The sequence below is a fragment of the Juglans regia genome, unplaced genomic scaffold, assembly GCF_001411555.2.
Source record: "Juglans regia cultivar Chandler unplaced genomic scaffold, Walnut 2.0 Scaffold_675, whole genome shotgun sequence".
NCBI lineage: Eukaryota > Viridiplantae > Streptophyta > Magnoliopsida > Fagales > Juglandaceae > Juglans > Juglans regia.
Window position 1 is genome coordinate 1 of NW_023361611.1, and position 62170 is coordinate 62170.

The window sequence follows — 62170 nt, forward strand, 5'->3', positions numbered from 1 at the left end:
TTTTTTTTTTTTTTTTTAATTTTTAATTTTTAAATTTCCATATAGTATCATGCATCTTCCATACAAGGAAGAATCATTTTAAAAAATAAAACATTGTAGGGCGTCTAGTAGTTAATAAATTTGAAATTTCTTAAGGAGACCATAAGGACTTTGCTTTAATTTTCAATTTTTTTTTCAATCCTTGTCATGAAGTGTGTGATGATCGAGACTATAAGGAATGTTTTGGGTACATCAAGGAAGAATATTTTATCCATTTGTAACATGTCATGCAATCTACATCAACTAGCATTCAAAATATTGTTTTGCCGTATTATAGAGTCATGGTCCAAAATTTCTGTGCAGGCCTAACCCAGAAAGTCAATACATATGAACCTACACACATTATTAAAAATAATGATATTTAAAAAAAGAGAATGATGAGACATATTTAAAGTTACAGAAAAAAGTAAAATTATATAAATACATTTTATATTTTAGAATTAATTAAATACAATCTAGATTTAAAATTTATAACAATGTCATCCAAACATAAGAAAATTAAAAAAACTTTCCGCAACGGAATAGGATCCGAAATGTCAATTCTGACAAGAATTTGATCGGATTGGCAGTAACGGACTAGAACTGGCCGGAATTTCGAGCGAAACGGAACGAGAAAGTATAGCGTATTGGATACTACACCGAAAAGGAAAATTCTGGTCAAAATGGCTGGAACGGAACAAAATTTAAAACTTTTATTAATAGCCTTTAGGCTTCCAAGTACACTTATAGCTCCATCACTATAAGAAAAATGCTTATTTATGATCAAGGATTTGCAATGAAAATAATCATGGATGTCTTACGAGAATGAGTACCATTTCCAATCATAGATTAACATCATGATCACTCTAACTATCACTTTCTTGGCGTAAAAACATCTCAGCTACTTGGCTCATGTTGGGTCTTGCGTCTCTCTCTTCTTCTAAGCACTCCCAAGCAACTGTTACTAGAGTGTCCATCTTACACATTTCATAATTGCCTTCCAGTATTGGGTCAACAATCTCTTCACGCTGGGAAGCCATTGCAGCCGCTCCATTCCATTTTTCCCTCACCCAAGTAACCATTCTTTTGGATTCTGTCTCCCCTCTACTGTCTATAGAATGGACACCCCTTGTTGGTCCCTTTCCCATTACCAACTCCAATACAACAATATTTTCGTAGCTATAAACATCCACTTTAGAGGTGATAGGAAAATTGAAAATCTACTATGGAGCAATAATGTACCCTCGGGTTCCTTTTATTCTAGAGAAGCTTGAATTCTCGAGGTTTCTATTTTGTAGCTTTGACATCCCAAAAATCTGCCACCTTTGCTTGATAGGTAGAGTCCAGGAGTTTGTTCTGGGACTTTTCGTCAGAGTGTAAAACCCACTCTAAACAATCTTCGTGCAGATAAGCTAGGCCTTTCACTGTGCTGTCAAACATTTTCTTCCAGCAAGTGCAAGGGGTGAGAGGTTTTTAGCTAAAGATCCATGTTCCATGTACTTGTACACCAAAAGCTTATGATATCTGTAACACCCCGCATTTTAGTATATTTTTAATTGAAAGATTATTTTTATTAATTTAAATATTGATTCTCTTGCTTTAAATTTATCAGATTTTTTGTTAGTTTATTTTTTATGATTTTTAATTTGTGAAAATTATTGTTATATACTTTCTTAATATTAATTATTATTATGCATTTAAATTACTCTTTATTTTAAATTAGTTTATTGTTTGGTTTAATTATTTTATTTTCATTTAATTACTATGTTTAAATTATTTTATTTAACTTGCTGTTTTGAAATCTTTTTCATTAGATTATTTGTGTGACCCAAGATGTGAGGATTAAACCTCATTTTTTTCCCTCACTTTTTCTTTTTTTATTTTCCTCTTTTTCTTTTCTTTTTCTCCTCATTTCTTTTTCTCCTTTCTCTCTCTTCTCCTACGCGCGATTTCCTTCTCTCTCCCCGTCTGTGCGTCGTCCACCATAGCGTTGCTGTGCGCCGCCGTGCGCCGTTTGTGAGCATCATCGCCCCTCCCATTTTCTTCCCCTCTAGCCGGTGACCATACCCTCCAGTTTCCAGCTCCTCTAGCGCCGCCGTGAGCCCCCACACACGGCTTCAAGCTGCGGCACCCCTTGTGCTTGCGTGTTGCCATCGCGCCACCATTGGGCACCACCGTTTCACCACATAACTGGCTACCCCCAGCTACCTAAACCATCCATCCTCAGCTCCGGTCTGCCATCGGTGAAGTCCATCCAACTCCATTTCTGTTTTAGACTTTCTGGACTTCAACTGCCCTCTACGCTGCCACCCACGGCCAACTACCACCACCATTAGTTTTATCAACATTCCTAAACTCTTTCCTAGTAATCTCAAGTCTTCGTTTGTCTCCGTTCAAAATCTAACATTTTGAGACCAACGGCCATAGTGCATTTTGCACTGGTACGTTGCTGTGCCGCCACTTCTAGTACCTTCGTGATCTTTCAAAAATTATATTATAGCATTGTAAGTATTTTTCCAAAGAACTTTTGTGATTTAAATGTATTTTTGCACTAACTCATATTTACTGCGAATTGATTTGTTATGTCGGACTGAGTCCGTGGAGTAAGGGGCCAGTTGGATTGGAGGATAGAGTTGTTTGTGTTATTGGACTATGTTGTGATTTGTTAGTTGTTAAATATATATATTGTGTCATATGCAATGCATTTACATGCATGTTCATGTTTGTAACTGAAAATTGAATTTTCACATAATTGCATACATGTTCATGTGTATATTTGAAATACTGAGTTTTTATGTAAGAAATGATTTTGAGTATGTTTGAAATGATTTGATTCATTGGTTTGAGAGAAAGAAAAAGAGATTGTAGGGATTGCGGTAAGTAAGGATGGTGGTATAGTCCTGCCTGCGATTCCCGCCTATGGTGCATGCGGTGAGGATGGTGGTGAGTTGGAATGGTGGTATAATCCCGTCTATGATTCTCGCCTACGGTGCATGCAGTAAGGATGGTGGTAAGCGGAGATGGTTGTATAGTCCCGCCTATGATTCCTGCCTACAGTGCTCTGATAAATACCTCTTGTGTGAAAAGGAATTGTAGAGATGGTGGTATAGTCTCGCCTGTGATTCCCGCCTAAGATGCATGCGGTAGGGATGTGGTATAGTTCCGCCTGTGATTCCTGCCAACGGTGTATGCAGTAGAAATGGTGGTAAGCAGGGATTTTGGTAGAGTTCGGCCTGCAATTCCAGCCTACAGTGCTCTGATAAGTACCTCTTGTGTGAAAATGAACTATAAGGATGGTGGTAAGCAGGGATGGTGGTAGAATCCCGCCTGTGATTCCTGCCTACAGTGTCCAATAAATGATTATGTTGTCGGTTTATGATTTAATGGTTACGAGCACATTTTTTGAAAAAATGATGGATATTATTCATGGCGTGTTTTTGGTCAAATGGGATTTTTGGTGTGTGTTGGAAAATAATTATTTTCGAGAAAAATGAGACTTTTGGATCACATTTATGTTTCATCATGTACTCATGTATGTTGGTTGCATTAATGCTTTTTTATTTCTTGGGTTGTTTGGTTGATTACATGCTGAGATTCATAATCTCGCGGTATTCGACACCCTGCGGTACTGTTTTATGGTATCCCAGATTTTGATACAGATGAGGACGAAGAGCCTGAGGACTTGGCTCTGCTGGAGAAGTGATTTGGGATCACTTGCTCGTGTATTGAGATTTGTCTCCCACTTTTTGGCTATGTATTTGGTTTGTATTATATTTATATTAGATAACTGTATAACTTTTTAAATTTAACTTATTTTGGATATTTATATTTAAATTTCTGGTAGTTAGTTGACTAACTTTTGATTAACTGCTGCGACTTTTGTTGTGCACTTCTTGCATGTTGCACACACTTGAGCACTTATCGTTGGGATGTGTGGGCTATGTTGTCATCATCCCAACGTCACGATTCTTGCATTTCTGTACGTGGGAGTCGGGGCGTCACAATATCCCTCTGCGTAGTACCCTCACATCTCAATTAAGTTCATATGCTTAATTGTCCTCATGATGCTTACTTAGGTACATTGAGATGCTTGATTGCCATGGCTCGATTTTTAGGCAATACAATAGGTCACTCCAATACATTATGTTATATTTTAGATTGTATGTTTCAATGAGGAAATGCAAAACGAGTTTTGCTATGTTTTATGGTTATTCTAAGTTTGGGATATTAGTTATTTTGCTACAAAGTTTTGATAAAATTACTTATTCCGTTGCGATAGTTTCATACTGCTATAAGCATGCTAGGTGTATTGCAATGTATCTGTCATCTATGGAGTATGTAATCTAGTGTTGCATATCCTGACGCTTCAATTTCCATTAAATCCTAAGTGGGGATTGGGGGTATCACATGTAATGATTAAGAGTGCTACAAGGATCAATGTTTCTGGTACATCAGTCCTACCACGTTTAGAGGTATCTGAATTGGGTCTTAGTTCATGTTGTGCTAGTTGACATTTGGTCTAAGTTTAGAGGTACCTCATGTACGCAGTTGAGAGGTACATGAGCTTAGACATGAGGTAGCTCTTAATTGGGTCTAAGCTCATGTCAATTTCTTGTATCTCTAAACAAGTAAGAGATACCTCTGAATCGGGTCTAAGTATAGAGGTATCTCAATTGGGTCTAAGCTCATTTCAATTTCATGCAAATAATATCCCAATTGGGTCTAAGCTCATGTCAATTTCAGGTCCAGCCCAAGTTTTATATGCAAGCAATAATGTTGAAATTGAAGGGCCATTAATTTAATCTAATACAATAAACTAGAAATGACTGATGTTAGAGATGACTATATATCTTATTCCTCAACGTCTTTGAAGCTCCTTTGTCCCGATAGTGAAAACCACAACGCAAAGACTGCGATCGATGTCCAATCAAGTAAACTAGTTGTGGGCATTCTGTGGGAATATTACACTTTGGTTTTTTTATTGTTTCTTCATCGTATGGGTTATGCTGTTTTTTTTTTTTTTGTTTTTAATTTCCATATAGTATTTTGTATCTTCCGTACGAGGAAGAAACATTTAAAAAATTAAACATTATAGGCCAGCGTCAAGTAGTTAATAAATTTGACCATTTCTTAAGGAGATTATAAGGACTTGCTAATTTTTTATTTATTTATTTGTTTTTTTTTTATCAATCCTTGTTTGGTTTTTGTTTTTGTCATAATCTGACAATAATTAAGCAATCAGAAAACAAAATGTTTATGGCCGGATGGTCAAAGACAGATTGTTATCATGACAACCTTCTCATACTTTCTCCTCCTGGCCGGCAATCTTAATTTTTATTTTAGATTAGGGCTGTTCTTTGTCCTTGTGCTTTTGTGCAGTGTGTGATGGTCAAGACAATATAAGGAATGATTTGGGTACATCAGGTCCTCGGGGAAGAATATTTTATTGATTTGTAACATGTCATTCAGTCCTACTACATCAACTAGCATTGCATATATTGTTTTGCCGCGTTATAGAAAGTAATACGATGCAACATTTCTGAGATGGTCTAACCGCGTTATCAATATTGCATATGATAGTAGTGTGTTGAGTAGTGGAGAGAGTTATGTGGGGTCCATCTACACTAAGTTTAAAGTATGTTTGGATGTTAAGATGAGTTTAGTACTTTTTATGGAATGTTGATAAAGGTTGTGGGTCCTACGTATAAAGATGCGTTAAGTTGATAAAGGTTGTGGGTTCCACGTGTAAGGAGGTTTTGAGTTGAGATGGGTTAGTAATTTAAGAGTTGGGTATATGGATGTTAGATTCAGTTTAAAATTAGACTGAACTTAGCTAAGCTCAGCTGAGTCTTGCAACCAAACGCAGCCTAAGTTAACATTTTTCATGTTTCTAAATTATTAGTGATTAGTTTCCACATTTAGAATCCATAATTACAGTTTTTCGTATTTCGTGCTTTTTTCCCGTAAATGCGACAATCATTGTAAGTTAGTTCTTAACTTACTATCAGATTACTGTGTAATTGTGATGGGTAAGTGAACCATTATTTATGTATTTATGTTAATTTCTATGCCATGTCATCTCATATATGTCTGTTACATATTACACTTTATCATAAAATACTTATATATTACACATTTTATTGTATCACGTAATGCTATCTATTACACGTATGTCATGCCACGTAATGCTATCTATAACGTGATGTCATGAAATATTATTTGTTACATGTTATGTTGAGTTACAAAATATTGTCTGTTAAAAGTTATGTCATGTTATGAAATGTTATCTGTTACATATTATGTCATGCTATGAAATGATGTTTGTCTCGTATTACGTCATGTATTTCGTCTCACATTCATGTCGTGTCACAATACGTTAGGGGTTCTGTCTTTCATCTCACACCACATTTTGTCTCGAGTACAATTTGTGTACCTTAGGAATAACCTTTCAGGTCAAGTCAAGTCTATTTTCGTTTATCATGACTCTAAATGTTAGGATGAGGTAATGTCCTAGTGAAACTCTTTTGTTCACGCTAGAGTGTCTAAACTAGTGTAAAGTTTCCTGGGTGGATAAGATAAAGATCAACAGGTTTTGAATGGGGCCTAATTAATTGGTCACCAGGGAAAACTCAAGCACTAACGCCAATGGTGCCACCCACATTTCGATTTCATGTTATACGTGCTCGTGGTGGTGCAAATACCTGACATGGGATATGTACATTACGCGTGTCCACAACAGGTGCAGATACCTGTAAATTGGCACGTATGTTAATGCACTAACAACTAGTACAGATACTTGTATTGTAATGCAGTAATTGATAGCTACAGACACACAGATCAAGGGGAAACAGTGTCGCACCCATATGTCGCGGATGATAGCATTATTTTTTGTAGAGCTGATGCTCAAACTACTAGACATATTCAGGGGATTTTGGAGAAGTATGAGGAAACATCTGGTCAGAAAGTTAATAAAGAGAAAACTGCTGTGGTTTTTTCAAAGAATGTTGATGCTGGTAAACAAAGGGAGTTATTGAGTTTGTGGGGTGTTAGGACCTTCCAACAGTATGATAAATATTTAGGGTTACCTAACTTAGTGGGGAGGTCGAAGTCTAGACCTTTTGCTGATATTAAGAGAAGGGCGTGGAATAAGTTGCAAAGCTAGAAAGAAAAACTGTTATCTCAAGATGGGAGAAAAGTTCTCATTAAAGGAGTGGCTTTATCAATTCCCACTTATGCATGTCTTGTTTCAGTCTGCCATTGAGTTTTTGTAGAGAATTAGAAGGGATGATGGCTAGATTCTGGTGAGGGTAGAGGGATAGTGAGCAAAAAATGCATTGGCTAAGTTGGCAAAAATTGTGTACTTCTAAGTTCAAAGGTGAGATGGGTTTTAGAAGCTTACATTCCTTTAATATGGCTTTATTGGCTAAGCAAGGTTGGAGGATATTACAAAATGAAGGGTCTTTGTTACAAAGGATCTATAAGGCCTAATACTTTCCTAATGACACTTTTCTCCAAGCTACTTTGGAATTACATCCATATGATGTATGGAGGGGGATCTTTGAGGTAAAAAAATGGCTACTTGAAGGGTGTCGATGGAGGGCTGGGACTAGTGATTCTATCAAGATATGGAGAGACTATTGGGTCCTAAGTCATAAAGTCTTAATGCTAGAGTGTGAACATCCAATCATGTAAACTAGTTGTGGGCATTGATTGAGAAAAAAAAAAAATTAGAAAAAACTAGTTGTGGGCATTATTTGGGAACGTACTTTGGTTTTCTAAATGTTTCCTCATCGTATGGGTTTTGCCTTTTTTTTTTTTTTCATAGATCAGTATCATCCATCTTCCATATAAGAAAGAAACATTTAAAAAATATAACATTATAGGATGTCTAGTAGTTAATAAATTTGACCTTTTCTTAAGGAGATATTATCAGGACTTTGCTTTAATTTTTAATTTTTATTTTTATCCTTGTTTGGTTTTTGTTTTTGTCTTAATCTGACACTAGGCAATCATAAATATTGTCTATGAATCATTATATCTTAATTATTTCCAAACAATAATCAACACCATGTCCAATGGGATGCCAGAGAATTGACAAATTATTTGCGACTATGATGATGACTTGTTATATTTAAAAATGACAGGAAGAATATTCAGAAAATTACATTTTATCCCTTAAAAGTATAATCATTAGGAGATTTGGTTAATCTTCAATTCGAAACATGTCCATGCACTCTTCATGGTCAATATTAGATATTAAGTTTGGTATAAAATTATCTATGTTTCTATGGTTTCAAAATATTCAATCACTTGTACTCGAGTTATTGTTTTTGAAGGCCTAAAAGTACAAGGGCAATTCGATGTTAATTTTTCATGTAATTAGGTTTCTTTTCCACTAAGTCTAAAGATGGGTGCACGTTATAATTAAAGTTTCAAACTAATTAAGAAGTAAATTATCCAAATTGATCTTTCAATTCTCAACTTACAAAAAGGAGTTACAATTTAGCGTTGTTAAGTTAAAGAATAAACATGTTGTTCCCAGCATAAAGAAATGGAAAGCAAAGGAAATGAAGGGGAAGCTGGTAGCAGTGAAGGAAGCAAGAGCTGAAATGAAAAGTGAAGAAGGGTCGTTGTAATATTAGTCTATGAGTTGAAATGTGAGTGAAATGCTATCGTTAATTGTTAGAGTGAGTTTGTCAGGAAATGAATAAAGCAATACAGTGTCGTGAGAGTTAGTGAGTGATTAACTGAAATGTCGTTGTTATAATCTAGGATTGTTTGTGTTGAAAGACAAATACGGTGCGTTATAATACATTGCTATAAAAAGGAAAACATTAGCTGGGCACAACCAACTTTGAAATTCAGTTACATTTCCCTCCAATTCTCTCACTTTCTCTTCTTGAACTCTCCTCTCTTTCCCTTCTCTAGGTCTTCATTCTTGGAGGTTGACTACCTCAAAACAATCAAATTACAAGGGCTTATTACAATTGGTATTAGTTGCTAGTGTGCCATGGCAGAAGGTACACGATCCTATGCTCAAGTTGTGGATGTTGTTAAGGATTTGAGGCAACAATAGTAACGACAACAGAAGCAGTTAGAAGACACAATTACAATCTTGATTTAGCAACAAGAAGCAGCTCGGAATGACTGGGAGACTCCGGACAAAATGTTTTTTGAATTACTACAACAGATCTCAAGACTTTCTGCTAGTAGTTATGATGGCCATGTTTAATTACCTCGAAACTTTCAGGAGGAGTGTCCTAAGGGTGAAGTTAATGAAGTCATGACTGAAGTGCAACATCAGGAGTTTAGTGATTGAGGCTATCATAAAGGCATTAAACTGGATTTTCCCAGGTTTAGGGTAAAAATTCTTCTGCATGGATTTATAGGGCGAATTAGTATTTTCTTTATCATCAAGTCCCTCATGGTCAGAGAATTTTCTTTGCCTCTTTTCACATGGACGATGAGGCTTTGATTTGGTTTCAGGATGCAAGTGATGTTGGCACTTTCCATTCGTGGGAGGAGTTTGCTGGAGCAGTGTAGGTGCGATTTGGATCATCTGCTTATGATGATCAAATGGAGGCTTTAACACGATTAAGGTAGGTTAGTTTGTAACAGCTTGTCAATCAAAGTTTGAATTGTTGTCTAATCGAATTAAAGGTGTGTCAGAAATAATCAAATTAAGTTGTTTTTTGAGTGGCTTGCGGGATGACATTAGATTGCTTGTGAGGATGCTGAATCCTCCTTCTCTCAATGATGCTTTTGGTTTGGCAAAAATCCAAGAGCAATATATGTGGAGTACAAAAAAGTCCTGGAAAGGTGGTTTTTCGATTACATCAGAGTTCTGTTGAGGGATCTTGTTCTAGAAATGGTCCTATGGGATCCATTTTGGGCTCACCTAAGTCCTTACCTATAGCAAAACTTCCTTATCAAAAAATTTCTGAGGTTCAGATGCAGGAAAGAAGGAAGAAAGGATTTTGTTATTTTCGTGATGATAAGTGGAAACCAGGCCACAAATGTGCCAAACCTAGGCTTTACTTAATGGAAGGTATGGAGCTTTTTAGTAGCCTAGAAAATGAAGAAGTGGAGGGTGGGGCTATTCTTGATGATGTTGTGGAGGAGGTGGTGGCTGAAATTGCCTCTATTTCCTTACAAGCCATGATTGGGGCACTAAATCTTAAGACCACGCAAGTAGTGGGGCATATTGATAAGAGAAGAGTGGTCATTTTGATTGACACTGGTAGTACGTACAATTTTGTGGATACTGCACTTGTATCTTGTTGCAATTTGTTAGTAATAATAGAAAAACCTATTCATGTGACGATGGCCAATGGCGAATTGTTGACTAGTAAAGGCACAATTTCAAGGGTTGGGATTACAATACAAGGCACTGTATTTTCAGTTGATTTATTTGCCTTAGAATTGGGAGGATGTGATGAAGTGTTGGGCATTCAATGGCTACTTTCCTTGGGCCCTGTGCATTGTGATTTTGTGTCATTGAATATGAGTTTTTCTTATGGTGGGAAACAGATGTGTCTTCATGGTCTTATATGTGCTACTGATTTGGTGGATAACAAGGAGCTTTCAGCCAATACTAAAGTGGGTAGTAAATGAGTGTGGTTGCAATTATCTTCTTCTGAAAGTAGTTTACCTCAGCCTGTTGTGGCAAAGGAAGTTTTTGAACTTTTAAAAGAAGTATAACAAGGTTTTTGAGGAACCTAAAGGGCTGCCTCCACAAAGATCTAAGGATCATCAGATTGAAGAATCAATGCCAATCGGTGTTCAACCTTACATGTATACAAACTTTCAAAAGACAGAAATTGAAAGGATAGTTGCTGAGTTGTTGCAGTTTGGAGTGATTAGACCAAGCCAATCCCCATTTTCATCTCCACTTTTGTTGGTTAGGAAGTCAGATGGGTCATGAGAATGTGCATCGATTACATGGTTCTGAATTAGGCCACCATAAAAGATAAGTACCCTGTTCCAGTTGTGGATGAACTTTTAGATGAGCTATTTGGTTTTATTGTATTTTTCCAAATTAGACCTCAGATCAGGCTACCATCAAATTAGAATGAAAGCTACAGATGTTCATAAAACAACTTTTAGAACACATGATGGCCATTATGAGTTCCTTTTATGCCATTTAGACTCACTAATGCTTCCTCCAAATTTTAGTCACTCATGAATGATGTGTTCAAGCCATTCTTGAGACATTTTATCATTGTTTTCTTTGATGATATTCTGGTGTAGAGTAAGGACTGGCAGTCTCATTGTCTCATTTAGCAACTATGTTGGAGACTTTGGAGAATAATTAGTTGTTTGCAAAGTAGTTATATTGTCATTTTGCTTGCACTGAAACTGAATACTTCGGCCATTTGATTTCTAAGGATGGTGTCAAGGCTGATTCCAAAAAGTTAACAGCTTGGCCAATTCCCAAAAATGTGAAGTCTTTGAAGGGTTTTTTTGGGGCTAATTGGTTACTACAGAAAGTTTATCAGGAGTTATGGTCAAATAGTAGCCCCTTTGACTTCATTGTTGAACAAAGAAGCTTTACATTGGTCTGCAGCAGCAACAAAAGCATTTGAGTAGTTGAAGAGGGCTGTAACGAGTCCTTCAGTATTAGCCTTCCCTACCTTTTCATAAAAATGTATCATTGAGTGTGATGCTTGTGGAGTGGGTGTAGGTGCAGTGTTGATGCAAAACCAACAACCTAAAGCTTTTTTAAGTCAGGCTTTGAAGGGGAAGAACTTACTCCTTTCAACATATGAAAATGAGTTATTGGCTTTGGTTATGGCTATACAGAAGTGGTGCCTTTATTTGCTTGGGACTGCATTTGTTCTTAGAAAAGATCACCATAGTTTAAAATACATTTTGGAACAAAAGGTGGGAACAACTACTCAACAAAAATGGATCTCAAAGTTGCTTGGATATGAGTTTTCCATTTAGTTTAAGAAATGAGTGGATAATAGAGTTTTTCTTTTAAAAAAAAATAATAATAAGAGAGCAGGATGTCACATGTCCAATAGTGACCCATCCCAAATTTGTTAATAATGCCCTCACTTATGGCAGATGAATACTGTGGTGACAAGAAAGGACCATGGGAAAACCCATCAGGCCCGCAACCAAGAATAACAAATATAGGACAAACTTATTTATTGACTATTAAACAATAACCACAAAAACCAGAATAAAAACTAAACTCTTAGAGATGGAAGGCCTAAGAAATCCAAATGGAGCAAACCCCGAAGAGTCCGCAGCAAATCACAATTATTAGAGAAAGCCAAGTCGGCGCCTAAGGCCCCTTCCTTGGCTAACCAATCCGCCACTATATTACCCTCAAGAAACACATGTTGAAACCGGCAATGGAGAGAATGAGTCAAACCAATAATTTCTTCCCAAAAATCCTCTAGGTACCACACACCACAACGCCCTCCCAACCACCACGATAGCACCACCCTTGAATCCATTTCTATTATCACATTAGAAATATGTAAAGCCTTGCAAAATTTCAAACCTTGAAGAAGTGCCAAAAGTTCCGCTTTTTTGTTGGAATCGACACCAATAACAGAGGCATAAGCCTTGACAAGACCTCCTGAATCACTTCGAATAACCCCACCAACCATCCGTGTTCAATTTGTACCATCCCGACGGTGGCTTAATCCATTTAACCAATTTGCAACAAGGAGCTTTAGGCACAATCATTTTTATCCACAAGGCCTCTAAAATCTTACCATCCCAATGAGACGAACACTTAAGATTCTTTACCACATGACAAAGGGAACTAAGCCACACACAAATAGAATGAATAACAACTTCGTAAGATTCCCGAATACCTTACATTCGAGCAAGGCATCTTCTCCTCCATAAGCGCTAAGTAATAATTATGGGAATGATTCCAACTATAAAACCCACCTGAGAAGAGGAGTTAGCACACCTAAACCAAATTCCAGAGTTTTGCTTCCAAGATATGCCAAGAGGAATACCAAATAGAGTACCAAGAAAAGACCATACTTTATGAGGAAACTCACCCTCAAAGAGTACATGGTTAATATTTTCAATATGGCCTACATTACAACAGTCACATTTGGAAACACGGGGGATACCAAAATGGCACAAGCGATCATCCACACTCAAAGCCATATGCCAAGCCCTCTAGATGAGATTGCTTTAGAAGCCCCAAAATTATCGGCACTCCTAGATATTTGAAAGGGAAGATTCCCTCCATGAACCCCGTGCGACGTAAGAGTCGATGCTTACGTATAGATGAAATATTATTCAAACAATATAGCGCTAATTTCTAAATGTTGATAGCCTGCCCCGACCATCTCTCATATTTACTCAGAATATTCTAAAGCGCTCGGACCGATCTCTGGCTTCTATTAGAAAAAATCATTATATCATCAGCATACATCAAATGAGACACAATTGGCATACCTTGGGCTTGATAAAATTGGCCGAATTTGTTTTTCTCACACTGGCAAATCATCTTGGATAGAGCCTCTTATTGAATAATAAACAAATAAGGTGACAAAGGATCCCCTTGGCGAAGGCCCCGACCTCCTGGAAAGAAGCCCTTAACCGTACCATTCATCATAAGTGAATACCAAGGACTTGAGATACAACACTTCACCAAATCACAGAATTCAGAAGAGAAGCCAAACCTGTGCAAAACTACAATAAAAAAGGCCCAATCCACGCTATCATAAGCTTTCGCAATATCCACTTGCAACATAATATTACCCCCATGAGTGCATTTGTTAATAGAATGAACCATTTCCCGGGTGAGGCTAATATTCTCAAAAATACTTCTTCCAAGCTCCTTGCTCTAGAGGTATCAGGCGAGGAAGGAGGCCTGTTAATCTATTCACAATAATCTTGGAGCAAATTAAAAAAAAAAACAGAGCACAAACTAATTGGGAGAAATTTATCAAAACCTATAGGCGAATCCACCTTTGGTATTAAAACCAAATATAAGGCCGTGAAGAACCTTAGAAGTTGCTTGGACATGAATAATTCCAAAACTGCATTCTACACATCAATTTTAACCACCTCCTAACAACTTTTATAGAGTCTCGAACAAAAACCATCAACACCCGTAGCACTTTGAGACGAAACGGAAGACAAGGCCTAAAAAACTTCCTCTATAGAAGGCGCACGAAGAAGTGAGATATTTTCTTCATCTGAGATGACTGAATCAATGAGTTGTTCCAGTCTAGGTGGCTCAACCGATGACTCCCCTTGAAGGAAAGAAGAAAAATACTCCACTGCCCTTGATGTATGCTTTCCGACGTCTCATAAACCGCCACATTCGATCTCATTTCTAGCATTCTTTTTCTCCTCTTATTAGCAAGGCAATCATGAAAAAGTTTAGAGTTTCGATCACCATCCACCTTCCAATTTAATTTTGCCATTTGTGCCAATCGTACCTCTTCCCGTCGCCGCCAGCTTCCCAAATCCGAGACTACTGTAACGCCCCGTATTTTAGTTTATTTTTATTGAAGGAATTATTTTTATTGATTTAAAAATTTATTCTCTTATTTTAAAATTGTTGGATTTTTAGTTGGGATATTTTTATGATTTTTAATTTTACGAAAATTATTTTTGAAGTGCTTTCTCTAAATTAATTATTCTTATGCGTTTAAATTTCTTCTCAAATTTAATTAACTTATTGTTGGGTTTAATTATTTATTTTTATTTTAATCACTACGTTTGAATTATTTTATTTCACTTGTTGTTTTAAAATTGTTTTCGTTGGATCATTTTTGTGACCCAAGATGTGGGGATTGGACCTTATTTCTTTCCCCCCATTTTCTCTTTCCTCTCTTTTTTCTTTTCTTCTTTCTCTTGTTTCTTTCTTTTCTTCTCTTCCTCTGCTTCTCCCGCGCAACACTCTCTCCCTTTCTCTCCTGTGCGTCGCTTCTCCCTCTCCACCCAGCCGTCGCCTCAAGCCACCTATCGCGACACCACCCCTCCCTTCAGTTCCCCCACCAACCGGCGACACCATCCCACCAATCTTAGCCCCTAACTCGCCGTTGATATCTCTCACGCACCACACCAAGCCGCGGCGCTCTCTTCACTCCAGCGCCGCTGTCGCGCCACCACCGGCCCCCATTTCTTCATCACTTCATCCTCGACCTCCTACCAACCCAATGGACCCAACCCCAGCTCCGATCCGTCACCGGTGAAGCACATCCAACCCCATTCTCGATTTAGGTATTTTTGGTCTTCAACCACCCATTGCGCCGCCACCCACGGCCAACCACCACCACCACTTGCTTCACCGACATCCCTAAGCCCTACCCTATCAATCTTGGGTCTTCGTTTGTCTCTGTTTAAAAGTGAGTTTTTGAGACCCACGGTCACAGTGCATTTTGCACTGTTACGTTGCTGAGACGTCACTTCTTGAACGTTCATGATTTAAATGTATTTTTGTACTAACTTATTACATTGTGATCTGGTTGGTTTTGCCGAACTCAGTCCGAGGAGTACGAGGTCGGATGGATTAGTGGATGAAGTTTGATTGTGTATTTGGATTGTGTTGAATTGTTGGTTGGGAATTGTGCTGTTCATGTACATTGCATATTGCACGCATGATCAAGTTTCTAAAGAAAACTGAGTTTTCGTGTATTTGCATTCATGTTGATGTATTTATTGAAAACTGGATTTTCATGTGAGTAATGATGCGTATGTTTGAAATGTTTGGATTGACTGGTTTGAGAAAAGGAAAAGAGACTTTAGGAATGGTGGTAAGCAAGGATGGTGGTAGAGTCCCGCTTGAGATTCCCGCCTACGGTGGTTGTGTTCTGCCTGTTATACCCGCCTACGGTGCATGCGGTAGGGATGGTGGTAAGCAGGGATGGTGGTATAGTCCCACCTGTGATTCTTGCCTACAGTACTCTGTTATGTATTCATTGTATGGGAAGGAACTGTAGGGATGGTGGTAAACAGGGATGGTGGTAGAGTCCCGCCTGCGATTCCCGCCTACGGTGCACGCAGTAGGGATGGTGGTAAGTAGGGATGGTGGTAGAGAGTCCTGCCTGTGATTCCCGCCTACGGTGCATGCGGTAGGGATGGTGGTAAGCAGAGATAGTGGTAGAGTCCCGCCTATGATTCTCGCCTACAGTGTCCGATAAATGGTTGGTTTTTGTGTGAATCATTTTGGAGAAAAGGTTTTACAGATATTTTGGACCAAATGGAATTTTTAGTGTGTGTAGGAAAATAATCATTTTTTGAGAAAATGAGGTTTTTGGGATCTGCATGTTGGTTGCATTAATTCATTTTTATCTCGTGATTGTTTGGTTTATACTTACTTGTGGTACCATTTTATGGAAACACAGATTTTGATGCAGATGACGAAGAGAGTGAGCTTGAGGATTCGGCTCCGCCCGTGGAGTGATTTGGTATCACTCATTATGTTGAGACTTGTAAAATATTTATTTGGATGACTGTATAATTTTTAAACCTTTTTTACAGATTGTTTAAATTGTGTTTAAATTCTGGTACTTAGTAGACTTAATTATCTACTGCGTTTTTATTGTATACTATTGCATGTACACACACTTGACACTATCGTTGGGATGTGTGATTGTGTTGTCATCATCCTGGCGCGTCGATTCCTGTGTTCCCTTACATGGGGGTCGGGGGCACCACAGATGGTATCAGAGCAGTTCGGCTCTGGGTAAAACCACATGTCCTGTAGGTGCAGTACCAGAAAGTTTTGAAGTTGTGATTTGAAACTATTTTGTTGGAAGTATGTTATTTTAAGTGTTTTATTTTTTTTATTGTACGTTACTTTGTTTGTTTATTTATTCTATTTTATGTTATTTTATTTTATTTAGTTATTTCATTTTATGGTAGGTTATTTTATTTGTTTGAATTATTTTATTGTGTACTACATTTGTTTTATTTATTTTTTCTTATGATATATTATTTTGTTGGTTTTATTCTATTTTATTTTATGTTATATTGTTTTATTTAAATTATTTTGCTATATTATATTTTAACTTGTTTTGAGTTGAAAGTGGGGTTAAGGGTTACGCTATGGCAGGAAGATGGTATGATCGAGAATGCCATTGTTAGGTATAAATATTCTGTGTAGTAGGCTTGGACTTTTATCGACTTGGTCTGCTTTTGTAATCTTGAGGCATGAAGGGAATGGTTTGGTTTGGGTGATCTCTTTGGGGAGTAGGATAATCGAGGTTTTAGATTTCGTGGAAATTTGACATGAGGCTTTAGAATAGGAGGTTGTAAGTTCAACAAACTTTTAAGTGTAGATTTACGAGAATTTCATCAAAGGTTTAAGGTTTTGCAGACTCTAGGAAATGATTTGTTATCATTTAATATTTTAGAATTTGAAGACTTCAGGAGTCAATTATTTTATTATTGGATATAGCTTTATCGACTTTACAGATTTCGAAAAATGATTCTATTATAATTTAAAGTTTTAGAATTGTAGATTTGAAGGACTAATTTTTAATGTGTTTGGAGTTTAATTCTGCAGGCTTGGTGTGTTAGCTTGGTTTATTTTGGAGACTGATTTATCTGTGACCATTAATGGGGTTAATCGAAGTTGAGTTATTGATATAGAGATTTTCAAGGAGATTACTTCTTTGAGGATTGAAGGTATTGGTCCAGTTTAGATAATGATTGTTATTGATTCAAGGTTTTAGTGGCAGGTTTTAGGATCCATGTCAGATTTAAGGATAATAGTTGGTGCAGATTCAGGAAGGAATTCTTGGTGATTTTGAGGAAAGTGTGTAATAATTCATGGTTTTGGGAGATCAAGAATTTTCTACCAAAATTCGGTAAGAGTTTTCTGGTTAGTAGGTGTTAGGCTACCTTTTACTTGATGGTGTTATGTTGTGATATACTTAAAGATTCAAACCTTGTGTTGATCTTAAGGAATTAGTAGAGTTTTGAAAATTTGATATGATACTTGTAATTAGAGATTGAACTTTTGGTGGTGTGGATTTAAGATATAATTCTTGTTGATTTTGAGGGAATAGGTCTGGATGATGGAAATGTTTATTGATGGTTAACTATGGAAGTAGCTACTAGGTTACCAACTTGTTGAATACAATGAAGGTTTGTGAGTTTTAACATAGGAGTCGATTGAGGTTAGCGCAGTTCGTGTTATGAAAATAATAATAATTGTTGGGTTTTGCTGAGAGTTGTATTAATGTTTTTGTGGAAATGAAGATTTTGGATTACATGGCCGCCCTAGGAGTAATAAACGTGATGTGTCATTGGGAGACTAATGTGACCATAATGGAATCGCCTATAGGAGTAGACTTGGGAGTGCATTACTCATGCTTGTTGGGGAGTTGTTGATGGTATGGTCTTTTCGAGCGTGTTTTGGGTTGTATCTTGTATCCTGCTTTAGTGTGATATTTGACCTTACAAATTTCGAGGACGAAATTTTATTTAAGGGGGGAGGATGTAACACCCCATATTTTAGTGTATTTTTATTGAAGGAATTATTTTTATTGATTTAAAAATTTATTCTCTTGTTTTAAAATTGTTGGATTTTTAGTTGGGTTATTTTTATGATTTTTAATTTTACGAAAATTATTTTTGAAATGCTTTCTTTAAATTAATTATTTTTATGCGTTTAAATTTCATCTCAAATTTAATTAACTTACTGTTGGGTTTAATTATTTATTTTCATTTTAATCACTACGTTTGATTTTATTTCAATTGTTGTTTTAAAATCGTTTCCGTTGGATTATTTTTGTGATCCAAGATGTGGGGATTGGACCTCATTTCTTTCTCCCCATTTTCTCTTTCCTCTCTTTTTTCTTTTCTTCTTTCTCTTTTTTCTTTCTTTTCTTCTCTTCCTCTGCTTCTCCCGCGCGACGCTCTCTCCCTTTCTCTCATGTGCATCGCTTCTCCCTCTCCACCCAGCTGCCTCCTCGCACCGCCATGCACGACACCGCCCCTCCCTTCAGCTCCCCCACAGACCGGCGACACCATCCCACCAATCTCAGCCCCTAACTTGCCACCGATAGCTCCCATGCACCACACCAAGCCGTGGCACTCTCTTCACTCCAGCGCCGCTGTCGCGCCACCACCGGCCACCATTTCTTCACCACTTCATCCTCGACCTCCTAGCAACCCAATGGACGTAACCCCAGCTCCGATCCGTCACCGGTGAAGCACATCCAACCCCATTTTCGATTTGGATATTTTTGGTCTTCAACCACCCATTGCGCCACCACCCACGGTCAACCATCACCACCACTAGCTTCACCGACATCCTTAAGCCCTACCCTATCAATCTTGGGTCTTTGTTTGTCCCCGTTTAAAAGTGAGTTTTTGAGACCCACGGCCACAGTGCATTTTGCACTGTTACATTGCTGAGACGTCACTTCTTGCACTTCCGTGATCCTCCGAAAATTACTATATAGCGCTGTAAGTATTTTCTAAAGAACTTTCATGATTTAAATGTATTTTTGCACTAACTTATTACATTGTGATCTGGTTGGTTTTGCCGGACTGAGTCCTAGGAGTACGGGGGTCACATGGATTAGTGGATGAAGTTTGATTGTGTATTTGGATTGTGTTGAATTGTTGGTTGGAAATTGTGTTGTTCATGTACATTGCATATTGTACGTATGATCATGTTTATAAAGAAAACTGGGTTTTCGTGTATTTGCATTCATGTTTATGTGTTTATTGAAAACCGGATTTTCATGTGAGTAATGATTTTGAGTATGTTTGAAATGTTTGGATTAACTAGTTTGAGAAAAAGGAAAAGAGAGTGTAGGGATGGTGGTAAGCAGGGATGGTGGTAGAGTCCCGCCTGCTATTCCCGCCTACGGTGCATGCGGTATGAATGGTGGTAAGCAGGGATGGTGGTTGTGTCCCGCTTGTGATTCCCGCCTACGGTGCATGCTGTAAGGATGGTGGTATAGTCTCGCCTGTGATTCCCGCCTACAGTGCTCTGTTAAGTATTCATTGTATGTGAAGGAACTGTAGGGATGGCGGTAGAGTCCCGCCTGCGATTCCCGCCTACGGTGCATGCAGTAGGGATGGTGGTAGAGAGTCCCGCCTACGGTGCATGCGGTGGGGATGGTGGTAAGCAGGGATGGTGGTAGAGTCCCGCCTGAGATTCCCGCCTACAGTGTCCGATAAATGGTTGGTTTTTGTGTGAATCATTTTCTGGGGAAAAGGTTTTTCGGATATTTTGGGCCAAATGAAATTTTTAGCGTGTGTAGGAAAATAATCATTTTCAGGAAAAATGAGGTTTTTGGGATCTGCATGTTGGTTGCATTAATTCATTTTTATCTCGTGGTTGTTTGGTTTATACTTACCTGCAGTACCGTTTTGTGGTAACACAGATTTTGATACAGATGAAGAAGAGGGTGAGCCTGAGGATTCGGCTCTGCCCAAGGAGTGACTTGGTATCACTCATTATATTAAGACTTGTAAAATATTTATTTGGATGACTGTATAATTTTTAAACCTTTTTTTTTTACAGATTGTTTAAATTGTGTTTAAATTCTGGTACTTAGTAGACTTAATTATTATTGCGTTTTTATTGTACACTATTGCATGTATACACACTTGACACTATCGTTGGGATGCGTGACCGTGTTGTCATCATCCTAGCGTCTCGATTCCCATGTTCCCTTACATGGGGGTCGGGGGCGCCACAACTACCATTTGTATTTCTCTCTCCAAATGTTCCTCCCAATTAACTAGAAACTGTTGCTCAATCTCCTCAACTTGTTTTTCTACGCATCAATACGACCCAATGTATGACCAAAGACCCTTTTATTCCACTCCCTTAACATCACCTTAGTCTGTTTTAATTTTCTAGACAAAAATTGAATGGCCGAACCCTCCACTCGTAAATCCCAACCTGTCCGAATACAGTCCAAAAAGCGATGATGGTCCACCCACATTTGTTGAAAAGGAAAAGGGGCAGGGCCATAGACGAACGAATCTTTCTTGAGTTCAACAAACATGGGAACATGATATGAAGTCGAACATGGCAAATATGAACTAGTAGCATTAGGAAACAAAGCAAAGGAAGAACTATCCATAAGAGCACTATCAAGATGGGCCCATGACCAGGCAAGCCCTGATTGCCCATTACACCATGTAAACATACTTCCTTTTGAAGCCATTTCCTGCAAGCCTCCTGGTCGAATCCAATTATTAAAATCCTCTATTGCGATGCTAGGCCGAGGCCTACCTCTCTGCCTTTCTGAATCATTACGGATAATATTAAAATAACCCACAAACACACAAGGATATGATCCCAAATTTTGAGAATTGAGATCATCCCAAAGGAATCTTCTCATGGCCATGGTACATTCAACATAGACCATAGTGAGACAGAACATCTTAGTCCCTTCACCTACTAGCATAGATATAAATTGCATTCCCATTCGAACCACATGCACCATATAGGAACTATTCCAGAATATCTATATTTTGCCCCCTTCATCCTCATTAGAAACGACTCTATTAAAATCCAAACAATGTGCCAATTTACAAGCTTCCTCTAAATTTTGAAAAGGTTCTAATAGAGCAACGACTTTCGGTTTCAACTTACCAATCAACTTCTTTATTCTACTTTTGGAGGTCCCAATCCCTCTAATATTCCATACAAAAATGGAATCAATCATTAATCAAGGTTTGAAAGTCGGGATGAACCCGAGAGGAACTTTGCATTTTAACAAACATCTTTTTCTTATATTTCTTCTTACCTTCATTAGCCTTAGACTCCGTAAGATACTTTTTATCCTGCAGAAAGATCTCCAATTGAAAATCTGGTTAAGGTTCTGATACAGTATTTTCCAACACAAGCATCTCCTCCCCAGAAACCCTCTCATGTTCCTCCTCCTCATGACCTAGAAAAATCAGTCCAGGTTGCAATGATTTATTCCACACGACGCACAACTCCCCTGATACAAACAGTTCCCCCCCTCGCTGGGCAACATCATCGTGGTTTTAGGAGAAAATTGTGTACATCCCACCAATGGATTTTCCCCCATGCTAGCACCCGTAGCATTCTCATCATGAACGGGTTGAAGTTTTTTTGTTTCAGTAACCTTTGTTTCAACAAAAGACATATTAACACCGTGGGGAACAACTTCACCCCCTGGCGCAGCATCTCCCTCTGTTAACATCAAAACCGAAGCACCTGCATTCTCAGGAAGCACTGCAACACCACCCATTGACTCAGACGGACGAACTTCATTAGACGAAACCAACTCTTCAACCACAACACCCCTTGCTTCGAAGTCTGTCACTAATGTTTCTTCCACAGTGATAACAGTCTTATCCACATTGACAGATATAGTTTGCACCGATTTTGTCCCAGGTTCTTCAATAGCCTTGAAAACCTCTTGCTGATCTTTCTTTCCAACCTGAGACTGCCCATTCTTCTCAGTTTTTCCTACTCTACATGTCCGTGAGTTATGCCCCTACATCTTGCATGTAACACAGTAGGCAGGAAGAGTCTTGTGAATGAACGCAAGCACGGCGTCCAGAGAAGGGTGTTGCTTCAAGAACTTGAGAACCACAAAGTAATGGAAAGGCTTAGCAGATCGTTCGATTTCCTCTTTGGTAAACTGAAAGTAGACCTCACCATCTACCATCTTTGGAGGACGTGATGGCAACACCATCTTAGGGATGGGTTGCGGAACATCAGCCACCAGGTCGGCAAAATAAGGCCAACCTGAGCCACCATCAGCGGCTGCCATGCAACCTCTTGGGGGGGACCAAAACGTGCGACTGGAGAAATGAAAACCCTATTCACCCGTAGAGAGAAAAAAGGGTAAAAGCGAAAATCTGTGATCATTTCATTATTACCTTGATGATGAATGTGGCTCATTAGCAGTTATTTCTTTCCCTGCTCCAACTTAGTTGGAGGAAATCAAACAAGTTTACATGTTTGATGATATGGCCCAACATCAACTGAAGTCATTACAGGATGCATTGCCTTCCACTTCTGCCTTCTCTCTTAGATATGGTCTCTTGTTTAAGAAGGGTAGAATATATGTTCATAGTAGCAGTGAGCTTAAGGCTAAGATTTTGGATTTCATCCATGGTTCTCCTAGTGCTGGACACTCAGGCTTTTAGAAGTCTCTATAACGTGCTAGACATGATTTTTATTGGTCTGGTTTGAAGAAAGAGGTCAAGCAATCCATTCGAGAATGTGATATCTGTCAGAGGAATAAAGTAGAAAATGTTCATCATGCTGGTCTCCTTCAACCCCTACCTATTCCTCAACAAATATGGTTTGATTTGTCTATGGATTTCATAGAAGGGTTACCTAATTCTAAAGGGTATTCATGCATTATGGTGGTGGTTGACAAATTGTCTAAATACTCTCATTTCATGCCTTTGAAACACCCTTTCACAATTATTAAGGTAGCTTCATTTCTCTTTGACAATGTCTTTAAACGTTATGGCATGCCACAGACCATAGTGTCTGATAGAGGTGCCACATTTATTAGTTTCTTTTGGAGGGAACTCTTTAGATTGCAGGGAGTCACACTATCTTACTCATTTGCTTACCATCCTCAAAGCGATGGGTAAACTGAAGCTGTCAATAAATGTGTTGAGCATTTTTGGTGGATTTTTTTTTTCTGGTGATAAGCCTAGATTGTCAGCAGAATGGCTGACTCTTGCTGAATGGTGGTGTAATACTACTTTTCATGCTTCAACTAAATTGACTCCTTATGAGGTAGTGTATGGCAAGCCTCCTACAATACTCCACCATTACATTTCAGGCATTACAACTAATCAAGCAGTTGAGGACTTAGTGAAGTCTAGACATCAGATTCTGTTGATCCTCAAGTAGAACCTAATTGAATCAAGACAGAATGAAGGCTCAATATGATAAGGCACATACTGAAAGGGAATTTTCAGTTGGGGATTGGGTGTATTTGAGACTGCATCCTTATAGACAGCAGTCTTTGGCTGTTAGGTGAAATTTCAAATTATCTCCCAAGTTTTTTGGCCTTTTCCAGGTATAACAAAAGATTAGCACAATTTCTTACAAGCTGGATCTTCCTCAGCAAACCTGAATTCACCTAGTTTTTCATGTTTCATGTTTGAAGAAGAAATTGGGTCAACACATTTCACCTCTTTCTACACTACCTCTAGTTGACATACAAGGTGAATTACTACCAGAGCCTGAACTCATTTTACAAAGAAGGACTAGGAAAAGTAAGAATAGACCTCTGGAGGAGGTGTTTGTTCAATGGCTAGGGGCTTCCACAAAAGGTGCAACCTGGGAATCATATTGGAAGTTGAGAGATAAGTTTCCTCACCTTGTGGGCCAGGTGATCTGAAGGGGAGGGGTACGTTACGAGCATAAAGAAACGAGAAGCAAGAGAAATGAAGGGGAAGCTGGTAGCAGTGAAGGAAGTAGGAGCTGAAATGGAAAGTGAAGAAGGGACATTATTCTGTTAGTTGTAATATTAGTTTGTTAGTTGAAATGTGAGTGAAGCGCTATCGTTAAGAGTTAGTGTGAGTTAGTCAGGAAATTTATAAAGCAATACGGTGTCGTCTGAGTTCATGAGTGATTAATTGAAACGTTGTCCTTGTAAGCTAGGATTGTTAGTGTTGAAAGACAATATGGTGCGTTTTAATATATTGCTATAAAAAGGAAAACATCAGTTGGGCAGAACCAACTCCGAAATTCATTTACATTTCCCTCCAATTCTCTCCCTTTGTCTTCTCTAACTCTCCTCTCTTTCCCTTCTCTAGGTCTTCATTCTTGGAGGTGGACTACATCGAAATAGTCGGATTACAAGGGCTTATTTCACATGTACATATACAAATATAGCACATATGACTTGGTTTTTGGATTGATCAATCCCTCTATATCTTATATTAAGGTTCTTTGTTTCTATGCTTTCAATTTCGGCTTGGTCGCGCCTAGGTTGCAACCTTGGTGTCGCTTTGGTTGCACCAATTAAGCAATGCTTGGACGTTTAGTATAGGCCAAGTTTATCATCGACTATGGAAAACAAACTGTTTTGGGCGAATGGTCAATGACAGATTATTTGCATCACGATGACAACTTTCTTATACTTCTTTAGCATTCACGACCTTGGATGATAAGAAGTGATGACTTGGAAGGAACTTTTGGGGGGGGGGGGTGTTTCTTTTTCCATGTACTTTTGTGCAGTGTGTGATGATCAAGAGACTATAGGGAATGTTTTGGGTACATGGAAGAATATTTTATCGAGTTGTGACTTGTCATGCAATCCTACTATATCAACTAGCATTACAAATATTGTTTTGTCGCATTATAGAAAGTAATAATCCAAAATTTCTGAGAAGGTCTAACCTGGAAAGTCAATAGATATGATGCAACGTACATGCGTTATGCCAGATTTTATGGGGAGTTATAAGTTATATTAGGGAAAAAAAGTGTTCCTCAGATTTGTAGAGGTATCTCTTGCTTGTGATCCTTGGAAGTTAATGTACGGCTAGTTAAGCATGGGCAAAATCCTAATGGTCCAAGCTGCCATACTAAACTTATTGAACTCACTACAATCTAGAGGCGGTCAAATTAATTAACAGTATGTAAATACATAAAAAATGAAAAGAAAGATGCTAAAGCCTAATTCACTTCATAATGCAAAGTTTGACACATGCGAAAGACATGACAATTTCACATAATATAAAAATCACTCAAGTTCTCAACACGAAAACAAGGAGAGAATAAAAGAAATTAACACACATCATGCACAACCATTAGGATCAATAGACTCAACTTGACCCTTTGTGGATGATGTACTCACAACCACGCTTACAAGTACACAACTTCATTACTATAAGATAAACGCTTATTCGTGATCAATTATTTATGATGAAAACAACTATTTGTTACGGTCGAAAATGGGTACCATTCCCAATTAGAGATTAATACCATGATCATCATTGTGACTATCATTTTCTTGGCGTAAAAGCATCTCAGCTACTTGGCTCATGCTGGGTCTTGCGTCTTTCTCTTCCTCTACACATTGCAAAGCAACATTTATCAGAGTTTCCATCTTACCCTTTTCGTAACTGCCTTTCAGTATTGGGTCAACGATCTCCTCAACCCAGGAAGCCATTGCAGTCGCTTCATTCCTTTTTTCCCTCACCCAAGCAACCAACCTTTTGGGTTCTGTCTCGCCTCCAGTATCTATAGCATGGACACCCTTTGTTGGTCCCTTTCCCGTCACCATCTCCAATACAACAATTCCGTAGCTATAAACATCCACTTTGGAGGTGATAGGAAGATTGAAAACCCACTCTGGAGCCATGTACCCTCGGGTTCCTCTTATTCTTGAGAAGCTTGCATTCTCGAGGTTTCTATTTTGTAACTTAGACAACCCAAAATCTGCCACCTTTGGTTGATAGTTAGAGTCTAGGAGTATGTTCTGTGGCTTTACATCACAGTGTAAAACCCACTCCAAGCACTCTTCATGCAGATAAGCTAGGCCTTTTGCTGTGCCTGCGGCAATGTCAAACCTTTTCTTCCAATCAAGTGCATGGGATGAGAGGTTTTGGGCTAAACTACCATGTTCCATGTACTCGTACACCAAAAGCCTACGCTTTCCCTCTGCACAGTACCCGGACATTTCAATTAAGTTCATGTGGTTAATCCTCCCGATGATGCTTACTTCAGCTAGAAATTCACCTTCTCCTTGGTCAGATTCATTGAGACGCTTGATTGCTACGGCTCGATTGTCAGGCAATACCCCTTTGTACACAATTCCTCCTGCACCTCTTCCAATCTCCTCATTAAAATCTTTTGTTGCCTTCTTGAGCTCAACATAAGCAAATCTTCTGAACCCAATGACAGCAACAAGGTAGCCGTGTTTGTCTACACTAGAAGCCTGCTGGGGTCTACTCAAGAGACACCACACCAAAAAGATACAGATGATTTCAAGTCCTCCCACTCCACATACAAACCAGAGCATGAATTTTACTATCCCATTTTCCTGGCTTCTCTTATACGTTCTGTCTAGTGGCACCGTGCCATTACTCAAGCAATTGAGTTTGAAATCTTGTACATACTTTGTGTAGGAGGAGAAATTGTTTTCAGGTAGCCGTAAATAGAGGTCACCTTGGAAATCTGGGGAACGATATCCATTAAGCAACATCGTCTTGGGGTAGCATTTTGAAAAACCATCTTCTCGAGAGAAGGTGAATTGGAACGCTTTGCAGTTGCACAATTGCAAACATAAATTCTTACATTCATCAAATGTGTAATTGGGGAAGAACCCATAATCATAACCAAAGAATTCAACACGGGGTAACAGCAGGAAGCCAGACTCATTTGTATTGCAAGAAAGATGAAACTCTGGTTCGCACCCGTCAGACCAGTCGTTTAGATTTTTCATCTTATATCCTGGGAGGCATGAACAATTCCTATCAGAACCAACAATATAGCCGCAAAGGCTATTTGCCCCGCATATACCATAAATCTTGCAAGGTCCCTGTATGGCTTGCCAAGACACAAACCACGTCTGCCCCTCCTCGTCCCAACTGTACAATCGAACATCACCATCATAATCAATTCTCAGTCTTCTGTGAAGCTTCGGCCCATAGTCGGCTGCCATGAAAGTAAAATCATCAGAAGAACTGAAGTTCCCGAACGTATCAAGCACTGCAATCCGACTGCTGTTGTATGTGGACCTTCCAGCATCCCAGCTCACGAGCCACGGGTCTGGCCAGTATACGCTGGAAACCTCAAGACCGTCATATAGAAGGCGGAGGGTGTTGTCGTTATCGAAAAAGAGCTGGTAAAAACCAGAGGAATAGTTGGTCTGGCTTCTGGAGGAGATGAGCCTTGCGTTTCTAGTGAGTAGTTGCTGGGGAAGAAGGGTGTCTGTTGGGAAATCAAAGCTTTCCCATAAAGTAACACCTTCCATGTTTTGTAGGACAAGATTTCCGATGTTGTTGAGTGATAAGTTTACTGGGGAGAGTGAGTGAGTGTTTGTTTCCCAAACTGTGAACTTTCCAGCGTCGGATAAGATAAGATTACCAGTTTTGAGGAGAGAGAGCTTAGAGCTCCTTCCATTAACGGGGTGATCACGGTTTGCCATCCAGACTACAGTCTGGTTCTTGCCACGGGATTGCTTATTGAACCATATGGCATAGCAATAGGCATTATCACCTACGGAATAAAAGCCAGCAGAGAAAACTCCATCAGGTGATATCAGAATGTCTTCCGATTTCTCAATTGAGAGGGATGTGCCTTCATGAATGGTATCCAGGCTTGAGGATGAGAGTGGGAGAGAAAATGACAAAGATAATAGAAGGAACAAAACCGGCAAATCCATGGTATCGGAGGCCTGGGCAACTCTACTGCTATAAAATGTCGTGTGGAATGAATAGGATGTGGTTGCATGTGGCTATATATATATAAAACTCAGGGAAAGAATTAATATTGAATAGTGGGCTAGCTTGGAGAAAAATGAAGAGAAACGAAAAGCAGGTCAGTGGCTGTTTTGAATTGGAGAAATTTGGTTAAAAAGATGAATATATGTTTGGGCAAACCGCACAATTAAGTGCTAAAGATTTTGGAAGCAAATTTTATATTATCATTAAAAAAAAAAAATTATATTATCATCGTTTAGGGATAGTCATGACGAAGTCTATTACAGTCAAATTCCAAGTGTTTGTTGATAGCAATTGACGTTTCCTGCAGGCGAAAAAAAAAAAAAATGAAAAACTGAAGTCTCCTGCAGGCCGGCCTTACGGTTTGTCTAAACGTGAAATGTGAACATGTTGATAGCAATTGACGTCTCCTGCCAATTAGCACTAAATTTCTTTGTATGTATGTATATAAGTTTGAAAAGTTCTGCGGCCACGTAAAGACACCGACAAACGCTACTATGCCGCCCTACTTTTACCGTTCTATTTAATCGTTTAGCAAAAAAAAAATTTTTTTATTTAATAATTAAAAAAGTAATTTTAAGTATATTGATATATTTTTTTATTTTTTAAAAATATTTAAATGTATTAAAAAAATGTAAAAAGAAAAAAAAACAACATTCTCATAGAAAGAAAATTCATATGTAATTTATTTGAAGCTACCACTAGCAAGAGATTGATAATGAATAATTATTTATGTATTAATGTAAAAAGTGTGGGATGATCATGATTTGTTTCAAAATGTTAAGTGGTTTGAAGTTAGGACTTATGCTTTGATATCTTATGAAATTCACATTTATCTAGAATAAAAAGAACTATAAAAAAAAAAAAAAAACTTGAAAAGAAAAGGAACGAATACTTCAATAATTCCAGCAGTTAAATCTAAGCAAAGAATTCTTCGATCGAGTTGATCAATGTGGACAACTCATGATCATTAAGGTTTTGAAAGCTTCTATTTTTTCGTACTACGTACATGAGATAATGTTTCAACTTTGATTAGAATTTGTTAATCTATTTCTCAAGCTAGGAATTGTCATGACAAATAAGTATAGGGAGTCTCTAATTTCTTCTCAAAGAATCAATTTTCAAATCAAATGCCATCTATCACAGTAGAGGTGACTGTTAATATTGCAATCGAGACTGACGATATCCAATGACATATTGTCGACGTTGAGGCATATTTTTCTTTTTTCGTAACATTAATTAATACATGATGAGAATAAAATGAAATAATACATGCTATATAAACATCCCTTTTTTACAATGAACATACAGCTAGCATTAGTATGCCACGTGACAATCCACGTTAGTTTTCTAAAGAGAGATTGATAGATATACTTAATTGTATTATATGTATGTCTTTTATTCTCATTTATCAACGTTACAAATTAATGTTGAATACTTAAATACTAATTTTGTACTTGATCCTATAATATATATATCTCGGAACTCACTAGGACCTATTACTATAACCGTGGAACCTTCCTTGTTATGGTTAGACAGAAAGGTTGTTCTGGTTAAAAATAAAAGTAATCATAAGTTCATAACTGGTAGTCGTATCATCCATTGTGAAATTAGAAAGGCTAAAATGGTTTGAAGGATATATGGAAGAATTGAAAAAGAAGTTAGCTAGCCGGACTTGATAAAAATTATTCCAACATTAATTGGTTTTTATATCTCTTCATGATCTGCTTTTCCATAGTTGGTGGCCTTATCTGCTTGTAGACTCTGCTAGGTTTGATATCCTCCGTACGTACGTCAATCATCGGGTTCTCTCTCACTAGAAATTGGAGTATCGGAAGTTTTTTTTAGGTATCAAGTGAAATGATTAAAACCGTCCATATTTTGTGCTAAACGGATATCTATCTGCTTCAAGTGAGTAGAAAGTGCTGGAGTATAGCCTCTCACGTTGACAAAATGGAATTAAAATCAGAGGAAAAACTAAAAGTTGAGAAGGCAAATCAGAATTTGTAATTATGTTATTTTAGTTATTTTTGTGTTATTTCTTCATTTGTATATAAACACTAGTTCACTCATTGTGAATCAGTCAGATCATTTTTTCATGAAAGGTTTCATTTTCTTCTTCTTTTGTTTATGTTCTCGAGCTACATTTTGTGCTCATCAGAAAATCAACATGGTATCAGATTGAAATCTCTTGCTTCCGCCAATTCATCTTCATCTTCACATGTAACGCTCCGTTCCTAGAGGTCCGGAAAGTTAGCTCTTAATACTTAAAATTAACTTAAATAACATAACTATAAACTCCAGAAAAATCCCATAAAATATTAATACACTTAATCAAACCAAAAATTTAAGTTCCTCCATGGCGACAATAAAGAAATCCCCAATAACATAAACTAGAAATTCTCCAAAAACTCGAACACATCCTCAACTCATCAAATCAAATACCCGAAAAATAAATCAGCTTACTAACTACAACTCTCAAATAAGCATTTGTACCCTCAGGCACTTATTCCACTACGATCATCACACGTTGCTAAACTTTCTACTCTTGCTCCCCAGCTGAACCATCAAAATTATCTAAAAAATATATGGAGATAAGGGGTGAGTTATCAACAACTCAGTAAGCAGAGAACATATACTAGTGTATAAACATGAGCATTTACAAAAATTAGAATGCAGAACAAAACATTTTCATTTTCAGATTGCGGAAGCAGAACATGTTATCAAAATATCAGAGCGAAGATTTGGAAATAATTTCATTCAAAATATTCTTTGGCATAACATAAAAGATCATCATCATCATCAGAACATCATATCAGAACAGAGGCCATGTATAATCCTCGTGGTAGGGTTGTGCATCTGCGGATAGCCAAGCAGAACATAAAACACTCTGTCACCAAGGTGTGCACTCAAAACAGAGACTACTACTATAACCCGTGGCAGGGCCGTATCCACTATTATTACCCGTGGTTGGGCCGTATCCACTATTATAACCCGTGGTTGGGCCGTATCCACTATTATAACTCGTGGGTGGGCCGTATCTACTATTATTACCCGTGGTTGGGCCGTATCCACTATTGTAACCCGTGGTTGGGTCGTATGCCACTATTATCACCCGTGGCAGGGCCGTAACTGAACAGAACGGAAACAGAATCAAATTCAGAATCAGAGAGTCATGCCAAAAGTTTTCAGAAATCACGTCTTTTCCAAACAGTGTACTGAACAAAAATCTTCGGAACAGAACAAAATCATATCACAACATAATTTATGCACAAATTTCATATTCGCTCTCATTTTCAAAGTTCAGAAACAAAATGTCAAAAATAAGCTCATGTCTACACCAATCATGACAGAAAATATTTTCTTCTTAAACAGAATCTCATGAGTAATGCAGAACAAATAACTGAGGTAGTTCAATTTTCTTTTCATAGCAAAAAATGCACATTTTCCAAAAATGACCTCAGCTCATTTTATTTTAATGCAAAGTCTAGCATAGGAACCCCGCTTACCTGGACTTCTTAGCTTTTCAGAAATTTTCCTCAAAATGTCGAACAATTAACAATCGTCACCTATCAAATAATCAAATAATTCCGTAAATTTCCAATCAACCACTTATTTCGATATTTAATCCAAAATTTCTAAAATAACCTACTTAATTCCTCAAAACCTAAAATTTCATAACCTTAAAATTTATCATAATTTTCTAAAATCGCCACTGTCCAATTGATAACTTTGACTAAAAACATTTAAAAAATCTAACTTATTTATTAATGAAAACAACTTATAAAGTTCAATACTAGATAATATAATTATCCCAAAATATTTTAAAGTAAACCATAACTATTATTAAATAGACTAAAACATATCTAAAATGTAAAAACAACATTACTCCAAAATTATTTACTCTTAACATAAATCTTTACTTAATAACATAGTAAAATTATTTTCTGTAATCATAATTAAATAATAGAATACTAATACATAATAAAATATAAAAGCCCATTAATAAAACATGCAGTGAAGGGAATTACGGTAATTCAATTAATTACTTGAAAAGTAACCAAAACAGAACCTACGTACTGAAACACATGCACGGCGGAAACTACCAAGGGAAACCGAGGCACGTGTCGAGGGTGAGGCCCGACGGGGCTGACCGGAGGGACTGCGGTGGAGTGGTAGAAGAGCAGGAGCGCGGCGAAGTTTCTGACGAGCAGCGCTGGGCACTAGAGAAGGAGAGGGAAAAGTGAGCGAGAGAGGGCGGAGAGAAAGGAAGGAGTAACCGAGGGAGGTACTCACCGCGAGGAACAAGGCGGAACTGAGGTGGCTCAAGGCTGAAGGAAAAGTGACAACCGGCGGATTCTGTGGCTGGTCCGATAGTTTCCCCGACGTACGGTGGTGACTAACCGTAAAAGTGGTGCTGCTCTGTTTTTGAGAGGAGAAACAGAGGATTATAATTCGGTAAAAGCATGGGTTGCTGTTTCCGTGGCTGTCGAAAGTGTTTTCCGAGGGTTTTTCTGGCGTCGGTTTTACGTGGAGATGGAGGTTGGGGGAGGACGAACCGGGCATCAGTGGTGACGAACGCGTTTGGGCTTCTGTGAGGGTGTTGGACGGCAACGGGGATGGCTGAAAGGTGCAGAGATCGGATTGCTATTTGCGTGGGGAGGGGTTTCTAGAGGCGGCAGTGTTGGGTAAAACCTCAGTGCTTGGGAAAAACATAATCATCTATAAATAAGTGAGGTGAAACCCTAGAGAGTCGAGAGAGACGTGTGTGCATGCATGCCGTGAACGAATGCATGTGTGTATGCATGCTGTGCGACGGAAAAAGAAAAAAAAAATAACATAGACGGAAAGAGAAGGAAACGAAAAAAAAAAAAAAACCGGCATAGATCTCCAAATAAATAAATAAAAAAATTCACAGTCCAACCATACCAATCCTTGGATCCGGGTGTTACATCACATCTCTAAAAACTTCTACACTTGTACTTTCTTGCAATCTGCATCTCTCTCTCGCAGAGTTTTTCTTACACTTTGCTTTCTTGCACTTTCTTGGACAGATTTCCAAAATGGAATCTGTCAATATTGAAACTTCTGCAAATTCTGCTCGTCCTCCCATAAATCCCTCTGATGATTCTTCTAGTCCTTTCTATCTACATCCAAGTGACAATCCTGTAACTCTTATTGTCTCAGAAATTTTGTGGGAGACAACTACATTGCTTGGAATCAATCGATCACCATAGCCTTGACTGTCAAGAACAAGGTAGCCTTTATTGACGGTTTGATCATTGTTCCTTCTACTGATCAGCGTGTTAATCACATTGCTTGGTTGCGTGCCAACAACTTGTTACTTTCTTGGCTCATGAATTCCATTTCTAAAGACATAAGAAATAGCTTGTTTTATGTTGCATCTGCTGTGAATCTTTGGAATGAGTTAAAAACTAGATATTTGAGAAGTGATGGCCCAAGAGTCTTTCATCTTGAGAAGTCTCTAGGTTGTATAAACCAGGGTTCATCATCTATTACATAGTACTTTAGTGGTTTTAAGACTCTTTGGGATGAATATGTCAGTTATAGACCATTCCCAAGATGTACCTGTGAAAAGATGGCTTCTTGCACTTGTGAGTTGTTCCAATTTTTTTGCTGCTTCAACAACAGTCAGATTATGTCTTGAAATTTCTTGTTGGCCTAAATGATTCCTATGCTTCAATAAGGAGTCAATTATTGCTTGCTGTTCCATTACCTAGCATGGCAAAAGTATTTTCTTTACTGCTTCAAGAAGAAAGTCAGTGGCAACTTACCAATTCTGCAAGCACTGAAACACATGCTTTGTTAGCAAAGCAATTTACTCAGCCTCATCAGAATATTCAGTCCAAGTTTTCTAAAGAGAAGTCGAAGAAATCCTCACTTCATTGTACTCATTGTGGCTATAATGGCCATACCATTGACAAATGTTTCCAATTGCATGGCTATCGACCTGGATGGACTGGACCTAAGGGAAAAAGAAATCCTCCCTCTACACATGCAGTCATTTCAATTGAAGAGGTCTACATTTAAAATAGTAATGAGAACCAAAGGTTTTCTTTAACTGCTGAAGAGTTTAATAAGCTTCTAGCACTTGCCAGCTCAAATTCATCCACTCAAAATACTAATTCATCTACCGCAGCTGTGAATCTAGTCACTGCCCCTCAATTTTCTGGTAAGACTTTTACTCGATGTAATTCTGTTTCTACCAAGTTCAATTTTAATTTTTCTTGGATCCTAGATACTGGTGCAACAGATCATATGATCTGTTCACCACTTACATATTCCTCTACTCCTACACCAATTACAAGCTCTATTAATCTTCCTGTTTCTAAACTAACCAAAGACTCAAATCTTTGTCGATCTTTTTTTGGCTCTTATTGCCTTTTACAGGACTAATCAATGAAGAAGATGATTGGGATTGCATTTGAGAAACAAGGGCTTTACCATCTATCTCAAGCTTCCTTGAAAGCTCATTCTTGTTATCAACACCGGTTTAATTCTCCACCATGTTTTGCTTCAGCCACTTCTCAAAATCAGTCAAACCTTTGGCATTACAGATTAGGTCATGTCTTAAATTCTAGAATACCTTTTCTTAGACAAATAGACAATTCAATAACATTTGATTGTACAAATGTCTGTGAAATCTGTCCACTAGCAAAGCAGAAAAAGCTTTCCTTTCCTGTATCACAACATATTTCTAATAAAAAGTTTGAATTGATTCGTTGTGATATATGGGGTCCTTTTGCTATTGTTTAATATTGTGGTTTTAAATTTTTCTTAACTATAATAGATGATTTTACAAGATGCACTTGGGTTTTCATGCTTAGAACAAAATCTGAAGTTTCATTTTTAATGCCAAACTTTTGTAAAATAGTTACAACACAATTTGACACTTCTGTCAAAACCATAAGAATAGACAATGGTTCAGAATTCATTCTTACAATTTTTTTTTTTTTTTAATGAAAATGACATTTTGCATCAAAGGAGTTGTGTAGAAACTCCACAACAAAATGGAGTTGTTGAAAGAAGACATTAACATTTATTAAACACAGCTAGAGCTTTAATGTTTCAAGCAAACTTACCTCTAACTTTTTGAAGTGACTGTGTGTTGACTGCAACACATATTATAAATCGAATTCCAACCCCTCTTCTTCAAAACAAAAGACCTTTTGAAATGTTATTTCACAAACCACCTAGTCTTTCTCATTTAAAAGTTTTTGGCTGCTTATGCTTTGCATCTACACTTACTAATCACAGACAAAAGCTTGATCCAAGGGCTACTAAATGTCTTTTTTTAGGATATCCCTCTAATGTCAAAGGTTACAAACTCATGGACTTGAACACAAAAAGAATTCTAATCTCCAGAAATGTTGTGTTTCATGAAACCAATTTCCCATTCAAAGCTCTCCCACTTAACTCTGAATTTTTACTTCCTCATTCAGAGTTTCAACATGATCCTACCTATCCTGTTTTGAATGTACCCTTAGCAACTTCCAATGAACCAATTTCATCTCATATAAATATTCCTCTCTCTTCTAATATAAACATACCTTCACTAATGTCCAATGAACCAGTTTCATCTCAGATAAATATTGATCATCACCAAATTGCTTCACCTGATTTACATATCAGAAAATCAACCAGAATTTAACAACCACCAAAATTTTTGTAGGATTATTATTGTGGTACTGCCTCATTGTTTCCATGTGCAAACAATCCATCTACTTCTACAGGTTGCTCCTCTAACACAGGTAATTTCTATCCTATATCTTCCTTTCTTTCTGCTAGTAGACTTTCAGTACCACACAAAGCCTTCTTAGCTTCCATTTTTGCTTCTCAAGAACCCAAAACATACAAACAAGTTGCAAAATTACCTGAATGGCAAGTTGCTATGAAAAATGAACTTGATGCTTTAGAGTTAAACAAAACCTGGGAACTTGTTACTCTACCTAAAAATAAACAGACCATAGGTTGTAAATGGATTTTTTGAGTTAAATATAGGGCTAATGGAACTATAGAAAGGCACAAAGCAAGATTGGTAGCTAAAGGCTACACTCAACAAGAAGGTTTAGACTTCTTTGACACTTTCTCTCCAGTGGCAAAAATCACTTCCATTCGATTATTATTGATTGTTGCTGCAATTAGAGGTTGGAACATTCACCAATTGGATGTGAATAATACATTCTTATATGGTGAATTACATGAAGAAGTCTATATGGAAGTGCCCCCTGGATTGACTACCTCACAGTCCAACACAGTTTGCAAACTTTTAAAGAGTCTTTATGGCTTGAAGCATGCCCCTCGACAATGGTTTGCAAAGCTTTCTCATGCCCTTCTTAATTATGGCTTCCTTCAAGGAAATTCTGATTGTTCACTGTTTATCAAGAAAACTACTACTTCCTTCATAGCATTACTAGTTTATGCAGATGATGTTCTACCAGCTAGTGATAATTTGTTTGAAATTCAAAAACTCAAGGCCTTTTTGCATACAAGTTCACTATTAAGGACTTGGGGGAACTTAAGTACTTACTTGGATTGGAAGTAGCTAGATCAAAGTCTGGAATTTCATTTTGTCAAAGAAAGTATGCTTTAGACATACTTCAAGATACGGGTCTCACTGGTTCCAAGCCAGTTGCATTTCCAATGGAATCTAACCTTAAGCTCATTGCAAATTATCCAAATCTTTATGAGGATGCTTCAGCCTATAAAAGGCTAGTTGGCATATTACTACATTTAACAATCACAAGGCTTGATCTTGCCTATACTGTTCAAGTTCTCAGCCAATTTCCTGCCAAACCAGCTGTCTCTCATTATCAAGCTGTTATCTTGAACTTAGGTACTTAAAAGTAACACCAGGCCAAGGGTTAGTGTTCTCTTCCTCTTCAGACTTGAAGCTTAAAGCTTTTTCAAATAGTGACTGGGCAAGTTGTATAGACACTCGAAGAAGTGTTACAAGCTTTGCTATTTTTCTAGGAGATTCATTAATCTCATAGAAATCTAACAAGCAAGCTACAATTAGTCGATCATCTGTAGAAGCAGAATATAGGGCTCTTGCAGCAACTACATGTGAGGTGCAGTGGCTGCTCAATGCTCTACAAGATCTCAGTATTGATCATCCTCAGCCAACAATGCTCTACATTGACAGCAAATCAGCTCTCTCTATTGCCACTAATCCAGTTTAACACGAGAGAACAAAGCACATACAAATAGATTGTCATCTTGTTAGGAAAAGCTGCAGCAAAACATCATCAAGCTTTTTTGCATTCCTTCAAGATTACAATTAGCAGACATCTTCACTAAACCTCTCGGGTCATTGTCCTTTCATCATATTCTTCACAAGATGAACATTCTAAACATCCATGTTCAATTCAATTCACGGCCTCATGATGTGATTGACAATGGTGATTCTTTTTTCCCCGTTCAAGCATTGAATTAATAAAATATTAAAAACAAAAATCACAAGATAAATGTTACGTAAATACTGGAGTTATTCTAAATTTACAAAGTTGCATAAAATTCTTGCCTTCGTCAAATTTTAGTTGAATTTGAGCTTTGAGTTATTAAAAACACTTGTCAGCTTTGAGCGTTGCTACTATTATTGCCTTAGTCAAATTTTAGTTGAATTAGCTATTCCTTCTTTCAAATTTTCGTTTTACTTACTACTCTTTCTTAATATGCAAATGATGAGAGTAACTCCATCCATTTTCTCTTAAATCCTCATCCATGAGAAGAATTTTTAACTCATTACTTGAATTTGTTGTACTCTCTTTTAAAAAATTAAAAAAAGTTTAAAATCCAGACTTGTTTTTTTAAAAAACAATTGCACGAGGCTTAGAAGTATTTTTAGCCAAGATGAGATGAGATGAAAGTTAAATAAAATATTATTATAATAATTTTTTAATACTATTTTTGTTTTGAGATTTGAAAAAATTTAATTGTTTATTGTATATTGTATATTGTATGAAAATTTGAGAAAATTGTAATGATTATATGAGATGAGATAACTTCAACTGTGTAACCAAACCAAGCCTTAAACCTTAGCCGTGAAGTCCAAGAACTTGTTGTTGCAAAGCAAAGAGGAAAGTAGTGAGCCGGAGCCATTGATTGGAAGCATTGGTTGCTTTAACTAGAATTAGTTCAGAATGTAGATTGGAATCTCAAAAGATTAGTGCTGCATATCCTTAAAACTTTTACTTACAAGACTCATTTTGTCAGTTTTGTTTTTAAATTTAAATTTTGAATTTTGAATTTTATAATTTTCAGCATATCAATAACTAATATGTGGTGAAGTTAATTTTTTATAAATTTTTCTTAAGTACATTTAATCTCAAAAACATGTATATTTGTGCACTCTTAATGGATGTTTAGCAAACAAAATAGGGACAAAATTTATTAGTATAATAATCATTTTGCCACGTCAGCCAGTTGAAGACTGACACGTACCATTTAACAGGTTTGCTGTAATTCATGTTCCAATTGATTTTAACATTATTAATTGACCACTGAAGTTCTGGAAATCTTCATCTTGCATTTGAAGCCGCAAATGTTGCAAGACTTGCAGAAACTCCTCAGCCAATTTGCTGCCGCATCATATGTGATTTTGGGCTCTACAAATTATACTTTATGTAATCTCTTAACAGGACAACTTCATAGAACATGGCTCCTTGTTTCAGCTTCTAACTCCTTGTCACAATCTTCTAACTCCTGGACTCTATAGTAACCTTTGGTAATTGGTTGGGCAGCTTAGACAAATAATGGTTTCGGCTATAGATGGTTAGAAGTTCTAAAGTTAAATAAAGAAACTGAAAATCCATCTTGGGCCTGTGATGAGTAAAAACGATTCATAATCATTATCAGTTTTTTGGGCCCGGGTAAGTTGGGTTTATTTTGGAAGCTACTGGGCTATGACCAATAGAAATTAGAATCATACACAATAAGTGGGCTTGTTCGGAAATAGATATCATCCCAAAATTCTCATCTTATCCTATCCTATCTCATTCCCAAACATAATTCAAATACAAAAATTTTAAATTAATCATTACAAAATTTTCAAACTTTTAAATAAAAAATAAAAAATAAGTTAATTTTTTCAAATCTCGAAACAAAAATAATATTATAAAACTATGTTCTAATTGTGGCCTATTATATTTATGTTACCAAATCTGTAAGAAACATTGTCACACCTAGAACTTCTAGGATTAAGATGTGAAATTTTTTACTTCGTACAGGTAGCTTTGATAGTAGTAAATAAAACTAAGACTTCTAACAAGGAAGACATGATATCCATTCTCTCTCTCTCTCTCTCTAAGAAAACTCTCTTCCCCTCACCAAAAACAAGTGAAATACTCATAGGAGGGGTTTGCTCCTCCCCCTCCCTCATCAACTCATTCATTTCCTCTGCTATTGGATTAGAAATCTAGTTTGTCTTTCTGTTTAATTTCTCTCTATTTTTCCTTCTAGATAAAAAAAAAGTCAGATTTCTCATAATATCTGTAAGAAAGTAAAAGTATCGTCATCTGTAAGTTGAGCACTTGAATTGGTCTAAAAATGCTTATTGATAAGGAAACAATAATTCTATTTATTAATATTATTATTACAAGAATTATTATTGTCATAATCCAAACATTTAAAAAATACCAAACTTCGTTGTCTTTGTTGTTGACCAAAATTACCAAAATCTGGTCTAATTGTTATCTTCAATAATTAATACAAAGTCTTAATTGTACTATTTAAAGAGAAGATTAATACCAAGTCATTCTCTCAAAACTCAATTCTAGTAGCACCCTCTTTTGTTAAAACATATGCTAGAATTGATCTCTCTTACAAAAATAAATTTACAAACGGATTGACCTTAACTACAAGTGGGTCTTTAAAAAATTAAAAAAAAATAAAAAAAAATCCCAAACCCCCATCCCCCGAACGTCATGACATTTGACATGATCTTTGTGCATGTAACATGAAAAAGAAAAATCTCCTCAAGTTATGATAAAATTTTCAGAGCGTGAGAAACAAATAAAGTGGGCTCTATAATATTTATTGCTCAAAATATTTATTCGAGTAACAATAAATACTATTAGGCTCATTTTATATGTATATCTTTCATGTTTGAAGCCTTTAAATTTGGTCTAAGAACTTAAAAAAATCTTGATCCATGCATCACATCCTTTAAAGCAAATTAAAAGACGCAACTCATGAATATAGAAGGTGACAGTTGAAAACTCCATTTTGCTTTGTAAAACAACAAAATTAATTCTCTGAATCCAAATATATACAACCGCGCGGTGGTAAACCCAAATTTATGCACATAATATCTCAATTGGGTCTAAGCTGCAAGCTGTCAATTTCAGGTCCTACCAAGTTTTATATATATGCAAGCCATAATGCATAAATTAATTATTTTAATCTAATACAGTAAACCAGGAAGGACCCAAATCAAATTTTATCAATTTATAGATGACCATATATCTTATTTTTCCAACTTGGTGCTGTCTTTAAAGTTCCTTTATGTGGGAAGGCACTTTGGTTTTATTTCTTCATTGTATGGATTGTGCTGTTTTTTTTTTTTCTAAATTTTTTATTTTTAAATTTCCATATAGTATCATGCATCTTCCATACAAGGAAGAAGCATTTTAAAAAATAAAACATTGTAGGGCGTCTAGTAGTTAATAAATTTGAAATTTCTTAAGGAGACCATAAGGACTTTGCTTTAATTTTCAATTTTTTTTTTCAATCCTTGTCATAAAGTGTGTGATGATCGAGACTATAAGGAATGTTTTGGGTACATCAAGGAAGAATATTTTATCCATTTGTAACATGTCATGCAATCTACATCAACTAGCATTAAAAATATTGTTTTGCCGTATTATAGAGTCATGGTCCAAAATTTCTGTGCAGGCCTAACCCAGAAAGTCAATACATATGAACCTACACACATTATTAAAAACAATGATATTTAAAAAAAGAGAATGATGAGACATATTTAAAGTTATAGAAAAAAGTAAAATTATATAAATACATTTTATATTTTAGAATTAATTAAATACAATCTAGATTTAAAATTTATAACAATGTCATCCAAACATAAGAAAATTAAAAAAACTTTCCGCAACGGAATAGGATCTGAAATGTCAATTCTGACAAGAATTTGATCGGATTGGTAGTAACAGACTACAACAGGCCGGAATTTCGAGCGAAATGGAACAAGAAGGTATAGCGTATTGGATACTACACCGAAAAGGAAAATTCTGGTCAAAATGGCTGGAATGGAACAAAATTTAAAACTTTTATGGGTAATGATACCCTTACCACGTTATACTACCACTTTACTACGCATCTGACGTGTATTTATTTTTTTTATTTTTTCTCTACAGCACTGCCTACTTCTACGATGCCTACTTCTTTGCCCAAGTCCCTTCCATCAATACTCTTATCTGTCAGAACTTCAGTTGAAATGCTTTATTCAAAAAAAAATATATATATATATATTTTGATCTCTCTTAAAGGCTAAAGCCCCCGTGAAAACTCCTCCAAAAGACTACACATTTTCTTCTCTGCTTCCCACGTGACTTTTATTTTTATTTTTTATTTTCTTCTGCTCTCGTCCTTTTTTCTGTCAAAAACATGAAAACAAAACTTTCAAATGGCGCCAAAAAGAGCCCCTCCTTCTCATCTCTCTCGCCCTCTCTCTCTCTCTCTCTCTCCACAATTTCGCTCCTTGCGGCTTGAAAGACATCCATTTCTCGTCTACGGATTACCACCGTCGAGTCCACCGAGCCCATACAACGTAAAGCCCAACCCTCGAGCCCACCCTTGGAGCCCAACACGTCAAGCCCAAACGACGAGCCCAGCCCACCCCTTGAGCCCATACATGTCAAGCCCAGAAGAGATGCCCAACTCTCAAGCCCACTTCCTCGATGCACTGCCTGCGGTGAGGAGAACTGTCTAACCTCCGTCGTGCCTCCGTGTCGCACCTCTTGCGGTATGAACAAATCAATTGGCAGTTATTTGTGTAATGAAATTGTCATTGTTGCTTGTACAATCAGTTGAACATTCACAATGAATTTTTGGATGTATTTGCCACTTGTGTAAATTTAATTTAATTTAATTAGTTGAATATTTACAAGTAAATTTAATCATTTTTGTTTGTGTAATCAGTTGAATATTTACAAGTAAATTTAATTTATTATTATAATTCTCATTTTTGCTTGTGTAATTAGTTGAGTCTTTTTGCACAATCAATTACCAATTGTGTATTTGTCACCAGTACAAGTGAATGTTGTATAAGAAAATACAAGCATAATTAAAATTAAACCAAAATTAATCCAAATGTTACATTAAGTATGGGACAAAAAATACACATCTGGTTCACTTATAAGTTAAATATGACTTTTCTATGTAATTACAAGTGAAACCAAACAGAATACCCTAACTTTAATACATATCCTAATTAAATAATATGATAATTATGCTTACAAGCATATTTTTTAAGACGTATTTTTTTTTTGGAAACCAAGTATATGTATTTAACTTACAAGTAAAACCAAATAGAGTTAAATAGGACTTCTTAACTTCACACAATGAACTAGATGTTTTGACCCATGATTAAAGTTAAACCAAGATTAATATAAATGATAAATTCACAACTTTAAATTTTTTTGATGTGCGTATTTTTGTTGTATGTATGCCATATTTGATGTATTATTTACTCTTTTTACATGTTTCATTGATTTTTTTTTCTTTATTTGTTATGTTATGTAGGGATGGAGCAAAATGTTGAAAATAAGGATGTTGTTGAAGAGCCAAGAGTAGGAATGTCATTTTCATCAGTTGAGGAAGTAAGGGCATACTACACGAGTTATGCAAAGCAAGTTGGGTTCGGAGTGACAAAGCGAAGTTCTAAAATCGGAGATGATGGGAAAATAAGGTATTTCACCCTTGCTTGTGTCCGTCAAGGTACGTCTATGAGCACAACGTCGAATATTCTCAAACCAAGGCCGATGGAACATAACGGGTGCAAGGCAAAGATCAATGCCATATTAGGTTCCGAAGGAGAGTTTTGTTTGACCCATGTTGTCCTTGAGCACAATCATACTCTCAGTCCTGGAAACGCAAGATATATTAGATGTCATAAGAGGTTGGATGAGTCGAGCAAGAGAAGATTAGAATACAATGATATGGCTGGCATTCAGTTGAGCAAGAACTACAGTTCTTGCGTCGCTGAGGCAGGAGGATATGAGAATCTCACATTTGGAGAAAGAGATGCACGTAATTACATACGTGAGGTGAGATTACTTCGGCTTGGGTTAGGAGGTGCCGAAGCACTACAAAACTACTTCACTCGTATGCAATCGCAAAATGATGGTTTCTTTTATGTCATGGATGTTGATGAAGAGACCAGATTGAGGAATGTGTTTTGGGCAGATGCCCTTAGTAGAGCTGCATATGAGTCATTCGGTGATGTAATAACTTTCGACATGACGTACTTGACCAATGCATACAAAATGCCATTTGCTCCTTTTGTGGGAGTTAATCATCATGGTCAATCAATTTTATTTGGATGTGGCCTGATTTCTGCAGAGGATACGGACACATTCGTTTGGTTATTTGAATCATGGCTTAAATGCATGAATGGCCACGCACCACAAGCCATAATAACAGACCAAGATAAAGCTATGCAAAATGCAATTGCAAAGGTGTTTCCGAAATCTCGACACCGATTTTGCTTGTGGCATATAATGAAAAAAGTTCCCGAAAAATTTGGAGCGTACAGTCAATACGATGATATTAAAAGTCAGCTGCACAGGTATTTGTTTTCCTCGATTATTTCTTGAATGCGGTGTTATCTCCTTGTGGCATATTATGGGTCATTCAACAACTAATGTTTTGATTGTTCACACAGGTGTGTTTATGACACGTTGAGTCGTGATGAATTCGACAAGTGTTGGCAGCAACTTCTTGACAGTTTTGATCTGCATGATCATTCATGGCTTGAGTGGTTATATTCTGAGCGTCATCTATGGGTGCCAGCGTACGTTAGGAATGACTTTTGGGCAGGAATGTCATCTACTCAGAGAAGCGAGGGTATGAATGCATTTTTTGATGATTACATAAATTCAAAGACAACTTTAAAGCAGTTTGTAGATCAATATGATAATGCACTTAGACGCAAGAAAGAGAATGAACTTACAGCTGACTTTAGTTCATTCCACACACAAATTCCGTGCATTACTTTTTATGGCATTGAGAGGCAGTTTCAAGCAGTTTATACAAATGAAAAATTTAAAGAAGTTCAAGAAGAGTTAAGAGGTTTGATTTATTGTTGCACGTCAATGGTTCAAAGTGAAGGAGGGATTTTTACATATCATGTGGCTGATCAAGTCCAAGTTATGGACGGGTTTAGAAAAAGTACAAAATATGTTGTTGAGTTTAACGAAGAAGAGTGCGAAGCTAGCTGCACATGTCATTTGTTTGCTTTTAAGGGCATTTTGTGTAGACATGCCATCCGTGTGATGACACTCCATGATAAGGAAGAGGTGCCTGCAAAATATATACTTGATAGGTGGAGGAAGGACCTGAAACGAGATTACACACTTGTCCGAAGTAGTCGCGATGATCTGAGTTATAGTCCAAATGCACACCGAATGAATAAATTGAACAAGGCTTTTTACGAGATTTCTTCAATTGCAGGCACCTCAGATGAAGGTTGTGCGAAGTTAATGACTCAATTAAGTAAGTTGAAGCTGGAGTGGGTTGAGGTCCAGCCAGTATGTGATAATCATTCTACTGAGTCATTAAGGGTGACAAAGGGTCTGAAAAATTAAAAAGTCCTGTTGCTGCTCGCAGTAAAGGTGGGCCAGTTTCTAAGAGGAAACAATCATCAGCTGAGAAGGCAGTGAATCGGTTGAAAGCAAGAAAGACTCAAAGGCTAAGTCAGGTAGTTTTTGTAGTTTGTGGTTCTAATTATATTTTGTAATATATCAACATTAACTATATGTCTTGAAATTTTTAACAGAAGAATAGGTCACGCCTAGATAGAACCGTTGTCGCAGATGTTGGCTCGCTTAGCTTGCCTGAGCATGATTTTCCTAGAGCCTCTACTGCTCAATCAGCTATGGTATTGTTCATTTCTTTTCTAATTATATAATATTGATTCTTTGAGGATATTAATTGTGGGTATCTTGTCTTCGCTTGATAGGTACAACCGTTTTTCCAACTCTTGGATGATGTTAACTCTTATGCTACTCCTACACCGATATCTGTATGTATATTAAATTAATTATTTTGAAATTAAATTTTACTCAAGACAATACAATCACTAGTGTAACAATATACTGCAGGTTTGAGATTATAGATCCATTCATTAGCACCATTTTGCAAAGAAGCTGTTAAATTGAAGTAGCCATTGGTGTATTTGTTTACAATGGAAGGTAGGTATATTAAGTTGTTTGATACCTTAATTAAGCTGAGGAGTGCCTGTATTGCTGAGTGTGTTGATGTCTATGTGTCTATTGCAAATGTATTTGTTGTTTGCCTCTGGTTAAAACCTTGTTCTGCATTATGAAAAAATATATTGTTGATGTAATCTTCCCTTGTTGAAGCTATTATTAGTTATTAGGATGATTAGAATCATTAATTATGTCAAAAAGATAACTTTTTTATTTTCCCCCGTGCATTAAATAAATCATGGAGCTGAAATAGGGAATAGGAAAATAAATTACTTTGATTTCATCTCTTTTGTGCAATCACATCAATTATAAAGGCAAGGAATTGTAAAAATGGATTTTCAGTAACTTTACTTGTTTGTCTTGTGATATTTTCAGGATCATGGCTCGTTTTGTAACCCCAGTTGAAACTAGCGATTATAAAGAAAGAAGAGATGCAATTAATATCAGTGAAAGCCCAGCAATCTAAAATTAGTGCACTTTTTTTATTCTCTTGTAGTCGTGTGCTTATGTAGAATCTAGTTTATAAAGAAAATGGGGCTGCGCCTGATTGCACTAAGTGGGATGTTTATTTACCAAGTGAGAAATTATACAAATTTTATTTCTCACCAATGAAATCCCGTAAAAGTGTTATTTATGATTTATTTGGGCAGGTCATTCCCATTGTACATTTGGTAGGGTTGCGTACAAGTCAAATTGTGCACAACTTTTTACAGCATTACAATGATGAATCCTTAATACATCCCACATACATATTTGGGTCAAGAAAAAATGGTGATTACGTACAAGTCATATTGTGCAAACCAATCCTTGATACATAAATAAATACTGCATTCACACTACCGCCAAATATCAATCCTTGGATTAAGTCATCTGGTAAATATTGAGTCATAATATTTATTCCAATTGGATACAACATTATAAAGTAGCTTATTACAACTTTAGTCATAATATTTCATTCCAAGAATACATGAGAATTCAAGATTCTACTCTAGGTAGTCACATTTTCTTGTTTCCTCCATTGTGCATACTTTTAGCACCAATCTGGCTTTTCTTCCACTGTACAAAACATCAAACCACCTGAAAATATCACAAGACAATGTAAATTTTTTTTTATCGGTACACAAGACAATGTAAATAAACTTGGTAAGTAAAGAGACCATATCAAAGTATAGGCCTGATGATAATCTAACTTCTCAATGAGGAATTACTAATCCAAAAGCAACCTAAGCTTATAGTTCTTCATTTTTTGCTTTTCTATTAATGTAAGCTGCAGCATAAGTGACCACTCATAACTTCCCAATGATGCAAACTAGATCTTTTCCTCAAGCTCCAATCCCCTTATAACCTGCCATAGCAAAAATAGATTTGATCCCTCTATTTGTTTTGATTGCCTTCACAGTATCATCAAGATTAATAGTTCTACTCCAAGAAAACCGCCCCTCAGTTACCCTTCATCTTCTTTTCTTAGTTGTAAATGTACCAACTATATTCCGACGAAACTAAAACAATCGAGTACATGAGGGTTTAAAAGTGATTTCATTTCGTGTAAGCAAGTCTAAATTTTTCAATTTGAGTGGTGCGGTGACAATACAAAAATTCAATTTATTTCATTTTGCATTACGAGAATCTGTCTACATATCAGATTATATGTCAATGGAAGGCAAATGAAAGGAAAGAACCAAAAGAAAAGCTATTAAAGGGGTGAATGACCAAGCACCTAAAGGAAAAACTTATATGAAAGGAATCAGAGTACCTGGAAGCTTGGGAGGGGGAGCTATGCGAGGCGACGACAGCGGCAGCGACAGCACCCTTCTGTGACATCTCCCAAATAGCCCAAACTCGAGACAGATAGAAAGACTATAAGAGAGTTAGAAGACGGACGGGCTACTGAGGGAGAGTAAAGGAAGGAGGGAGGGAGGAAGAGAGAGAGAGAGCAGAGGAGAGAGAGTCACGGGGGGCTTTAGCCTTTAAGAGAGACCAAAAAATATATATATATTTTTTTGAATAAAGCATTTCAACTAAAGTTCTGACAGATAAGAGTATTGATGGAAGGGACTTGGGCAAAGTAGGCATCGTAGAAGTAGGCAGCGCTGTAGAGAAAAAATAAAAAAAATAAATACACGTCAGATGCGTAGTAAAGTGGTAGTATAACGTCGTAAGGGTATCATTACCCAACTTTTATTAATAGCCTTTAGTTTGACCCTTTGTTGGATGATAGAATCACAACTAGGCTTCCAAGTAGGGGTGTCAATATGTGACACGACCCATTAACCCAACACGAACACGAGACAATAAAAGCGGGTTAGGGTCAAAACGGGTTGACCCGTTAAGACACGATAACTTAACGGGTTGATAATGGGTCAACCCGTTATGACCCGTTAAGAAAATTAAAATTAAAATTACAATTATACCCTTATACCTTAAAAATAAAATTGTTAGGCTTTTAATTTCGATATTTTTATTGTTTAGATTGTAATTTTGGACTTGTAGTTAGTTTTATATTTTTTATAGATATTGTGATTTTAACATTTATATAAATTTATGTTAAACTTAACTAGATTAAAGAGGTTAATTTTGGGTTTGTTTCAATCCATTTACATAAATAGGTCAAAACGGGTTGATACGACATGACCCGCTATGTTATTGGGTCGTGTCAGGGTTTGAGATTTCGACATGATAAGCTTAACGGGTCGGGTTAGAGTTGACCTATATAGTATAATATACATGTCTTAACACGACACGAACACGACCCGTTAACACGATTTGACACCCCTACTTCCAAGTACACATATAGCTCCAATATTATAAGAAAAACGCTTATTTGTGATCAAGGATTTGCAATGAAAATAAACATGGATGTCTTGCAAGAATGAGTACCATTTCCAATCATAGATTAACATCATGATCACTGTGACTATCACTTTCTTGGCATAAAAACATCTCAGCTACTTGGCTCATGCTGGGTCTTGCGTCTCTCTCTTCTTCTAAGCACTCCCAAGCAACTGTTACTAGAGTGTCCATCTTACACATTTCATAATTGCCTTCTAGTATTGGGTCATCAATCTCTTCACGCTAGGAAGCCATTGCAGCCGCTCCATTCCATTTTTCCCTCACCCAAGTAACCATTCTTTTGGATTCTGTCTCCCCTCTACTGTCTATAGAATGGACACCCCTTGTTGGTCCCTTTCCCGTCACCAACTCCAATACAACAATTTCGTAGCTATAAACATCCACTTTAGAGGTGATAGGAAAATTGAAAATCTACTATGGAGCAATGTACCCTCGGGTTCCTTTTATTCTAGAGAAGCTTGAATTCTCGAGGTTTCTATTTTGTAGCTTTGACATCCCAAAAATTTGCCACCTTTGCTTGATAGGTAGAGTCCAGGAGTTTGTTCTGGGACTTTTCGTCAGGGTGTAAAACCCACTCTAAACAATCTTCGTGCAGATAAGCTAGGCCTTTCACTGTGCCCACAACAATGTCAAACATTTTCTTCCAGCAAGTGCAAGGGGTGAGAGGTTTTTAGCTAAAGAACCATGTTCCATGTACTTGTACACCAAAAGCTTATGACATCTGTAACATTCTGTATTTTAGTATATTTTTAATTAAAAGATTATTTTTATTAATTTAAATATTGATTCTCTTGTTTTAAGTTCATCAGATTTTTTGTTAGTTTATTTTTTATGATTTTTAATTTGCGAAAATTATTGTTATATACTTTCTTAATATTAATTATTGTTATACATTTAAATTACTCTTTATTTTAAATTAGTTTATTGTTGGGTTTAATTATTTTATTTTCATTTAATTATTATGTTTAAATTATTTTATTTAACTTGCTGTTTTGAAATCTTTTTCATTAGATCATTTGTGTGACCCAAGATGTGAGGATTGAACCTCATTTCTTTCCCTCACTTTTTCTTTTTTTTTTTTATTTTCCTCTTTTTCTTTTATTTTTCTCCTTTCTCTCTCTTCCCCTACGCGCGATTTCCTTCTCTCTCCCTGTCTGTGCGTTGTCCACCATAGCGTTGTTGTGCGCCGCCATGCACCGTTTGTGTGCGTCACCGCCCCTCCCATTTTCTTCCCCTTCAGCTGGCGACCATACCTTCCAGTTTCCAGCTCCTCTCGCGCCGCCGTGAGCCCCCGCACACGGCTTCAAGCTGCGACACCCCTTGTGCTTTCGCGTTGCTGTCGTGCCACCATTGGGCACCACCTCTTCACCACATAACTGGCTACCCTCCAGCTACCTAACCCATCTATCCTCAGCTCCGATCTGCCACCGGTGAAGTCCATCCAACTCCATTTCTGTTTTAGACTTTTTGGACTTCAACTACCCTTTACGCTACCACCCACGGCCAACTACCACCACCATTAGTTTCATCAACATCCCTAAACTCTTCCCTAGTAATCTCAAGTCTTCGTTTGTCTCCGTTCAAAATCTAGCATTTTGAGACCAACGGCCATAGTGCATTTTGCACTGGTACGTTGCTGTGCCGCCACTTCTAGCACCTCCGTGATCCTTCAAAAATTATATTATAGCATTGTAAGTATTTTTCCAAAGAACTTTTGTGATTTAAATGTATTTTTGCACTAACTCATATTTACTGCGAATTGGTTGGTTATGCCGAACTGAGTCAATGGAGTAAGGGGCCAGTTGGATTGGAGGATAGAGTTGTTTGTGTTATTGGACTATGTTGTGATTTGCTAGTTGCTGAATATATATATTGTGTCATATGCAATGCATTTACACGCATGTTCATGTTTGTAACTGAAAATTGAATTTTCACATAATTGCATACATGTTCATGTGTATATTTGAAATACTGAGTTTTCATATAAGAAATGATTTTGAGTATGTTTGAAATGATTTGATTCATTGTTTGAGAGAAAGAAAAAGAGACTGTAGGGATTACGGTAAGCAAGGATGGTGGTACAGTCCTGCATGCGATTCTCCTCTTGTGTAAAAAGGAATTGTAGAGATGGTGGTATAGTTCCGCCTGTGATTCCCACCTATGATGCATGCAGTAGGGATGGTGGTATAGTTCCACCTGTAATTCCTGCCAATGGTGTATGCGGTAGGAATGGTGGTAAGCAGGGATTTTGGTAGAGTTCGGCCTGCGATTCCAGCCTATAGTGCTCTGATAAGTACCTCTTGTGTGAAAATGAACTATAGGGATGGTGGTAGAGTCCTGCCTATAGTGTCCAATAAATGATTATGTTGTCGGTTTATGATTTAATGGTTATGAGCACATTTTTTAAAAAAATGATGGATATTATTCATGGCGTGTTTTTGGTCAAATGGGGTTTTTGGTGTGCGTTGAAAAATAATCATTTTCGAGAAAAATGATGTTTTTGGATCACATTTGTGTTTCATCATGTACTCATGTTTGTTGGTTGCATTAATGCATTTTTATTTGTTGGGTTGTTTGGTTGATTACATGCTGAGATTCCTAATCTCACGGTATTCTACACCTTGCGGTACCGTTTTATGGTATCGCATATTTTGATGCAGATGAGGATGAAGAGCCTGAGGACTCGGCTTTGCTGGAGAAATGATTTTGGATCACTTGCTGGTGTATTGAGATTTGTCTCCCACTTTTTGGCTATGTATTTGGTTTCTATTATATTTATATTAGATAACTGTATAACTTTTTTAATTTAACTTATTTTGGATATTTATATTTAAATTTCTGGTACTTAGTTGACTAACTTTTAATTAACCGCTGCGACTTTTGTTGTGCACTTCTTGCATGTTGCTCACACTTGAGCACTTATCGTTGGGATGCATGGGCTATGTTGTCATCATCCCAACGTCATGATTCTCGCATTTCTGTACGTGGGAGTCAGGGCGTCACAATATCCCTCTGCATAGTACCCCCACATCTCAATTAAGTTCATATGGTTAATTGTCCTCATGATGCTTACTTAGGTACATTGAGATGCTTGATTGCCATAGCTCGATTTTTAGGCAATACAATAGGTCACTCCAATACATTATGTTATGTTTTAGATTGTATGTTTCAATGAGGAAATGCAAAACAAGTTTTGCTATGTTTTATGGTTATTCTAAGTTTGGGATATTAGTTATTCTGGTACAAAGTTTTGATAAAATTACATATTCCGTTGCGATAGTTTCATACTTCTATAAGCATGTTAGGTGCATTGCATTCTTATTTGTTATCTATGGAGTATGTAATCTAGTGTTGCATATCCTGATGCTTCAATTTCCATTAAATCCTAAGTGGGGATTGGGGGTGTCACATGTAATGATTAAGAGTGCTACAAGGATCAATGTTTTTGGTACATCAGTCCTGCCACGTTTAGAGGTATCTGAATTGGGTCTTAGTTCATGTTGTGCTAGTTGACATTTGGTCTAAGTTTAGAGGTACCTCATGTTCCCAATTGAGAGGTACATGAGCTTAGACATGAGGTAGCTCTTAATTGGGTCTAAGCTCATGTCAATTTCGTGTATCTCTAAACAAGTAAGAGATACCTCTGAATCGGGTCTAAGTATGGAGGTATCTCAATTGGGTCTAAGCTCATTTCAATTTCATGCAAATAATATCCCAATTGGGTCTAAGCTCATGTCAATTTCAGGTCCAGCCCAAGTTTTATATGCAAGCAATAATGTTGAAATTGAAGGGCCATTAATTTAATCTAATACAATAAACTAGAAATGACTCTAATCAAATATCATGATGTTAGAGATGACTATATATCTTATTCCTCAACGTCTTTGAAGCTCCTTTGTCCCGGTAGTGAACCACAACGCAAAGACTGCGATCGATGTCCAATCAAGTAAACTAGTTGTGGGCATTCTGTGGGAATACACTTTGGTTTTTTTAATGTTTCTTCATCGTATGGGTTATGTTTTTTTTTTTTTTTTTTTTTTTCCATATAGTATTTTGCATCTTCCGTACGAGGAAGAAACATTTAAAAAATAAAACATTATAGGCCAGCGTCAAGTAGTTAATAAATTTGACCATTTCTTAAGGAGATATAAGGAATTTGCTGATTTTTTATTTATTTATTTGTTTTTTTTTTTTATCAATCCTTGTTTGGTTTTTGTTTTTGTCATAATCTGACAATAATTAAGTAATCAGAAAACAAAATGTTTATGGCCGAATGGTCAAAGACAGATTGTTATCTTGACAACCTTCTTATACTTTCTCCTCCCGGCCGGCAATCTTAATTTTTATTTTAGATTAGGGCTGTTCTTTGTCCTTGTGCTTTTGTGCAGTGTGTGATGATCAAGACAATATAAGGAATGATTTGCGTACATCAGGTCCTCAGGGAAGAATATTTTGTTGATTTGTAACATGTCATTCAGTCCTACTACATCAACTAGCATTACATATATTGTTTTGCCGCGTTATAGAAAGTAATACGATGCAACATTTCTGAGAAGGTCTAACCCAGAAAGTCAATACATATGGTCCAACAAACGTTCTGCCGGTTTTTATGGGGAGTTATATATATTCTATATTAGAGAAAAAAAGTGTTCCTCGGACTTGTAGGCGTATCACTTGCTTGTGATCCTTAATTGGAAGTTAACGTACGGCTGGTTAAGCAAGCAATGACCAAAGTCTCAGCCCATGTAGATTCGAAAGCGTTTTATCTTATTTCATCTGATCATTATAACTTTTTTAAATTTTTATATAAAAATAATAAACAATTCAACATTTTTAAAGCCCAAAACAATAATAATATTAAAAAATAATATTCTAAAAATAGTTTTTTAACTTTCATCTTTTATGTAAAACCATCTCCTCTCATCTCTGAATCCAAACCAGCCCTCTCCTAACTGCCAGAGTAAACTTATTGAATTCATAACTATCTAGAGGCCCAATCAATTAAGAGCATGGAAAATTCACATAAACATAAAAAATGAAAAGAAACAGACAAAACCCTAATTCACTTCATAATGCAAAGTTAGACACTGCGAAAGAAATGAACATTTCACATAACATACAAATTATTCAACACAACCCTCAATGGTCCTAGCTGATGTATTCACCAAGATTATAGTTGCTGACAGATTCATCTCACTCAGGTCAAGTCTCACTGTGCTAGACACCCCAATGGACTTGAGGGGGCATATCAACCTAAGCAATACAAGTGCACAACCAAAGAGCAATGCAGGTGCACAACCAAAGAAATTTCACTCAGACACATCCACCTCAACTATAGAAGAGATTCAGGAAATATTCCTTAGTCTATATTCTGTTAGTAGTGCAGCACTGTTGTAACTGTTTATTTCCTTTTGTATTATTTTCTCACACTTTTACTGATGTCTATATAAAGAGACACACATTGTAAACTATACATAGTGGTAATGCAGAGTATTACAGAAAATATTGCCTCTTCTTTTCTTCATTTTCTTATGACCAAAAGAAGATTCACTTTCTCAAAATATCTCATCTCATCTCATCTTAACTAATCATTACAACGTTTTCAATTGCTCACGCAAAATAAAATAAACAATTTAAAATTTTCAAATTCCAAACAAAATCAATATTAAAAAAATATATTTTAACAATATTTTATTCAATTTTCAATTTTTATCTCAACTCATCTCATCTCATTTGTGAAAAAAAAGAGGTTTTAAGTCAACTACAAAACGCGTTCCCCTCTTTCAAGTATGCATGACCCCCCTTAACATTCTTACTGCACATTAAGAATTAAGTAGATTCCTTTCTGTCACATTGAGAAGTTTGAATCACAGGTACAATACTAATTGGGTTTGAAGCATTGGTGCACGACGTGGGTTTTGGGACCTAGTCTATACTTATGTTGTCGAAGGATTCGAATTGAAAAAATTATCAACTCAAGGATCAAGTGAGACCTGTAAGGGAGCTTTTCTTTTTATCGGCCTATATAGGAAGCCCATGAGGGACCACTTGGGAAGTAAATCAAAGAGGCCGGCTGAGCCCAGTCAAGCCCAATGACCCTCCTTTATAAGAAGTTAGTGGGCCTCTACAAAGTACTCAACCCATGAGTGAAACCCACCCACGAAGCAACCCACATGTGGGGAAAGCAGCTAGTAGGGGCAGATGGGACCGCCTTGACACCTCCACGATGACACCATACCCTCTGGAACTTGTGCAGGCATGCGTAGCCAGGGGGGCGAGAAATATGGGAAACCCTTGATCTCTTTATAGCAGGCATGGGGGGGGGGGGACTTAATAGGGAATGTCCACAAGGTAAAATGAGTCAGGGAGCCACGTTGCATTAATGGCTCCACTTCCGAGACTCTATGCCACATTGATGATGCCACCCCAAAACTCACACCGAAATAAAAAATTCTGACTAAGCAAACAGTTAAAGGGACATGGGCTCCCTAACGTCAGGTATGAGCTATCTCCACCTAGAAATCTAGTTTAAAAGACGACCCCAGGTACGAAGAACTCTCTGATTCCTCTAAGCACACACACAAACTACTAAGGAGATATACTGACTTTAGCATTGGAGACTCCTCAGCCTACACCAAGGCCCCCCACTCTTCATGTTTTCTTAAGTGTGTAGTTGAACAAACCAAGACTCGAGTTGCTGGAACCTGACCCAAAGGCGTATGAAACATGACGTTAACAGTGACGCCGTCTATGTGATCTCTATAGACTTCACATGTCCTTCATATGCATGCGACAACTCATTCTCAGACAACTCGAGGATAAGAAGAAGCAACACCAACAAACACGTAGAGTCTAGAAAACTACCAAAGTGAAGACCCTTTGAAAAGAGAACGAGACACTCAGAGTAGCCACCGATAGACCAAAGAATGAGGCAGGGCCAAACAACAACGAGCACGTAGAGTCCACAAATGCAGGAGGGGGGGTGACACGAAAGAAGAAAGAAAACACATGCAGGATTAGCTGCGTAACCTCAAAGGAAAATACAAAGAAATGGCAAGGAAGATGGGCACATCGTCATTAGTAGACCAACTGCTCACCAGCAAGGGCCTATCTTGCAACGAGGAGGTGATGGATGTGCCCCTATCATCGAAGTTCTGAGTTCCCCTCGTGGACATGTATGATTGGATCAGAGACCCCCTCGAACAGTTGAAAGCCTTTAGAGCTCACATGACCCTGCACTGCTTTTTAGGAGAAGTGGATTGCAGAGCTTTCACAGTGACCTTGAGGGGGCCAGCGAGAGTATGGTTTGGGTCCCTGGCACCCGGGTGCATAGACAACATTGGAGAGCTGGCCCACCTATTCCTCACATAGTTTATGGTGAGTTGGAGAAGAATACGCCCTACGGAGTACCTCCTTACCATCAAGCAAGGGGAAGATGAAATTCTGAAGACATACCTATCCAGGTTCAACAAAAATAAATGACTATAGATGAAAAAGACTAAAAAATAACTTTGGCATCGCTTTTAGGATGAGGGTGGTCTCGATCCCAATTCATGGCAGAATTGGCAAGGAGAACTCCTGCCACACTGCGAGAGTTCATGGATCAAGTTGACAACTTTAGTAACACCAAGGATACACTTCAGGCCTTGACTGAGCCGAGGAGGAAAGAACTAGAACATGCAGAAAAGAAAGAGAAAGCATCAACCAAAGGCAAGGCTTGCGAGAGGTCAGAGAAGGAACCACTTGACAATAGGAGAGAAGAAGCCCTTACGAGAGGCTTGGGGTTTCAATTTGACCGGTCGGTGCTCATCATCCAAAAAGACGACCATCAACACTCCCAAGAAGACGACTACAAGAGTACTAGTCGCCGGTATTACACCTACCATCAGTCCAACACTTATAGCATTGAAGATTGTCTTTCCTTAAAAGAGGAAAGACAGTAGGTTGGGCGGCTGAGTCTGCACTGCCCTCCCACCTGGAGGCCAGAGAAGGAGTGGAGGAGTTAGAAGGCCAAGGAGGGAACGGTGCCTGAGGCAAAGGGTAGCTGAGCAGGGACCCCTGCACGATTGCCCCAACACACCACATTAGGAAGGACCACCACTAGGGGAAATTAGGACCATCACAGGAGGATTCGCCAGCGGGGGCGTGACATCATCCAATCGAAAGGCACACACCAGACAATTGAGATACTGAGAAGTGTATTCAGTAGAATAGCACCCCACCAAATACAGGAGAAGCGAACCGACACCCGTTATCTCCTTTGGAGAAGATGAGAAGGAGGGGGTCCTCTATCCACACGATGACGCCCTAGTGCTGACTATACTGGTCACCAACTTCACCACTAGGAGGAACCTTGTCGACAACGGTAGCTCTGCAGACATCTTCTTCTGGGAAAAGAAGAAAACCTTTACCCGGATGGGGATAGACACCGCCTAAATCCAACCAGCTCCCATGCCATTCAAGGGTTTCCATGGATAAATGGTCCAACCGGTTGGGACAATCACATTTTCCATCTTGGTAGGTAGTGCCCCCTGTACAACTTCTGTCATGGTCAACTTCTTGGTGGTAAAGGCCCTTTCATCTTACAACACCATAATCGACAGTCCTACTCTCAACATCTTAAGGGTGGTGAAGTTCACCTATCACTTGAAGATCAAGTTCTCGACCAATCAGAGAGTGGGAAAAATTCGATGAGAGCAAGTCTGGGCACGGGAGTGTTACGTGCAATAATTGAAACACAGGGGCGGCGGGGTGCATGTGGTCCACACCCCGGCTGATGATCATGGTCTCCCCTCGGCTCGAGCAAACCCTAGAAAGAGGGAATTCATGGTTTTTTGATTGTTCAAAAATTATTTTAAACATGGAAAGGTCATTCTTGGCGATAAACTCAATAGTGTGTTATATTTTGGGGGGCTTTTGACAAAGCTAATGGACAGATCTTGATCCAAAATTTTTATAGAGTGTCTCTAACATGTTTTTATCAATGTTTTTTAAGGATTTTTGGATGATAAAAGATTTTGATGAAAGATTTGATCAAATCTAGAAACTTAGAAAGTGGAGGGGTAAAATAGTTTTTGTTTTGAGAAAGCTTGGATATTTTGTGGTTTAATCTTACTCCAATGACTTTGACATATTTACTTTATGATCCTAAACCTTTGATCTGCATGCTAGGATCTTGGTTGGAACAATTTAAGTGTTGATTTGTGAAGATATGATTTTTATGCAAGAGAATACTCGGTTGGGTCAAAAGTGTGATGATTTCGGCTAGATCCATGTTTTGGTTTATTTTTAGTCATGTGATTTTAAGTTTAATGCTTGGACCTACTTTAGGAAATATTCTTAAACTGTATGATGTTTTTAGTTTCTAGTTTTTATCATGATATGTCTCGGATTAGGACGTTTGATCAAAACAAAGTTGAGAAAATTATGTTTTTGTCTAACTGTAGGAGCTGAGTACTTCAAGTGAGATTTTGTAATTTTTAGAGCGTTTTATGTGTTGATTCAAAGCATGATAATTCTTAAGAGTGTGTTATGGATATGTTAGTAGATAGTTTTGAATTTTTGGAGTTCTTGGAGATATTTTGAAAGAGAGTCAAAACCTTAAGATTGAAAGGTTTATATTTTAGTTTAAAATTTGGATCTTTTTACTCGTGTTTATGTGAAATGGATTTTTATTGGTTGTTTTAAGCCTGCTTCTAAGTATAGGATGTGATGATCTATGTTCCAATGTTTTGGTTTAAGTGTGAGTGTTGAAGTTGGATGAAATTGCAACAAAAATAAAAGAGAAATAGCCTAAGGGTGTTTCGACCTTGGTTTGATTTTTCTGGTTGTGAATTGTTTTATTTTTTCTTTGTTTTTATTTGAGTTTAGGACAAAATTTACACAAATAATGTAAATTTTGGAGTTAGAAAATAAAATTCTTAAATTAGGGAGTAAAATGGTAATTTTACTTTAAGACTGTGTATGGATATTGAGTTAAGCTCACCTGAACTCAGTTATTTATGAATAATAGTGTGTTGAGATAGTTATGTGGGGTCCATCTACACTAAGTTGAAAGTGTGTTTGGATGTTAAGATGAATTTAATACTTTTTATGGAATGTTGATAAAGGTTGTGAGTCCCACGTATAAAGATGTGTTAAGTTGATAAAAGTTGTGAGTCTCACGTGTAAGGAGGTTTTGAGTTGAGATGAGTTAGTAATTTAAGAGTTGGGTATTTGGATGTTAGATTCAGTTTAAAATTAGATTGAACTTAGCTAAGCTCAGTTGACTCTTTGCAACCAAACGCAGCCTAAGTTAGCATTTTTCATGTTTCTAAATTATTAGTGATTAGTTTTCAACATTTAGAATCCATAATTACAGTTTTTTCGTATTTCGTGCTTTTTCCCGTAAACGCGACAATCATCGTAAGTTAGCTCTTAACCTACTATCAGATTACTGTGTAAGTGTGATGGGTAAGCGAACCATTATTTATGTATTTATGTTAATTTCTATGCCATGTCACCTCTTGTATGTCTGTTACATATTACACTTTATCATAAAATACTTATATGTTACACATTTTATTGTATCACGTAATGCTATCTATTACACATATGTCATGCCACGTAATGCTATCTATTACGTGATGTCATGAAATATTATTTGTTACATGTTATGTTGAGTTACAAAATATTGTCTGTTAAAAGTTATGTCATGTTATGAAATGTTATTTGTTACATGTTATGTCATGCTATGAAATGATGTTTGTCTCATATTACGTCATGTATTTCGTCTCACATTCATGTCATGTCACATTACGTTAGGGGTTGTGTCTTTCATCTCACACCACATTTTGTCTTGAGTACAATTTGTATATCTTAGGAATAACCTTTCAGGTCAAGTCAAGTCTATTTTCGTTGATCATGACTCTAAATGTTAGGATGAGGTAATGTCCTAGTGAAATTCTTTTGTTCACGCTAGAGTGTCTAAACTAGTGTAAAGTTTCCTGGGTGGATAAGATAAAGATCAACAGGTTTTGAATGGGGCCTAACTAATTGGTTACCAGGGAAAACTCAGGCACTAATGCCAATGGTGCCACCCACATTTCGATTTCATGTTATATGTGCTCGTGGTGGTGCAAATACCTAACACGGGATATGTACATTACGCGTGTCCACAATAGGTGCAGATACCTGTAAATTGGCATGTATGTTAACGCACTAACAACTGGTACAGATACTTGTATTGTGATGCGGTAATTGATTGCTACGGACACAGAGATCAAGGGGAAACTGTGTCGCACCCATATGTTCATGTTTATTTATCATGCTTATTGAACAAGATTCCAACTTTATGTATCTTTACATTCGTGTTCATGATATTTTCAAGTTAATGTATTTCGCATTCAATCATTGTCAGTTCAAGTTCATGTATTTCACATGCAATCATATTTCAAGTTCACGTTCAGTCTATGTTTCCGTTCCAATCAGAGTTTCAAGTCCAGTTGAAGTTGACGTCATGTCAAGTTATTTCTGTCGCCTGAAAAAATGTAGCCTCAAAAACACATGCTTCTTCTTGTATTATTAGAAGAAAATCTAGTTTTTTTTTTTTTGTTTTTTTTTGCTAAATGAATAAGGACTGTTAGTTTCTTAACATTGGCGACAAAGTATCGTCATCTATTAGTTGAGCACTTCTTGAACTGGTCTAAAAATTTTTATTGATAAGAAAACAATAATTCTTTTTATAATTAATATTAATAGTATTATTACAAGAATTATTTTTGTCATAATCCAAACACTGAAAAATTACCAAACTTCGTTGTCTTTGTTGTTGACGAAAATTTGGTCTAATCGTCATTATCAATAATTAATACAAAGTCCTAATTGCTCTTACGTCCTCTCTCCAGGAGATGAGGTTTTCTCTCTATGCCTCTTAGGAACATAGAGTTTGTCTCTTGGATCTTTTGATACATAGAGTTTGGTCTTGTCCCAGTAGTTTTACGCACACATGGAGGAAGAGATCTCCCTTTTATGTAAGGGCCTCAAGCTCACGGAGGAGGAACAACAAGAACTCCACCTTACGGAGGAGCAGTTTACACTTGCCCAAGATATCAGTAACTTATGCCTGGTTGCACTGGTAATTTTAGATAGAGAGGAAAATAAAGGGGCATTCAAAGTAACAACGACTAGGGTCTGGAATTCTTAAGGCGGGATAACTTTCAAAGACTTAGGCAGAAATAAGTTCCTACTCGAGTTTCATAGCTCTAGTGTGAGAGCCAGGGTGTTATCTGGAAGACCTTGGTCTTTCGACAGAAACTTGATATGTATTCAAGAATGTAAAGGCAGCCTTGCCTTTAAAGACATCGACTTCTCTCTGGAACCATTTTGGATTCAACTCCATGACCTCCCCTTTGCTGCCATGAACATAAGAATGGGAGAGAAACTCGGATCCAGAGCAGGGAAGGTCATCATGGTGGATGTGGATGAAAAAGGAAGAGCGTGGGGGGGGAGTTCTACGTGTGAAGGTGATGCTTGATCTCTCAAAACCATTGATAAGGGGATGCGTAATTAATGTAGGGGATGCCCGCTCCTGGATACCCAACAAGTATGAAAGATTGCCTTCCTTTTGCTACCACTGTGGTATAGTCCGACACACACAGCTCAGTTGTTCAAGACAAGCCTCTGATGGTAGCACTCCACAAACATCTCCGCTTCAATATGGCCCTTGGCTTAGAGCTGACTCAGCTCAAAAGCCATCTCACTACAAAGCACAATCTAGTAGCTCAGAGGGGAAGGCTACAGGAAGTGGTCGGCAAGCCAGCTCCGATGAACAAGGATCAGATTTTGGCGGGAATAACATTTCTTACAAGTCAACTGATCTACCGCAAACAGTGGCATGTGTTTCTGTACTTCCAGCTTTTGCATTGGAAAAGGAAAGAGGAACTGAAGACCTTTTGTCAAAAAAGGACAGTTTCAACTGTCAATAGTCTGATAAGGCCATCCCAACTTGTCTCAAGAAGTCAATAGCTGAAGAGGTCAGGAACCCATCTCCCAATAGGCAAGTAGAGGCTACGCATCTGGATACCAGTATGGTCCATGTAGCAGACAGTCACCAAGTAAGTCCTTTACCTTTGTACTCCCAGTTAGTCCCAAAGTTACAAACAAAATCCCCCTTTATGTCAAACTGGAAAAGAAGAGCACGTGGAAAGGTAGGTTTAAATGCTGTGTCAAGCATGTCCAACCCTTTTGTTGGTAGAGATACTAGCAAAAAGAACAAGAGGATCAATGGCTCGACAACAAAACCTACGAGATCATCCAAAAGACTCAAACTTGTTATGGTAGAGGCTGTTCAACAACCCTGCCCATCTCCATGATCACCCTATGCTGGAACTGCCGAGGGCTTGGGAACCCTCGGACAGTTAGAGAACTTCACTTGTTGGTGAGAGTTAAGTCCCCATCCATAGTGTTTTTAATAGAAACAAAGTGTAAAAGAGACA

General features: G+C 37.3%; 2 protein-coding genes and 1 long non-coding RNA gene across 3 annotated transcripts; 1 reads left to right on the top strand and 2 right to left on the bottom strand.

Moving 5' to 3' along the window:
* Window positions 1-25904: 25904 nt before the first annotated feature.
* LOC108998381 (putative receptor protein kinase ZmPK1) lies at window positions 25905-28322 on the bottom strand. Its single transcript, XM_018974926.2, has one exon. It carries the CDS (start codon window positions 28320-28322, stop codon window positions 25905-25907), a length of 2418 nt encoding a protein of 805 aa, XP_018830471.2.
* Window positions 28323-43160: 14838 nt separating this feature from the next.
* Window positions 43161-46250, top strand: LOC108998382 (protein FAR1-RELATED SEQUENCE 5-like). Its single transcript, XM_018974927.2, has 6 exons — window positions 43161-44203; window positions 44300-45155; window positions 45197-45334; window positions 45413-45514; window positions 45596-45658; window positions 46221-46250. Exons 1-6 carry the CDS (start codon window positions 43161-43163, stop codon window positions 46248-46250), a joined length of 2232 nt encoding a protein of 743 aa, XP_018830472.2.
* A 451-nt stretch (window positions 46251-46701) lies between these two features.
* Window positions 46702-47729, bottom strand: LOC118346097. Its single transcript, XR_004799480.1, has 2 exons — window positions 47599-47729; window positions 46702-46922 (listed from the first exon to the last, which is right to left on the bottom strand). It is a non-coding gene; the product is annotated as an uncharacterized LOC118346097 (long non-coding RNA).
* Between the last annotated feature and the right edge of the window lie 14441 nt (window positions 47730-62170).

What these genes read in the sequence shown, in the direction of transcription:
- LOC108998381 (XM_018974926.2), bottom strand. Translation starts at nt 28,322, where the DNA reads ATGGATTTGCCGGTTTTGTTCCTTCTATTATCTTTGTCATTTTCTCTC.
- LOC108998382 (XM_018974927.2), top strand. Translation starts at nt 43,161, where the DNA reads ATGGAGCAAAATGTTGAAAATAAGGATGTTGTTGAAGAGCCAAGAGTA. An exon ending in ATTAAAAGTCAGCTGCACAG is followed by an intron (nt 44,204 to 44,299) that starts GTATTTGTTTTC and finishes TTGTTCACACAG; the next exon opens with GTGTGTTTATGACACGTTGA. An exon ending in CTACTCCTACACCGATATCT is followed by an intron (nt 45,659 to 46,220) that starts GTATGTATATTA and finishes TGATATTTTCAG; the next exon opens with GATCATGGCTCGTTTTGTAA.